A 72089-nucleotide genomic window follows, 5' to 3' on the forward strand; every position below is an offset into this window, starting at 1 on the left:
TCCTCTTAACATCTTGTACACCTCTATCATGTCTCCTCTCATCCCCCTTCTCTCCAAAGAGTAAAGCCCTAGCTCCCTTAATCTCTGATCATAATCCATACTCTCTAAACCAGGCAGCATCCTGGTAAATCTCCTCTGTACCCTTTCCAATGCTTCCACATCCTTCCTATAGTGAGGCGACCAGAACTGGACACAGTACTCCAAGTGTGGCCTAACTAGAGTTTTATACAGCTGCATCATTACATCGCGTCTCTTAAACTCTATTCCTCGACTTATGAAAGCTAACACCCCATAAGCTTTCTTAACTACCCTATCTACCTGTGAGGCAACTTTCAGGGATCTGTGGACATGTACCCCCAGATCCCTCTGCTCCTCCACACTACCAAGTATCCTGCCATTTACTTTGTACTCTGCCTTGGAGTTTGTCCTTCCAAAGTGTACCACCTCACACTTCTCCAGGTTGAACTCCATCTGCCACTTCTCAGCTCACTTATGCATCCTATCAATGTCTCTCTGCAATCTTCTACAATCCTCTACACTATCTACAACACCACCAACCTTTGTGCCATCTGGAAACTTGCCTACCCACCCTTCTACCCCCACATCCAGGTCGTTAATAAAAATCATGAAAAGTAGAGGTCCCAGAACAGATCCTTGTGGGACACCACTCGTAACAACCCTCCAATCTGAAAGCACTCCCTCCACCACAACTCTCTGCCTTCTGCAGGCAAGCCAATTCTGAATCCACCTGGCTAAAGTTCCCTGGATCCCATGCCTTCTGACTTTCTGAGTAAGCCTATTGTGTGGAACCTTGTCAAATGCCTTACTAAAATCACATCCACTGCACTACCCTCATCTATATGCCTAGTCACCTCCTCAAAGAACTCTATCAGGCTTGTTAGGCACGATCTGCCCTTCACAAAGCCATGCTGACTGTCCCTGATCAGACCATGGTTCTCTAAATGCCCACAGATCCTATCTCTAAGAATCTTTTCCAACAGCTTTCCCACCACAAACATAAGGCTCACTGATTTGTAATTACCTGGACTATCCCTACTGCCTTTTTTGAACAAGGGAACAACATTCGCCTCCCTTCGATCTTTGATGACTTGCAAAAGACTGAAAAGCTTGAGCATGTAATTATTAAGAAAGAGGATGTGCTGGAGCTTTTGGAAAGCATCAAGTTGGGTAATTCGCCGGTACCAGACGAAATGTACCCCAGGCTACTGTGGGAGGTGAGGGAGATTGCTGAGCCTCTTACTATGATCTTTGCATCATCAATGAGTAAGGGAGAGGTTCCCGAGAATTGGAGGGTTGTGGGTGTTGTTCCTTTATTCAAGAAAGGGAGTACAGATAGCCCAGGAAATTATAGACCAGTGAGTCTTACCTCAGTGGTTATAAGTTGATGGAGAAGGTCCTGAGAGGCAGGATTTATGAACATTTGGAGAAGTTTAATATGATTAGGAGTAGTCAGATGGCTTTGTAAACCACATGTTGTGCCTTACGAGCCTGAATGAATTTTTTGAGGATGTGACTGCACACGTTGATGAAGGAAGAGTAGTAGATGTAGTCTTCAGCAAGGCATTTGAGAAGGTACCCCATGCAAGGCTTATTGAGAAAGTAAGGAGGCATTGGACATTGATTTGTGGATCCCGAATTGGCTTGCCCACAGAAGGCAAAGAGTGGTTGTAGACGGGTCATATTCTGCATGGAGTTCGGTCACCAGTGGAGTGCCTCAAGGATCTGTTCTGGGACCCTTACTCTTCGTGATTTTTATAAATGACCTGGATGAGGAAGTGGAGAGCTGGGTTAGTAAGTTTGCTGATGACACAAAGGTTGGAGGTGTTGTGGATAGCGTGGAGGGCTGTCAGAGGTTACGGCGGGACATTGATGGGATGCAAAACTGGGCTGAGAAGTGGCAGATGGAGTTCAACCCAGATAAGTGTGAGGTGGTTCATTTTGGTACGTCAAATAAGATGGGAGAATATAGTATTAATGGTAAAACTCTTGGCAGTGTGGAGGATCAGAAGGATCTTGGGGTACGAGTCCATAGGACACTCAAAGCTGCTGCGCAGGTTGACTCTGTGGTTAAGAAGGTGTAAGGTGTATTGGCCTTCATCATTCGTGGAATTGAATTTAGGACCTGAGAGGTAATGTTGCAGCTATATAGGACCCTGGTCAGACCCCACTTGGGGTACTGTGTTCAGTTCTGGTTGCCTCAGTACAGGAAGAATGTAGAAGCCATAGAAAAGGTACAGAGGAAATTTCCAAGGATGTTGCCTGGATTGGGCAGCATGCCTTATATGCCTTATGATGATAGGTTGAGTGAACTTGGCCTTTTCTCCTTGGAGCGATGGAGGATGAGAAGTGTCCTGATAGAGGTGTATAAGATGCTGAGAGGCATTGATGGTGTGGATAGTCAGAGGCTTTTTCCCAGGGCTGAAATGGTTGCCACAAGAGGACACAGGTTTAAGGTGCTGGGGAGGAGGTGCAGAGGAGATGTCAGGGGCAAGTTTTTTACTCAGAGGGTGGTGAGTGCGTGGAATAGGCTGCTGGTGACGGTGGTGATGCACCATCAATAACTCACACTGAGACGTAGGCGAGATATCGGCTTTTATTGACTGGAAGAAGGAACCAGGAGTGAGTGTCTATCATACAAGGTCTTGGAGACTGAGGCCGAGCGTCAGGCCGCAGGTCTCCTTTATACAGGGGCCTGTGGGAGGAGCCACAGGAGCAGTCGGCAGGGGCGTGTCCCGACAGGCACATAGTTCACCACAGGTGGTGAAGGCGGATATGATAGGGTCTTTTAAGAGGCTTTTAGATAGGTACATGGAGCTTAGTAAAATACAGGGCTATAGGTAAGCCTAGTAAATTCTAAGGTAGGGACGTGTTCTGCACAACTTATGGGCCGAAGGGCCTGTACTGTGCTGTAGGTTTTCTATGTTTCTACGTCTTTCGAGTGTAGTTGGAGACCATAGCACCCTGAGAAAACTACACGCTGGTAGGACGAACACACAAACTTTCATACACAGGACGCTGGAAATGAACTTCTGAACTCCGACAATAGCGTTGTGTGAACCTTTGTGCGCTGAGGTTAAGAGGGATTAGAACAGTTTTTACCCCTCTGTTATCAAAGACATTTTGTACAATAATCATATATTTTTGGTTTTACAATCTACGTTTGCAACTGTTCTTGCTCCTTGGATGTCCACCTGCATTGTTCTCTCTCGTAAAAAAATAAAATGTTTACTATCACAAAGGGGCTGTTTTTGTAGCGTGGGGAGGGGTTGGGAACTGACTCGCAAGAGTCAGATTGAAGAAACGAAACTAACTTTGGTTTCTGTTCTAGTTTTGGACGGAGGTGACGGTCTCATTTTAGTTATTTCCGGTTGTCAGTTCGCTAATCTTTCACATCACTCGATTACTCAGGATCTCACTCAGTTTCTGTCCCACGCTGTCCGGAGCAGAGCTACCTGAGAACCAGCAAGATGATGGAACAACAGCCGATCTACAACCCGGTAGGGCCCAGAAGACCTGCCCGATTAGACCGGTAGCGGGCCATCGTCCGCTCTTTTGCTATTTTGTCGTTTTTTCTTGACAATATCCGCTTGCTTCTTTCAGTATTTGTCAAAACGGGGGTGGGGGTCCGGGGGCAGGAAGCTTGAGCCAATGATGGGGGTGGGGTTGGAGAGGGGGCGAGAGTGGGAAGAGCTTTTGGTGAGAAGTCACAGAGGGTCAGAGAGGCTGTATTCCAGAGCGGGGCTGGGAAAATGAGGGGAATGGGGGCATCGAGGTGGACTGGAGGGAGGGGGAGAATGAGAGGGAGGGGGAGAATAAGAGGGACGATAAAATCGAAGGGAATTGAGAAAGTGAGGGCGAGGAGTCTCAGAGGGACTGGGAGGGAGTGAGGTGAGCCATTTGGAGTGACAATAAAGTTGTCCTATTTGGCCTCCCTGACTCCATCAAAGTGATTACCAGCAGTCTTGGCAACCTGTCCACCCTTGTCAAACCCCATGTTAAATCCCTTGGTGTGATATTTGATTCCACCTTTAAGTTTGACAAGCAAGTTAATGCAGTAGTAAAAGCTATTTTTTTTTCTCCAGCTTCTTACTATTCCCCAAATCAAGCTGTTTCTCTCTTTGAAAGATCTCGAGGAAGTCATCCATGCCCTTATATCCTCCAGCTTGGACTGTTCCAACTCCCCGTCTACTGGGATTAGTCAGTCGTCCCTGTCCCACTTGCAACTGGTCCAGAATGCCGCAGCCAGGCTCTTGTCAGCTTAACGGAAGAGGGACTATATCACTCCTATCCCAGCCTCCCTCCACTGGCTGCCAGTACGGTTCACAACTGATTTTAAGATTCTCCTGTTTGTTTATAAAGCCCTAAGTGACCTGCCCCCCCCCCCCCCCCATATCACAGACCTTCTAACCCCTTATTCTACTTCCAGGTCCCTCAGGTCGGCTGACTGTCCCGCGATCTAAACTTAAACTCAGGGGTGACTGCACCTTTGCTATTGTAGCCCCTAGACTGTGGAACAGCATTCCCCTCCTTATCAGATCTGCCCCCTCCATTGACTCTTTTAGATCCAGGTTCAAAGCTTACTTTTATTCACTAGCGTTTGAATCCTGATGTGGCTGATTATTGGCTTGTGCCTAGGCCCTTGTGTTGTTTTTTTGTGCCTGTAAGCTGTTTGCCTTGTTGGTTATGTCTGTGTTTCTTGTATCTGTGATTTTAGCTATCTGCTCTGATATGTACAGCACTTTGGTCAACATGGGTTGTTTTAAAATGTGCTATATAAATAAACTTGACTTAACAGGGGGCAGCCACCACACAAAGGAGTAGCCATTTTGTCTTCTGTGTGCTTTTCATTGAAAACTGGGCTGATCTGCCCCTGAATTTCACCATGAAACTTAGCCCACTCCTTTTGGCTGCTGAAGAATGCAATTTTGGGTCCAGCAACAATGTATTGATTTCAGATGGGAAATGAATATTTTATCTTCAGTTCTCAGGAAATTCTAAAATACCGTTTGTTTCCTGAATGGGACCTCTATGATTTTAAACCTACCTTCACTTGATCTGGACTTGCCCAATTGTGAAAAAAGACTCTCATACTATGTGTCCTATTCAACGTTTTAAACAACTTGATCAAATTAACTCTTCATTTCTTTTATTCCTGGGAATGCAAACTCAGACATCCCACCTTGCAAAAACTCATTTCACGGAGGTAGCATCACCAGCCCCATCCCCCACAACCCCATATTCCCCCCACTCCCCCATCGACCTCCAAGGGTGTATGTATACAGGATATTGGATTATGAAAGAACACAACAATTTATTTGATCTCATATTGAAACTATTTACACACATATATTCCTTGTTGAGTATTTTGTTGGCAGTCTCAATGCTAATAGATAAATGTATCGTGGTTACTTGAAATGACCAGGAGACGCAAACAATTCTTCGAGAAGTTTAAACCTTTATTTGCAAGCAAAGGCTGAGGCAATCAATGAACTTGTCACCGAAAGCCCACCGAGCTCCGGTGTACAGCATTCTTTATAGTAATTTCTTAAATCAGTTACATTTCAGTTTTACCAGCATACCCAATCAATTTTTAGTTGCATATCATCTATACGTTAACTAATCAATCGCTCTTGCCTAGCTCTTGATGTGCCACCAGTATTTCTTTCCAGTTCACATCTTGGGCCTCATTCCTGGCCAAGGTTGTTTCTCAGTCAGCCTCCTTAATCACCCTCACATTACATCTTCTGCTCGTACCATCCTGTCCGCCACCGTTATCTCTTAATAAACAAAGGCTGGGTATAATACATGGAGTACATTTCATCTAATTAGTGCTGCTAGCTAAACAGGTGTTCTTTAACTGCCACAGTATGTAGCTAAGCGAATACAAGGTATCTAGTAAAACAATACACAGCAAAATGTGTCTAGTAAAATAATACATAGTAATATTCAGTACATAGGAGTGATTACATAGTGTAGTAAATAGCTAGTACATAGTGGTTATATTTCAGGGATATATAGTGATTATGTCAGGTATATTTCTCAATAAATGCTAATGCAAATAGCTTTTCTATTTCTTTTGCAAACTTTCCTTGTACTGTGATTTGGTTTGCTTGGCAGATTTGAGCATTTTGCCAGAAGTTTCAACCTCATAGCTGCCTGTCAATGAATTTGTTAATTTTGCAAGACATCAGATTCACAAGTGTTTTGTGAGACAGCTGACTTCTGAATTCTGTCTTAATGTGACGCACCATGCTGAATGCCCTTTCTACATCACAGTTAGAATTTGGCAGCACCAAAAGCAGCTTCATCAACCGGCAGAGCTCTTTGAATCTCAACTGCCCTGTGCTCACAGATTTTACTTTGGACAGCTTCCCCCAGAACTCAACAACTGCTAAACTTCTATAGTTTGGCACCGGTCCTTCAAGGTTAGTTGAGACATAATCCAAGACTTCCAAGTGCATCTGCCTTGATCACATTTTCATTTTTTGGAACACTCTGCCATGGCACTGCAGGACACTAAACTGAACTGATGGACAATGAAAGAGAGGGAGGGAGCGTGTCGACTGTAAAGCCCGCCCACAGAGAAAACTGATAGGTTTACTTGGCACAAAGAGAGACCAATCAGGATGCTCTCTCTGTCACGCTCACGCTACGTCTGTCTGTCTCTCCCCCTCTCTCGCTCTCTCTCTCCCCCAACCCCTCCCTCTCTCCTTCAAAAAACTTGTTTTCCGGGATATTGTATATAAATTGTGGGTGTCAGGGAGCCGCTATCAATTTGCGGGAGACTCCCGGAACTTCCGGGAGAGGTGGGATGTCTGCAAACTTCAAATTCTTATGTCTAATCCTTGGAGTCTTGGTGAGACTTCTCTAATTTGTATGGTTGACCTTGTCATTGCCAATATACTCTTTTGGAAGTGTTCAGAACCCCAGTCTGTTAGTTTTTGGAAAACTTAGTTCTGCACTTTATTACTGAAGTCAAGTTTCAGTCCTGAATTAGGCAAGGCTAATTTTGAAGGCATTAAACAGGAACAGTCAAAGTTGATTGAGGGAGACTGTTAGGAGATAGCAGACATTTTCCAAGTGGGAGTCTTATAAAAGTGTGATAGACAGAGTCCCTGTCCAAGTGAAGGGCAAAGCTGGCTTGTTGAGGGAACCCTGGATGACAAGAGATAGTGAGGAAAAGGAAAGGGGGACATGGCAGGAATATGTAACAAGGATCAAATAATGAGTTCTAAAAGGAAATCAGGAGTGCAAAGAATGAACATGAGAGTTTTTTTTGCAGATAATCTATTACCTAAATGGGGAGAAACGTCAAACATCAGATGTGCAGAAGGATTTGGGAGTCCTCATGCAAGACTTCCAAAAGGTTAATTTACAAGTTGAATCTGTGGTAAAGAAGGCAAATGCAATTTGTCATTTGTTTCAAGGGGAATAGAACATGAAGACAAGGAGATAATGCCAAAGCTTTATAAGGCACCAATCAGCCTTGTAAGGCACTCCTGGGCTCCATATCTCAGAAAGGATGTGTTGTCATTGGAGAGAGTAGAGGAGGTTCACAAGGATGATTCCAGAAATGCTGGGCTTAACATATGGGGAATGTTTGGAGCTTTGGGCCTGTACTGACTGGAATTTAGAAAAATGCAGGGGGATCTCATTAAGACCTACTGAGTATTGAAAGGACTAGATAAAGTGGATGCGGAGAGGATGTTTCCTATGATGAGGGTATCCAGAACTAGAGGGCACAGCCTCAAAATTGAGGGGTGACTTTTAGAACAGAAGTAAGGAAGAATTATTTTAGACTAGTGGATCTGTGGAATGCTTTGCGTACAACAAAGGAAAAATTAGTGGGAAGATAGAGGTTTGGGAAGTTTTTAAAAACCTACAGAGAGCAAAATCATTAGAAGGGAAAAGATGAAAAATAAAAGCAAGCTAGCAAATAACATCAAAGTGAATAGTAAAAGCTTTTTCAAGTATGTAAAGAAATAAAAGATGGGAGTGGATATAGGACTGCTAGGAAATGAGTCAGGAGAAATAATAACGGGACGAGATGGCAGGTGAACTAAATGAGTATTTGGCATCAGTCTTCATTGTGGAAGACACTAGCAGTGTGCCTGATGTTGTAGTGAGTGAAGGAAGAGAAGTGGGTGCAGTTACTACTACAAGAGAGAAGGTGCTCAGAAAGCTGAAAGATTTAAAGGTACATAATCACCCGGATCAGATGAACGCAAGGGTTCTGAAAGAGTTAGTGTTAGAGATTGTGGCGGTACTAGTAAAGATCTTTCAAAAGTCATTGGACTGTGGCATGGTGTCAGAGAACTGGAAAATTGCAAATGTCACTCCACTTTTTATGAAAGGAGGAAGGCAGCAGAAATGAACTTATAGACCAGTTAGCGTGACCTCAGTGTTTGTTTGAGTCAGTTGTTAAGGGTGAGGTGATGGAGTACTTGGTGACACAGGACAAGGTAGGAGAAAATCAACATGGTTTCCTTAAGGGAAAATCCTTCCTGATGAACCTGTTGGAATTCTTTGAGATTACAAGTAGAGTAGATAAAAGGGATGTAGTTGATGTTTTCTATTTAGACTTTCAGAAGGCCTTTGAAAAGGTGCCACACATTAGGCTGCTTAACCAGTTAAGCGCCCTTGGTATTACAGGAGAGTTACTAACATGGTTAGAGCATTGGTTGCTTGGAAGGAGGCAGCAAGTGGGAATAAAAGGATCCTTTTCTGGTTGGCTGCCAGTGACTAGTGGAGTTCCGCAGGGATTGGTGTTGGGACCACTTCTTTTTATGCTGTGTATCAATGATTCAGATGATGGAATAGATGGCTTTGTTGCCAAGTCTGCAGCTGATACAAAGATTGGTGGAGGGGCAGGTAGTGTTGAGGAAACAGGTAGGCTGCAGAAGGACTTAGATTAGGAGAATAGGCAAGAGAGTGGTAAATGAAATACAATGTTGGAAAATGCATGGTAATGCACTTTGGTAGTTGAAATAAACATGCGGACTATTTTCTAAGCTGGGAGGAAATCCAGGAATCTGAGATGCAGAGGGATTTGGGAGTCCTTATGCAGAACACCATGAAGGTTAACTTGCAGGTTGAGTCAGGGTGACATTGGAGAGGGTCCAGAGGAGGTTCACAAGGATGATTCCAGGAATGAAAGGGTTATCATACGAGGAGCATTTGATGGCTCTGGGTCTGTACTCGCTGGGATTCAGAAGGCTGAGGGGGGATCTCATTGAAACCATTGTAGATGTGGAAAGGATGTTTCCCATGGTGGGAGAATTCAAGACAAGAGGGCATACCCTCAGGATAGAGGGGCATTCATTCAAAACAGAGATACAGAGAAATTTCTTTAGCCAAAGGGGTGGTGAAGCTGTTGAATTTGTTGCCATATACAGCTGTGGAGGTCAGGTCATTGGGTTTATTTAAGGCAGAGATTGAGAGGTTCTTGATTGGACATGGCATCAAAGGTTATGGGGTGAAGGCTGGGAAAATGGGGTTGAGGAGGAGGAGGGAAAAAAAAGGACCAGCCATGATTGAATCACGGAGTAGACTCAGTGGGCTAAATGGCCTAATTCTGCTCCTATGTCTTATGGTCACTTCAAATACGATGTGGTAAGGTTAGGGTTAGTGTTAGGCTAGAGAGAAGAAGCTGTTTCCCATCCTGTCCATTCTCGTCTTTATGCGTCGGTCTCCTGCCTGATGGTAGAAAGTCAAAGGGGTTGCTGTATGATTGGGTGGGGTCCTATATAATACTAAGGGCCCCGTGCACTCAGCTTTCCTGATAAATGTCCCCGATTGTTGGTAGTGAGATCCCTCTGATCTTCTCAGCCATTCTCACTGTAGGGCCTTCTGGTCTGATGCTCGACTACTCCCTTACCAGATGAAGATGCAGCTTCTCGGGATGCTCTGAATGGTGCTCCTGTAAACTTCACTTATGATGGTGGGGGGCTGTGGGGAAGCCTCACTTGCCTTAATATCCTCAGGGAATGGAGGTGCTTGTTCTTGTTCTTGTTCAGGGAGGTTGGGAGGTGATATTGAGAAACCAGTTGAGATCATCCGTGATGTGAACTCCCAGGAATGTAGTGCACTTAACTCTCTACAGAGGAGCCATGTATTTGTAGTGGGGGATGGTTCATCTGTATCTTCCTATTCACTTTCAGTATAGCAACACTGTGACCACATCACTTTGCGCTCCAATAGATTATTTTGCTCTAATTGTGAACTTTGTGGTTAAGTTCTGTTTTTCTTGTGAAAGCTCTTGTTCTGATTTGGGTGTTGCTATTGCAAGTAAGGTATTTATTTTACCTGTGCACGTGTACTTGTGCCGATAAACTTTTGCCACACACCAGTCACACGAATGTGCGGCTAAACAAATGACATAGGTGGAGGGACTTTAGCTTTCTGAGTCATTCAGAACATTACCAGGGAAGGTGAACACGTTGCACTTGAGTTGGAATGGGTCCAACATCCTCGTGGGCAGGTCTGCCAGTGCTGCTAAGGTGGGTTTAAAACTAATCTGGCAGGGGAAAAAATAAGTAAATAATAAACACAGGAGTAAATAAGTATACAGAGGGAGGCACCTTCACATAGAGCAGAAAATGTGAAGTCTCATGCACAGAGCAAACATAGTTTACTAAGGCACATGGGAAGATGTGTGAAGCTAAATTGCATTTATTTTGTACAAGGAATCTGATTTTTCAAGAGTATGTATTATTTATCTACTGGTCACCTGGACCAGATGGACTATATCCTAGAGTCCTGAAAAAGATGGCTGAAGAGATAAGTAAATGTCAACCACTGCCTCTCCTTTGTTCTTCGATGATGCAAAGATAGGTGAAAGAGTAGATAGTGCTGAGGAAGTAATGCAGTTGCAACGTGACTTAGACAAACTTTAAGACTGGGCAAAACACAGGCAGATAGAATAGTGTTGGGAAATGTATAATGCATTTTGGTAAAAAGAACAATAGTTCAGCCTATTATCTAAATGGGGAGAAAATTCAAACATCAGAGGTGTAGAGAGATTTAGGAGTCCTTGTGCAAGAAACCCAGAAGGTTAATTTACAAGTTGAATCTGTGGTAAAGAAGGTAAATCCAGTGTTTGCATTCATTTCAAGGGAAATAGAATATAAAAACAAGGAGATAATGCTGAGCCTTTATAAGACACTAGTCAGGTTATACTTGGAGTACTGTCAACAGTTTTGGGCCCCATATCTGAGAAAGGATGTGTTGTCATTGGAGAAAGTCCAGAGGATGTTTATGAGGATGATTCTGGGAATGAAGGGGTTAACATCTGCGGCACATTTGGCAGCTTTGGGCCTGTACTCACTGGAATTTAGAAGATTACTTGTGGGGATTTCATTTAAACCTATTGAATATTGAAAGGACTAGATAAAGTGGATTGGAGAGAATGTTTCCTCTGGTGGGAAACATTTCGCTGAGGACGCTTTTCTCAGCGTCAAAATTGATAGGTGACCTTATAGAACAGAAGTAAGGAAGAATTCTTTTAGCCGGAGAGTGGTGAATCTGTGGAATGCTCTGCCACAGACTGTGATTGAAGCCGAGCTATCGGCATATTTAAAGCAGAAGTTGATAGATTACTGATTGGTTGGGGCATCAAGGGGTCTGCTGAGAGCCATCAAACACTCTCAATATGACGAGACTTTCAATCCTGGAATCATTTTCGTGAACCTCCTTTGAATCTTCTCTAGTTGCAGCACATCTTGTTTAAGCTAAGGGGCCCAAACCTACTCACAGTTTTCCAAGTGAGACCTCATCAGTACTTTATAAAGTTTCAACATTATATCCTTGCTTTTATATTGTAGTCCTCTTGAAATGAATGTTAATATTGCATTTGCCTTCCTCACCACAGACTCAACCTGCAAATTAACATTTAAACAGGGATTCCTGCTCAAAGATTCACAAATTCCTTTGCGTCTCAGTTTTTTGTATTTGCTCTCCATTTAGAAAATAGTCAAGGACACAGCACGCTGGCCTGGGCTGGGGCTCGAACTCACGGCCTTTAGATCGCTAGTCCAATACCTTAACCACATGGTTATACGCCACTCGGTAACCTTTTCCCTAAAACTATCTTCCCCTCCACCTATCTTCATATTATAAGCAAATTTTGCAATAAAGCCATCAATTCCATCTTCCAAATCATTGACATATAATGTAAAAAGAAGTCCCAATACAGAACCCTGTGGAACACTATTTGTCACCAGCAGCCGGTAAAAAAAGGCTTGTGTTATTCCCACTCTTTGCCTCCTGCCAATCAGCCAATGCTTTATCCATGCTAGAATCTTCCCTGTAATAACATGGGCTTGTAGCTTGTTTAACAGCTCGCGTGGCAGCTTGTCAAAGGCCTTTCTATAATCCAAGTCCACAATATCACAGATGTTTATTGCCTGTTCTTTTATTGTATTTGCACAGTTGTTTTGCACATTGGATGTTTGTCAGTCTTTGTGTTCAGTTTCTCATTGATTCCATTTTGTTTCCTTGTTTTATTGTGAGTGCCTGCAGGGTTGTATCTGGTGACATATACATTCAATATCCACTTTATTGGGTATACCTGTTCACCTTCTTAATGCAACTATCTAATCAGTCAATTCAATGCATAAAAGCATGCTGACATGGTCAAGAGGTTCAGTTGTTGTTCACACCAAGTATCAGAATGGGGAAGAAATGTGATCCAAGTGACTTTGACTGTGAATTAATTGTTAGTGCTGTATTGGGTGGTTTGAGTATTTCAGAAACGGTATGGGCAAAAATGCCTTGTTAATGAGAGAGGTCAGAGGAGAATGGCCAGACTGGTTCAAGCTGACAGAATAACCACACATTACAACAGTGGTGTGCAGAAGAGTATCTCTGAATGCACAATACATTGAACCTTGAAGTGGATGGGTTACAGCAGAAAAATGTCGCAAGCATACACTCAGTATCCACTTCAGCAGGCACAGGAGTTACCTAATGAAGTGGACATTATGTGTATATTCATGTCTTAATGTACTGTGGACTTTCCCTCCACTGTCAGTAAGGGGTTTGTATGTTCTCTCTGTGATTGTGTGGGTTTCCTCTGGGTTCTCTGATTTTTTCCCCCCACAGTCCAAAGACGTACAGTTTTGTAGGTTAATTGGCCACGGAAAGGTCTATTCTACGCTGTATGTTGATAAAATAAAATAAATAATTTCTTATGGAAGTTGTATGCTACCTCTTCGCTCTTATATTCATTCTATTCCTCAGCTAATGAAGGCCTTCTTCACTGCTATTCCTCATTCTGATGTTTGGTCTGAACAACGGAACCTCTTAACCATGTCTGTATGTGTTTATGCATTGAGCCGCCTAGGATGAAATATTCAGTTATCAAGAGAGGCTGGATTTGTTTCGTTGGAGTGGATGAGTGAGGAGGAAATGACAGATCTGTGCAGTGTTCTGAGGAACATTGATAGGCTATTGCTCTATAGCAGAGGTATATAAAAGTAGATGGCTTCAATTTAGGATAAGAGGTTCTGAATGAGAACTTTTTCGCTCAGAGGGTTGTTGGAAGCTGAAACACACCGCCTGAGAAAGTGGTGGAGGCAGATACGATCACTTTTAAGAGGGATCTGATGAAACAGTTGAATCAACAAGGCATAGACGCATATGGACCAAGAAATGAATTGAATTGACTTTATTTCTCACATCCTTCACATACATGAGGAGTAAAAATTTTTCTGGTAAATGGGATTATCCGTATAGGTATTTGACGTGCCAAAGAAAATGATGTGCCAAAACAGATCCTGTGGTGTAAAACTCTCTGGAGGAGCTGACAGAATAAGGGAAAGGGCTCTTGAGATGGGCTTTATTAATACTGAACCAAGTGCTTCTTGAAATGGAATGTTGGAATTTCTTGAAAATCCACATCGGACAGGTAATGGAGGGGACACAGGTAAAAGTGAGTTCAAGCCCAGGCAAAGTACAATACCAACCCTCAGATTTCCTACATAGATTGTGAAAGCACCCACGTCTTGAATTAACAGTAAAAAAAACAATGGGAGAATCTTTTATCCACTTTCAGAGGTGGTAATTAATTGGGAATTTCCACCTGTATGCAAAAGATTATATTTACACAGCAACTCAGCAGGCTAGGCAGCATCGACAGGAAGGAATAAAGAGCTGATATGGGATGAGACCCTTCATCATGAGTGAAAAGGACAGTGGGAAGAAGCCAGTTAAGGCGGGGAAGGAGTACAAGCTGGAAGGTGATAGGTGAAGCCAGGTGAGGGGGCAGTAGGTGGATAGGGGAGGGGGAGGATGAAGTAGGGAGCTGGGAGGTGATAGTTGGAAAAGGCAAAGGGCTAAAGGAGGAACCTGATAGGAGAGGAGAGTGCCCCTAGGGGAGAATGGTCACAAAAGGGTGGTGAATCTTTAAATTTCTCTACCTGAGAGGTGGCCTAATATATTCAAGGCAAAGAGGTAGACATTTAGATATTAAGGGAATGAAGAAATCTGGGGTTAGTGCAGGAAAATGACACTGAAGTAATAGACCTGTGGTGATCCTATTGACTAATCGAAGGAATATCAGTGGTGAATGCCTTAATCTTGCTTCAGTTTCTTCTGTAGCATATGAGCAACACTTCTTGACATAGAAGCAGAATTAGGCCACTTGTCCCATTGAATCTGCTCCACCATTCCATCATTTGTTATCGTTCTCAACCCCGTTTTCCTGCTTTCTATCGGCAACCTTTGATGCTATGACTAATCAACCAACTATAACCCTCTGCTTTAAATATACTCAATGACTTGGCCTCCACAGCTGTCTGTGCTAATGAAATCCATGGATTCAACACTTTTTGGCTCAAGAAATTCCCCCTAACTCTCTAATTCTTAAATTGAATGTTGTATTCATCTGCTTGCTCATGGTAATGAGTAACCAAAGTTTTAAAGTCACAACCAACCTCTTCTCCAGTTGTTTATTGATGATGTTTTGTTGGCAAAGAGATTGCCATCAGTTGGTATGCAAATAGTTTATGGGACAGGAGAGAGGTGTTGAGAGAAACATTGGAAATGGTAATTATGAGAAAGAGGATGATGTTCACACAACAACCATGAGGAAATATGGGGGTCTTTAAGTGTTCTAAGTATATTTATTCCTTCTTTCAGATTATTCCCTTCACAGGAAGTATATTTGGTGGACTTCAAGATGAGAAACTGATTATAATTCAAGGACAGGTGCCAGGACATGCAAAGAGGTAAGACAACTAGATCTTTGACAATCCAGGCTTAAAAGGTTGCAAGATTTTTCACTGCACAAGTTCAGTCCTCCTAATCATTGCCAGCTAAACATAGGAGCAGAATTAGGCCATTCAGCCCATCGAGTCTGATCCACCATTTGAACACATTTTCTCATACATTTGGTCTTTGTATGTTAGAATATATTCAATTTCTAACTCACACTGACTTGAAATGAATCAACCCATTTTTGACTGGAGCATTAACTTTTTTTTTACTCTCCACAGGTGCTGAATAATCTGTTGAGTGTTTCCAGCAAACACGAGGAAATCTGCAGATGCTGGAAATTCAAACAACAACACACACAAAATGCTGGTGGAACACAGCAGGCCAGGCAGCATTCTGACGAAGGGTCTCGGCCCGAAACGTCGACAGCACTTCTCACTATAGATGCTGCCTGGCCTGCTGTGGACTGACAAAGGGTCTCAGCCCGAAACGTCGACAGCGCTTCTCACTACAGATGCTGCATGGCCTGCTGTGTTCCACCAGCATTTTGTGTGTTGTTGTTGAGTGTTTCCAGCATTTTGTTTGCTTATGTTTCAGATTTAACAAATTTGCAGGCTTTGTTTTGCTTTCCTAAGGTTTCTCCTACAACGTCCATTCCAGTTCCTGTACTTACTGACCCACACAAATGTTTGTTATTAAACACAACCTCAAGTGATTTACTGACCTGAGTACTGAGCGGAGATCAAAACACTGCAGATGCTGGAAGCCTGAAATAAATATAGAGAATGCTGAAAGCACTCAACAGGTCAGGTAGCATCTGTGGTGAGAGAAACAAAGTTGATGTATCAGGTCGATGAACTTTCTTAGGAGAGCAGACAATTCAGTTTTTGTTACAAATGTAAGAAAGATACCTACCCTAATACAAAAGCCTGTAAGTATTCACAACCTCTTGTCTGATAAGGGGGACTCTTGACCTCACAATCTACCTTGTAATGATCATGCACTTAATTGTTTACCTGAATTGCACTTTTTCTGTGGCTTTTAATACAATCAGAATCAGGTTTAAAATTACTGGCATGTGTCATGAAATGTGTTAACTTAGTGGCAACAGTTCAATGCAATAAATGATAATACAGAGAAAAAATATAAATGAGTAAATCAATTACAGTAAATACATATATGTATATTAAATAGTTAAATTAAGAGTAGTGCAAAATCAGAAATAATATAGGTAGTTAGCTTCCATGGGTTCAGTGTCCATTTAGAAATCGGATGGCAGAAGGGAAGAAGCTGTCCTTGAATCACTGAGTCTGTGTCTTTGGATTATGGGGGTCCTTAGTAATGGATGTTGCCTTTCGGAGGCACTGCTCCTTGAAGATGTCTTGGATACTATGGAGGTTAGTAACCAAGATGGAGCTGACTGATTTTACAACTTCCAGTAGTTTCTTTCAGTCCTGTGCAGTAGCCCCTCTCCCCATTTATTGCAATTTAATGCAGAATTTATTCTGCTTTGTTATCGTTTTAACTTGTTTGTTCTACCTTAATGCAGTATGTAATGATCTGATCTGTATGAACAGTATGCAAGACAAGCTTTTCACTGTATCTCAGTACATGGGCAGTATATTGACTGGCTGTGTCACAGTCTGATAGGAAAACACCAATAATTTCGAATGAAAAATCCTACAAAAGTAGTGGATATGGCCCAGTCTATCACAGATAAAGCCCTCTCCACTATTGAGTACATCTACATGGAGCATTGTTGCAGGGACTCCCACCACTCAGGTCATGCTCTCTTCTCACTGTTGTCATTAGGAAGAGGATAGAGGACAGAAGCCTCAGGACCCACACCACCAGGTTCAGGAACAGTTATTATCCTTTAATCATCAGAACCAAAGGGGATAACTTCACTCAAATTCACTTACCCATCATTGAAATGTTCCCATAACCTATGGACTCACTTTCAACGATGGGTAAGTGAATTTAAGTGAAGTTATCCCCTTTGGTTCTGATGATTAAAGGATAATAACTGTTTCTTGAACATTCTTTCAAGAATTCTTCATTTCATGTTCTAGATACTTATTGCTTAGTTATTTATTAGTATCTTTGTGTGTTTGCACAGTATCTTTTGCACACTGGTTGAACACCCAGCTGGAGCAGTCTTCCATTGATTATATTATGGTTATTTGTTATTCTATTTAGGATTTTTTGAGTTTGCCTGCAAAAAAGTGAATCTCAGGCTTATATCTGGTGACATATATCTACTTTGATAATAAATTCACTCAGTATTTTGAACTTCAAACAAGTGACAATAATAAGCCAATAGCAATAGTGCACATCAAGATTTTTAAGTCCACAGATATTCCTTTCAAATTTTCACAATAGCTTTCAGTTAAGACCATGTTTCTGTCATGACTGGTTCACTGGCTACTCCGGTGACACAGACTGTTGGAGGTCTACAGACAAAGGAGGCTCACTGTCTGAACTTTGTTCTGCAGGTTTGCCGTGGATTTCATGTGTGGCTCCTGCCAGACGCCAAGATCTGATGTTGCCTTTCACTTCAACATACGCTATGATGAATCTGTTGTGGTCTGCAATACGCTGGAGTGTGAACGCTGGGGATCCGAAGAGAGGAAACAGCAGATTCCCATCAATGCAGGGACGTACTTTGAGCTGATCTTTAAAACACAGCATTATGGTTTCCAGGTATGAGGATTGGCTTCAGTTACAATTACAGCATAACCAGTGTTAACGATCGACATGGGCTCAATGGGCCAAAGGGTCTGTTTCCATGCTGTTCAACTCTATGACTTGAGATATTGTAAATAACCTTCCTATCTTCCACAGGTTTCTGTGAATGGGCAACACTTCCTGCAGTACAACCACAGGCTGCCTATGACTAGAGTGGATACTCTGAAGATTTCGGGAGATGTTCATGTGAATACCATCACTTTTAGAAACCCAAATGTAGGTAGCACACAGTTGCTTGTCAAGCCCAAACCAAGTGTGGAATGCAGAGACTGAGGCAGCTGGGACTACCTCAGAGCTCTCCCTACCCATGATGGAAGTTTGTTTGCCAATTTTCACAGCCAGCTACATCACAGAGAGGGAATACACATAACAGAAAGCCAGACCTTCAGGTCCCAGTTTAACACAGGACTGTGGCCCATGATGTTGTGCTGTTTCATAATCAATCTAATCCTTCCATTTTATATAGCCAGTAACCCTGAATTTGTCTTTTAATCCAAGTGCCTAAGAGTTTCTTAAATGTCTGTAATGTATCAGACTTGAGCACCAACCTCGGCAGTGTGTTCCATACACCCACCACTCTCTGTGTAGGAAAAATACTGTTATTACTCCAGTAACCCAGAGGTCTGTGCAAAATATCCTAAATTCAAAACCCACAACAATGGCTGTGGAAGTTAATTTGAGTTGACTATATCATGCAGGTTTAGAACAAGGTCCTGTCACTAATAGTTCCCATGAAATTGGGGTCTGGTAAACCAGATTTTTATCACAATGTCCTTCAGGGAAAGGGTTCTGAAGGAGACTGCAGTATCTTTAGGGGTGGGAATGAACACTTTTTTCTAGCAATCCCCACTCCTGTAAATTAATTTGAAACACCTTGCCCTTCTCCATCCCAATCTTCATCAAACCCTCTGAGATTTCTGCTCTCCTTGTGTGGATATCTTCAGCCAAACCCCCAGCTTTTGCTCCTTTCTTGAAAAAGCTGAGCTCTTTGGTTGGCCCCAACATGCCCCTCATTGTTGATAATTACCTGTGTGATGGACACCATGTAAATGTGATGGGTTTTGCTCCTGGTTTCCACCAGTCTGTCACTGACTGTCTTTCTGTTTTAGGTTGCTCCAGCGTATCCTCCTCCTGCTTATACCCCATGTCAGTCTTTTGCCGTAAGTTGCTTTGTTTTATCTTCTTCTGTAAAATACCTTCTGCCAAGCGTTAGCTGCATGCTTCTTAATTGTTGACAATAGATTATCTCATTTTCCCTGGTGAGATACCTGTCTCTCTTGATGTCCTATCATTATTATTATTCATTGAAATGACGTGGGCATCACAGCTCAGTGTTGTAGTCTCAATGGAAGAGCTTGGCCAGGGGCACTCCAACTTCCTGAGCACCAGCATTAAATATTATTGCCAGAAGCACAAGAGATTCTGCAGTTGCTGGAAATCCAGAGTAACACGCACAGAATGTTAGGGGCAACTCAGCAGGTCAGGCAGTATGTATGGAGAGGAATAACAGTCGACATTTTGGGTTATGTAGTGGAAATGAAAAAACTGGGAAAAGAAAATGACAAATGACAGGGTGGGAAGGTATCTGTAAGAGTCAGTAGATGTGTGTATTAATATTACCAGATGTTGTCAGGGACCAGAGACTCATATGGACCCCTTGTCTAAATTTAGTTACGACTGAACAATCCTGAATTGGGATGCGGATTTTGAAACGTCGTTATAAGCCTGATCTTACTCCTATGCTATGGGGACTCTCTGTTTCTCTCCTTTTTATCTCACTACCTCCCTGGGCTCCCATTCAGCTTCTCCCAATTCTTATCCTCTGCCTTCCCCAGTCCACCTTGCTACACCTTGCCCAAAGGTGACCTGCAGGCTAGCAGAGGGAAGGAACACCTTAGACCTCCTTTGGTAGAGAGGTATCTCCACCCAGTCACCAGGGCCCCCACTCAACCTCTCCCATTTATTTTGCCTGCCCCAGCCCTCTTGTTTCTGCAGGGTATTCTGTAGAGTTTCATTTAGAGTTGTAGAACACAGAACCAGACCTTTGACCTATCTAATTCCATCAACCTGCACCTGGACCGTAGCTCTCTATCCATGTACCTATCCAAACTTATATTAAGCAAGGACATTAAATCCACATCCACCAATTCCACTGGCAGCTCATTCTAAACTCTCACCATCTTCTGAGTGAAGAAGCTCCTTGTTAAGTTTCCCTTGTCACTATATGACACACGCACATCGTTTCAGCACTTAAGTTACAGAGAAAGGTTGAACAAGTTAGGTCTCTATTCATTGGAGCGTAGAAGGTTGAGGGGGGATTTGATCGAGGTATTTAAAATTTTGAGAGGAATAGATAGAGTTGACGTGAATAGGCTGTTTCCATTGAGAGTAGGGGAGATTCAAACGAGAGGACATGATTTGAGAGTTAGGGGGCAGAAGTTTAAGGGAAACACGATGGGGTATTTCTTTACTCAGAGAGTGATAGCTGTGTGGAATGAGCTTCCTGTAGAAGTAGTAGAGGCCAGTTCAGTTGTGTCATTTAAGGTAAAATTGGATAGGTATATGGACAGGAAAGGAGTGGAGGGTTATGGGCTGAGTGCGGGTAGGTGGGACTAGGTGAGATTAAGAGTTCGGCACGGACTAGGAGGGCTGAGATGGCCTGTTTCCGTGCTGTGATTGTTATATGGTTATTTCTTGGGCTACTTCCTTAAGCACTCTGGGATGCAGACCAGCTGGCCCTGGGGATTTATCTGCCTTTAATCCCTTCAATTTACCTAACACCACTTCCCTACTAATATGTATTTCCCTCAGTTCCTCCATCTCACTAGACCCTTGGTCCCCTACTATTCCTGGAAGATTATTTACGTCCTCCTTAATGAAGACATAACCAAAGTAGTTATTCAATTGGTCTGCCATGTCCTTGTTCCCCATGATCAATTCACCTGCTTCTGACTGTAAGGGAGCTACATTTGTCTTAACCAATCTTTTTCTTTTCACATATCTATAAAAGCTTTTACAGTCAGTTTTTATGTTCCCTGCCAGCATTCTCTCATAATCTTTTTTTCCCTTTCTAAGGAAGTGGTGGATGAACTGAATAAGTATTCTTTGTGAAATCACTAGCAGTATACTGGAAGTTTGAAGTGTCAGGGGGCAGAATAGAGTGAATGTGACATTCAGATGAGAAGCTGCTTTGGAAACAGAAAGGTCTGAAGGTAGATAGGTTACCTGGACTAGATGATCTGCAGCCCTGGGTTCTGAAAGAGGGAGCTGAAGAGATTGTGGAGGTGTTAATGATCTTTCAATTATCACTAGATCCTGGTATGTTTCTGGATGGTCAGAAAATTGCAAATGTCACTCCACTCTTTAAGAAGGGGGAGAGGCAGAAGAAAGGAAGTGATAGGCTAGTTAGCCTGTCTTAAGTGGTTGGGAAAATGTTGAAGGCAATTATTAAGGATGAGGCCTCAGGGTACTTGGAAGCACATGATAAAATAGACCAAAGTCAGCATGGTTTCCTTAAGGGAAAATCTTGCCTGATAAATCTGTTGGAATTCTTTGAGGAAATTTCAAGCAGATTAGATGAAGGAGAATTGGAGGATGTTGTGTGTTTGTATTTTCAGAAGGCCTTTGACAAGGTACCACACATGAGGCTGCTTAACAAGAGTCCATGGTATTACAGGAAAGTTATCAGACCATTGGCGGATTGGCAGGAGGCATAGAGTAGGAATAAAGGGAGCCTTTTCTTTTTGGCTGCCGGGGACTTGCGGTGTTCTAAAGGGGTCAGTGTTGGGACTGCTTTTTACATTATATGTCAATGATTTGGATGATGAAATTGATGGAATGACAGTGACTATAGGAGTACAATGAGGTGGAGGATAAATGCGTGGCTGTGGGATTGGAGCAGAGGGAAGGGATTCAGATTTCTGGATCGTTGGGACCTCATTTGGGGCAGGTATGACCTGTACAAAAAGGACTGATTGCACTTGAATCCCAAGGGGTCCAATATCCTGGTGAGGAGGTTTGCTAAAGCTATTGGGAAGAGGTTAAACTAGAATTGTTGGGGGGTGGGAACTGAACTAAAGAGACGGAGGAAAGGGAGGTTGGCTCACAAATAGAGAAAGCTTGGAGACAGTCTGAAAGAGAGGATAGGCAGCTGATAGAGAAGGGACACGCTCAGACCGATGGTTTGAGAGTCGAGGATCTGTTCTGGGACCCCTACCCTTCATTAATTTTTTTAATGACCTGGATGAGGAAGCAGAAGAATAAATTAGTAAATTTGCTAATGACACAAAGGTTGGAGGTGTTGTGGATAGTGTGGAGGGCTGTCAGTTGTTACGCGGGACATTGATAGGATGCAAAACTGGGCTGAGAAGTGGCAGATAGAGTTCAACCCAGATAAGTGTGAGGTGGTTCATTTTGGTAAGTCAAATATGATGACAGAATATAGCATTAATGGTAAGACTCCTGGCAATGTGGAGGATCAGAGGGGTCTTGGGGTCCGAGTCCATAGGACACTCAAAGCTGCTGCACAGGTTGACTCTGTGGTTAAGAAGGCATATGGTGTATTGGCCTTCATCAACTATGGGATTGAGTTTAAGAGCTGAGAGGTAATGTTGCAGCTATATAGGACCCTGGTCAGACCCCACTTGGAATACTGTGCTGATTTCTGGTCGCTTCACTACAGGAAGGACATGGAAACCATAGAAAGGGTGCAGAGGACATTTACAAGGATGTTGCCTGGACTGGGGAGCATCCCTTATGGGAATAGGTTGAGTGAACTTGGCTTTTTCTCCTTGGAGCAACGAAGGGTAAGCCTAGGTAGTTCTAAGGTAAGGTAAGGACGTGTTCAGCACAGCTTTGTGGGCGGAAAGGCCTTTATTGTGTTGTAGGTTTTCTATGTTTCTTTGTTTTTCTATGATGGCTTTGTGTCCAAGTTTGCAGAAAATACAAAGATAGCTAGTGTTGAGGAAGTAGAGAGGCTTCAGAAGGACCTAGACAGATTAGGAGAATGGGCAAAGAAATGGCAGATGGAATACAGTGTTGGGAAGGGTATGGTCATCCACTTTGGTTGACGGAACAAAAGGATAGACTATTTTCCAAATTGGGAGAAAATTCAAAACTCTGGGGTGCAAAGAAACTTGGGAGTCCTTGTGCTGGATCCCCAACAGTAAACTTGCAGGCTGAGTCAGTGGTGTGGAAGGTAAACTGAATATTAGCGTTGTTGTTGAGAGGACTAGACTGTAAAAGCAAGGATGTAATGCTGGGGCTTTATAAAGCACTGATAAGGGCTTTCTTGGAGGATAATGAGCAGTTTATCTAAGAAAGGATATGTTGACATTGGAGAGAGTTCAGAGGTTCAGGAGAATGATTCTGGGAATATGAGGAGTGTTTGATGGCTCTGGGCCAGTACTTGCTGAAATTTAAAAGAATGAGTGACCAGCTGCTCCACTGTTGGGCAATAGAAGAGGCTGAGGAGAGAGTTAATGATTAAATTGTGTGGCTTATTGTTAAGTAAATAATTACACTCAGTGAGCACTTTATCAGGTACACCTGTTTGCTAATGGAAATTGTCAGCAATGCAATGCAGATGTACATAGAACATAGAATAGTACAGCACATTACAGGCCTTTTGGTCCACAATGTGCCGACCCTCAAACCCTGCCTCCCATATAACCCCCCCCACCTTGACTTCCTCCATATACCTGTCTAGTAGTCTCTTAAACTTCACTAGTGTATCTGCCTCCACCACTGATTCAGGCAGTGCATTCCATACACCAACCACTCTCTGAGTGAAAAACCTTCCTCTAATATCCCCCTTGAACTTCCCTCCCCTTACCTTAAAGCCATGTCCTCTTGTACTGAGCAGTGGTGCCCTGGGGAAGAGGCGCTGGCTGTCCACTCTATCTATTCCTCTTAATATCTTGTACACCTCTATCATGTCTCCTCTCATCCTCCTTCTCTCCAAAAAGTAAAGCCCTAGCTCCCTTAATCTCTGATCATAATCCATATTCTCTAAACCAGGCAGCATCCTGGTAAAGCCTGTACCCTTTCCAATGCTTCCACATCCTTCCTATACTGAGGCGACCAGAACTGGACACAGTACTCCAAGTCTGGCCTAACTAGAGTTTTATAGAGCTGCATCATCATATTGCGTTTCTTAAACTCTATCCCTCGACTTATGAAAGCTAACACTCCATAAGCTTTCTTAACTACCCTATCTAACTGTGAGGCAACTTTCAGGGATCTGGGGATGTGTACCCCCAGATCCCTCTGCTCCTCCACACTACCAAGTATCCTGTCATTTACTTTGTACTCTGCCTTGGAGTTTGTCCTTCCAAAGTGTACCACCTCACACTTCTCTGGGTTGAACTTCATCTGCCACTTCTCAGCCCACTTCTGCATCCTATCAATGTCTCTCTGCAATCTTCGACAATTCTCTACACTATCTACAACACCACCAACCTTTGTGTCATCTGCAAACTTGTCAACCCACCCTTCTACCCCCGCATCCAGGTCGTTAATAAAAATCACGAAAAGTAGAGGCCCCATAACAGATCCTTGTGGGACACCACTAGTCACAACCCTCCAATCTGAATGTACTCCCTTCACCATGACCCTCTGCAAGCAAGCCAATTCTGAATCCACCTGGCCAAACTTCCCTGGATCCCATGCCTTCTGATTTTCTGAATAAGCCTACCATGTGGTCAAGATATTCAGTCGTTGATCAGACCGAACATCAGAATGGGGAAGAAATGTGATCTAAGTGACTTTGACTGTGGAATGAATTAAGGCATCAAGTCAACAGAAGCTGACTCTAAACTTATTGTTCGGATCTGTATTTGCTGTGCACACATGGAATTTCTCAGAATTTTGCTTTGGTTTAAACTCCTCTGCATTACATTTTCTTGTAGGTCCAATCTCCAGTCTGTGCCAGTCCTGCCTTCACTGTCCCTGGCCTATATGGCAAAAATCCTGTAAGTACCAACATGTTTAACTTGTTTTTGGAAAATGCCTCAATCTCTTGAGTAAGTTATTCAAAGGCAGGCTTGTGACACACTGAGGGAATTACTGTAATGTGTTGAGGGAGAGGTGAGCACTGGGAGTAACCGCTTGGATGTGAAACACGTAAAAAAAATTGAAGTACACAAGAGCATAGACATCAGAGCAGGCCATCAGTGCGTGAGTGAACCATGTTCTATCGGTGTTCAGACTGTGACTGTGACTGTGATATCATTTTACTGTGACATTGTGTTCTATTGTAATTATATGTGCTGTGTGTGTGTATGTACTGTGTTTTGCACCTTGGTCTCAGTGGAACATTGTTTTATTTAGCTGTATAAATGTTTATGGTTGAATGACAATTAAACTTGAACTTTATAAGTTCAGGAAGTGGCAAACGGTTCGAGGATCCAGCCTTCACCACCGTGACAGAACTGAAAACTCCTGACGAAAATGGAAGCTATGGGCTGAATCTGCAGTTTTTTAAATATCTAGCCACTGGAAGTCTTGCTTGAATGTAACTGTGTCTGACTCAGAGCTGCTTCCAGGCTGCCCTTCTGGATGGGAGCATTATAATGATATCAACTTTTCTCCCTCCTCACCATAGGCCTTGAATGTAGTGCCTAGAAAAAAAAATAAGAACAAGCAAATTCACTTGGTGAGTTGGTTAGAGGGATGGCTTGGCACCCACAAGCTTCACCAATCACAAAGTTTAGGATGTCTCAAATCACCTCACAACCAATGAAGTATCTTTGAAGTACGTCACGTTTGGAGTACTGGGGATGTGGCAGCTAAAGAACAGCCATTTTAAATACATTACACAGTATTGTCTTCACTCAAACCTCTTTTCAATGGGATCTTTTGTGTTCAGCTGAGAGGATTGACAGGGTCATGGTTCAAAATAAATTTATTATCAAAGTACATATATATCATCATGTACAACCCTGAGATTTGTTTCCTTGCATCCAAGAAACATAATAGAATCGCTGAAAGATTGTACCCAACAGGAACGGACGATGTGCAAAAGACAACAAACAGTGCAAGTACACAGATGTTTCTTTCAGACAAGGCAGCAACTCGCTCAGCCCCCGTTATTATGCTCCGAACCCCGAGGCTGTAATTGTACCCAGAGCATTTGGTTCACACTAGGGATAATTAACCCACCAACCTGTACACCTTTGTGGCATGGGAAAAAACAGGAGCACCCATGGGAAACCTGTGCAGTCACAGGAAGAACTTGCAGACTCCACGCAGACAGCTGCTGAGGTCAGAATCGAATCCAGGTTACTGGAGCTCTGAGGCAGTTGCTGAACAAGAGTGCACCAGCCACTTTTTTTTTGTGGTAGTTTATTTAAATTAAAAGCTGACATCATTAAGCGGCTATCTATTGGATGCTTTCTGTCTCAGATGGGTATAAAAGATCCTCTGATTTTCGAGAAATTTTCATCAGTCCTAATGAAGGGTCTCTGCCTGAAATGAGACTGTTTATTTCCCTCCATACGTGACCTGCAGATTTCCTGCAGTACTTATTGTGTGTGTAGCCAATATTTAGTAGTGAGCAACTCTAAAGCCATTTAATTGGACATCATCACACAGCCTGGCAGAAACACCGCTGCATTTTCTACTTTAATTGAATGCACCTTGTCTTCAGTAGGTTCATTGACTGTAGACTTCCTGAAGCTAGCGTAGACGTAAAAATGCAAATCTTTTCCTTGTTAATTCTGAGCTGAATTCAGGTATTCTCATAAACTGATTGTGGGGGAAATCACTTTCTTGAAATGAAATATTTTATGCCTGGGTGGGGTTTACTGTAGCTTCACACTGGCTAAATTGAATGAACAGCCAGTGAAGAAGGAGAGAGGCATACTCGTCAGACCTACAGTCAGAATCAGGTTTATTATCACAGCAGAGGGGAAGGTTGTAAAGCTAAGGATGTGATGCTGAGGCTTTATAAGACATTGGTCAGACTGTACTTGGAGTATTGTGAGTAGTTTTGGGCACTTTATCTAAGAAAGCATGCACTGGCATTGGAGAGAGTCCAGAGGAGGTTCATGAAAATGAACCCAAGAACGAAAAGATTAACTAATGAGGAGTGTTTGATAGCTTTGGATCTGTACTCAAAATAGTTTAGAAGAATTGAGGGTGGGATCTCATTGAAAGTTATTGAATATTGAAATACCTGGGTAGAGTGGACATGAGTTTAGGACTAGAGGGCACAGCTTCAGAATAAAAACTTCCGTTTAGAACAGAGATGAGGAATTTCTTTAGCCAGAGGGTAGTGAGTCTGTGGAATTCATTACCACAATGGAGGTGAAGTCATTGGGTATATTTAAAGTGGAGGTTGATAGCTTCTTGATTAATCAGGGTGTCAAAGGTTGCAGGGAGAAGGCAGGAGAATGGGGTTGAGAGGGATAATAAATCACAGACATTTGAATTGAAATTTGAGACACCAGAGTTTCAGCATATGCTGGAAATCTTGAGCAATGCACACAAAATGCTGGAGGGACTCAGCAAGTCCGACATCATTAAACAGTTCACTTCAGGCTGAAACCTTTCATCATTCCTGATGAAGGTCTCAGCACAAATCACCAGATGTTTCTTTCATCCATGACTGATACCTGACCTGCTGAATTCCTCCAGCATTTGAAATTTTTTGTTTTATGGCAGCAGTACAGTGCAAAAGTATACAAATTACTATAAATCACAAAAAAGTGCAAACAAAAGTTGTAAAAATGATTTAAAAAGTAACTAGATAGTGTTCATGAGCCATTCAGAAACCTGATAGCAAAGGCTGGGGTGATTAATCCAATCATTTTCGTTAATAGCTATGTGATTATTAAATAAACATCACCCTGGCAGTGGTACAGCCTCCTTGAACTTGTTACTGACTTGTTGAGGGGAAGGTGCATCAATATCGCCTCAATATTGATGGTATATCAATATTGCTGGTATTCCTGAATGCAAAGCTGCTTGTTGCATGTATGTGATTGCATCTGAATCAAGGCAAAATGAAATATCTCCATCAAACCTGAAATATCAAATCAAATTGTTTTTTCCAGTTCTAGTGATACCACCATCATTTGCTTCTCCTCATTATTAATATTTCTGGGAACAGTCACATTGTCAGTATCAAACTTCACCATTATTGTCTATAGATTCATTGTCTCCTTAACCCTTCAAAGAGGCACACAAAAAAGGAAACAGGATCCATCAGCCGATCAAAGTTCAAAGTAAATTTATTTTCAAACTTCATTAATGTCACCATTAATGAATATTAATGAATATTGTCTCGATACCAACATGGGCAGCAGAACTATGTGAAAAGTTTGACATCGGTGTTGAAAAAGCAAGAGAAATGGGAATATTTCCTTGGATGTCAAAGCAAGGGCAAAGGCATTTTACCAAGGTGGATAGAGATGAAAAAGAGAGTCTAAGATTATAAAATAACTTTTTATACTTGATGCACCATCAATAACTCTTGGAGACGGGAGGTGAACGATAGGCTTTTATTAGCAGCAAAATGGAGCACGGCATCTCGGAGACTGAGGGGGGAGCAGTGCCTCCAATCGCCTTTATACCGGGGTCTGTGGGAGGAGCCACAGGAGCAGTCAGCAGAGGGGCATGTCCAGACAGGTATACATAGTTTACCACAATACATCAGTTAGAACATAAAATATATTCTTTTTTGATTGAAAATGTAGGACAATATTCAAAGTTTACAAGTATCAAAGGAAATGGGTTAGAATGAGATTACTTCAGGCTCCTGAATTGAGAAGGAAAATTTCACTCACCAAAACACTGAAGTGATCCCACAACCATCAGACATATAAAACTGTACATTAATAAAGCCTAACAACAACCAATGTGTAAAAGAAGATAAAAATGCAAATAAAAGGAAAAAATAATAATTTACATAATTTGTCTTCTTTTGCGCATTGGTTGTTTGTCAGGCTTTATTTATAGCTTTTCACAATTTCTATTGAGTCTTCATTTTCCTGTAAGCGACCATAAGAAAATGAGTCTCGAGGTAATATTTGGTGACATATGTTAGAATAATTTTTGGGTTTAGGTAATTTACATTTAGCAAATGGCTTTGGCTAACAGTCTTCTGTTCCTTGAAAATGTATTGTGGATTTAATTTGGAACAATGAACCTGTGAACTCTAGACCACAGATGCTGCTGGTGTCTGTGGGATGGATGCAAATCAGAAGGTATGTAGCTTCAAAAGAAAGCATTGTCTATACTTTGTAAATATGTAATTGTCCTTTGTATTTAGCAAATAAATATCAAGCCCACGTTGGGCCAGCAGACCTTTCCATGAAAAGCATTTTCGTATGATGCCTGCTGTACCTTGTTTTGGTGAATAAAGAAGCTGCTTTGTATCTACCAGTAATTTTCTCCGGCAATTTCGTTCATGCAACAACATATATGTCCTTTCATTAAATTTACTTTGAACTTTGATTTATTGTAAAAATGCACGCTCAACTGCTGGCATGGACTTGATGGAATGAAATCCCTGTTTCCATACTGTACAACGCTGAGAAATAGAATAATGGAAAAAGCTAGGAATTAATGGATGATTCCTTCCCCTCTTTGTTGTTCTTGTCCAAGGTTAGATTTATGGATTAGTATGGTCACTAACTCCTCTGCTAAGGAGTGCTGGGGAAAACATGATTGACCAATTACTCTTGTGTGGAATTAGATAGCATACAGTGAAACAGCTTTGAAACTGGCCCTTTGGCCAATCAAGTTCATGTTGACTATCAACTACCCATAACACTAATTGTACACAAGTCCAATTTTAGTCTGTCCACAGTTTCATCCAGTTTTCCTGATTCTGCCACTCACTAGCAGACTCAAAACAATGTACAGGAAGCCATTAACCTACCAGCCCACAAGTTTTTCGGATGTGGACAGAACTGGAGTATCCAAGGCAAGCCGATGCGGTAACAGGGAGACTGTGCAAACTCCATGCAGGTAGCACCTGAGGTCGGGATTGAACTTGGGTCTCTGTAGCTGTGGTTCCACTGAGAGCTCCTTCATCCTTCAAACACAGTTGTTGCTCAACTCAGTGCAAACACTTTCTGTCCAGGATGCAGCACAGGATCTGTGATTCTGGTCAGCACCAACTCTCATCTTGTTAGAAAGGATCGGGGGAGCTGGTCAGGATCTAGGGCCTGGGCTGTCACAAGAGCTGGCTGTATGGGCCGTTAGCTGCATTGGTTCTCATGAACCTTCCGGTCTTACTGTGTTTTTCGGTGTCTTGATTTGGCAAGAGTTCTAGTTATTATCTTGGGTGATTTCTCATGGAAATTCCAATCTCTTGTTGCTTCCTTCTGCTTCCTGGTGATGGTATCTGGATATTGTGGGTTTGTTGGAGTGGTGTGTCAAATGTAATCCAGGAAGGAAGTACTAACATTTTTTAAAAATTGTTTTACAGGGCAGATCTCCCCCAGTGACTGTGTCTAATCCGGTTAGTGTTCGTTTTGATTTTGCAAAAGTACCTTTTGTTCTCTTCTGCCATAATTGGTGGTGTTTCTTTGTTTCCTCTTGGCCTGACCCTTCCCGCTGTCCCTCCCCATCCCCCCTTGCTGCACCATCTCCATCTTCTCATCCGTCTCCTTCTTATCCATTTCCTCCCTCCCATCCATCTGTATATAGATCGTACATCCCATCAATGAGTCAGCCTCCTGCCAGTCACACCCTGCACCTTGTATGTACTCATCCTGGAACAGAGTGAACCATTGGGACGCATTTTCCATTGAGTTAGACGCTCACAGCCTGTGGCCTTCTGCTGTGGGAATATTCAGACAATCAGCTGTCAAGTGGCACCGGGCTAAGACTGCTGTACTTTCGGAATCTCTACAGCTCACCACCTCCAGAGTCAGGCTCGGAGCCTTTTTCTCAGTGATGCCTTGAACGTGCACAGAGGTTGAAACACATGAAATGGCCCCGGGGAACACACACGGGTTCAACTTTCACCACAGAGTCATAGTCACACAGCACAGAGACAGGCCCTTTGGTCCACCAAAGCCATATTAACCACCCAGTTGCACTGACCCTACGTTCTACCAACTCCCACCCTCCCTCCTCAGACTGTACCTAGGTACTGGTGGAAAATTAGTGACCAATCATATAACCATATAGCAATTACAGCACGGAAACAGGCCATCTTGGCTGTTCTAGTCCGTGCCGAATGTTTTCTCTCACCTCGTCCCACCGACCTGCACTCAGCCCGTAACCCTCCATTCCTTTTCTGTCCACATACCTATCCAATTTTACTTTAAGTGACAATATCAAACTTGCCTGTACCACTTCTACTGGAAGCTCGTTCCATACAGCTACCACTCTCTGAGTAAAGAAATTCCACCTCGTGTTACCCCTAAACTTTTGCCCCCTAACTCTCAACTCATGTACTCTTATTTGAATCTCCCCTACTCTCAATGGAAAAAGCTTATCCACGTCAACTCGATCTATCCCCCTCATAATTTTAAATACCTCTATCAAGTCCCCCCTCAACCTTCTATGCTCCAAAGAATAAAGACCTAACTTGTTCAACCTTTCTCTGTAACTTCGGTGCTGTATTACGTACCCCGTAACTGGGTGTCTGACCAGCAGAGAAAGAAGAATCTGTTGGAGTCTGGTGGTACTATATTCAATAGTGTTTATTAGTAAAATAAGCAAATCAATACCAATAATGCAAATATATAGATAATACATGTTAGAAATAATAAACCTGAAAGTGTGGGAATAATAATAAGCAATAATAAACAAGCTCTATTGATGTCTAGGGGATAATGAGTTGTCATAGCAAAGTATAACGTTCAGTTCATGCGTGCTGAGGTAGATATTGGTTGTTGTGTTGTAATCGTTGGAGAGAGAGAGAGAGCAAGCGAGCAGTAACAGCTACAGTCAGGCAAACCTTCCTTTACGATCTTGATCCGTCGTTTCATTGTGGCCATTCAGTTATGACCCCTCTGTCCTTCAGCTCAACCGTTCTTCTGTGGTGGACTCGTCACTCTGGCATGAGTGGACACACACACAAGCCCCCACCGGCCCTGCTGTAACACTGTGAGTTAAACTGACCGATCTCTTTGATCGGTCTCCGATGCCCCACACCTTCCCGTGGGTTCCAACACTCAATCAGTGCTCAATGGTGTGTCTCCTGGTGTGTCTGAGGGGTGTCTCTCCAGACCTCACTTTTATCCCTACTCACGGGGTCTCAGGTGTCAATCAGTTTTGAATGGCTGTGACCATCAAACCAGCCCACTCCGCGAATTTTAATGAACAGAATGGTACAAGATAAATAACTCTCTCAGAAGTCATAATACAGTAACTCTCCCCTCTATTATCTCTCGCAGATGTTCTTGCATGTTTTCTTTTCCATCTCTCTCTCTCATGAGCAGCATAGCAACAGTAACGGTCTGTGATTCTCCGGGTGGGGGGGGGGAACATGGACAACTCTGCACCCTTCTGCCCATCAGAGCTGTTCATCCTTCATAACAGCTGAAACCCAGGTAACATTCTAGTAAACCTTCTCTGTACTCTCTCTATTTTGTTGACATCTTTTCTATAATTCGGTGATGAGAAATGTATACAATACTCGAAATTTGGCCTTACCAATGCCTTGTACAATTTTAACATTACATCCCAACACCTATACTCAATGCTCTGATTTATAAAGGCCAGCATACCAAAAGCTTTCTTCACTACCCTATCCACATGAGATTCCACCTTCAGGGAACTATGCACCATTATTCCTAGATCACTCTGTTCTACTACATTCTTCAATGCCCTATCATTTACCATGTAAGTACTATTTTGATTAGTCCTACCTAAATGTAGCACCTCACACTTATCAGCATTAAACTCCATCTGCCATCTTTCAGCCCACACTTCTAACTGGCCTAAATCTCTCTGCAAGCTTTGAAAACCTACTTCATTACCCACAACGCCACCTATTTTAGTATCATCTGCATAACTTACTAATCCAATTTACCACCCCATCATCCAGATCATTAATGTATATAACAAACAACATTGGACCCAATACAGATCCCTGAGGCACACCTCTAGTCACCAGCCTCCAATCTGACAAACAGTTATCCACCACTACTCTCTGGCATCTCCCATCCAGCCACTGTTGAATCCATTTTACTATTTCAATATTAACACCTAAAGATTGAACCTTCCTAACTTCTGTGTGGAACCTTGTCAAAGGCCATTCTGAGGTCCATATAGAGAACATCCACTGCTTTACCCTCATCAACTTTCCTTGTAACCTCTTCAAAAAATTCAATAAGATTTGTCAAACATGACCTTACATGCACAAATCCATGTTGACTGTTCCTAATCAGACCCTGTCTATCCAGATAATTATATATACACCATCTCTAAGAATACTTTCCATTAATTTACCCACCACTGACATCAAACTTACAGGCCGATAATTGCTCGGTTACAGGCCGATGATCTTTGTATGTGGGAGCAAATCAGAGCACCCCTGGAAAACCCAAACATCACAAGAAGGTACAAAATCCACAGAGACATTCAGAACGAGCAGCCGTCACAACTGAACCCAGGTCTCTGACAAAGGGAGTTGCAGTACTAACGGTTGTACTGCTGTATTTTATTTGAACAGGCACCTTCTATACAAGCAAAGTGACCTCTTAGGGTAGGAAACAGTGCACATTGTCCCCAGTGTGTAGCTGAGAGGTGAAATGTGGGGGAGTAGATGGAAAAGTGGGGAGAATCAAATAGGTTTAGTGTAAAATGGGTGGTTGATGATCAGTGCAGACTCAATAGACTGAAACGCCTATTTCTGTGATGTATGACTCTAACACAGGAGCTTGTGGACAACCCTAACCCCCATACATGTTACTCAATGCTCCCCCCACCAAAACCAATGGAAGGAAGGGATCACCAAGCCAGATTGTGGAGGTGTTCTCCCATGTGATGAGCTGGTGATCTGTTAGCCACTGATGGAGGTAGTGGGTTGGGTCAGTGGTCTATCACATCCACATTACTGAGCAGTGACAGGCCTGAGTGTAGGTTGACATCTTACTCAGGTATTCATTGGCCAACCGTGGCCTTCAACTATAAGTCTTGTGCCTGCATTTGTGTTTTAACTCTCTCCATGACCCCATCTCTCCATCTCTCCATGTTGTTGGAATCTCCTCCTGCCCTATAGACCTCAGCCATCTAGAACTACATTGATGAGACTAGAACTCATGGGTTAAGGCTGATAAGTGAAATGTTTTAAGGGGAACATGAGGGGAACTTCTTCACTCAGAGGGTGGTGAGGGTTTGGGGACAAGCTGCCAACACAAGATGGGTTTGGATTTGGCATTTTGGATTTTGGATAGGTACATGGATGGGAGGGGTATGGGAAACTATAGCCTAGATACAGGTTGATGGATCGTGCCAGAATAATAATTTGGCATAGAATAGATGAGCTGAAGGACCTGTTCCTGTGCTGTTTGCTCTTTGACCCCATCTGTACACTTCATCTGTCATTGATAGACTTCTCATTTCATTCCTCAGGTTGTTCCATACCAGGCCTATATCGGAAGCATCCGGCCTCAGCAGCTGATTAAGGTTATTGGGACTGTGAAGATTAAAGCTCACAGGTAGGCACTGGTCACTGGTCACTGGTCACTAGCTCACAGGTCTGCAGCCCTATGTTAACCCTGTCTCCCTCACCAGAACTGCACCTGAGTGCATCCAGTGACTTCTGTGTTTAGCTAGATTTTTATTTTCTCACTCACAGGTAATTGTACGTCGGTGAGGTGCTGGATCCTAAAGCAAGTTCTATGGTCATTAAAACTGGTCCTTTAGAAGGTAGAAGATGATTAGTTTTGTTTGTCACACGTTCATTGAAATGTACAGTGAAATGCCTTTTTTCCATCAATAACCAACACAGTCTGAGAACAGCCCACAAGTGTTGCCAAGCTTCTGGTGCCACCATAGCATGCTACAAGTTACTAACCTAACCCATATGTCTTTAGAATGAGGGAGGACACTAGGGCATTCAGAAAAAGCCCACGCATTTATGTGGAGAATGTACAAACTTCTTAGAGACAGCAGTGGGAATTGAACCCCGATTAGTGAAGAATGGATTGGTAAAGAGTTTCATGAACTGCCACATACTCTGCTTGGCATACAACTTTGTTTATCTACACTACTCCATTTGTCCATATGTAAGACTGTCTGTTTCTATGCTTTGCCTAATTAACTGTCTCTCAATTTTATCTAATGTCTTCGGCAAGACTTTCTACATGTCATCCTCTCTGTGTAAAGAAACTAACCCCACAAGATCTCCTTTAAAGCTTATTTCTCTCACAAACCTGTATCTCTTGTCTTTGAAGGAGATTATAAGAGCTCATTGTATTGTGTGTTTCTTAATCTCATAAACCTCGGTGAGGTCACACCTCGGCCACCTTAACTTCAGGGAAAACAGGCCCAGCATCTCCGATCTTTCCCCATCTCTCCCTAAAACTAGAATCTACCAGTCCAGGCAACTTCCTGAAGAATACCCTCTGCACCTTCTCTAGTGCAAACATTCTGGCAAACATTCTGTTCCTACATCTTTTTGTGACCTGTGTGGGTGCTCAACTTGGGGGATTGGGACCGTTGATCACACCAGGATATGGAACTTAACCTGAGTAATCTGTGATGTGGGAGTTCCTTCTGTTGTGTGGTGGGCAACAATGAATATAGAACTAAGTCAGGTTTTATAAACAAACATAAACATTTATTAAATTCTGCTCAACAAAAGTGAAAAGTAAACCAACGACTAACTTAACCGGAAGTTAGCTGCTATATGGCAATTTAACAAACAGCCAAACTCTGGAATAGTTCTTAAAGTGGTAAATTTGAACACAGTCTTAAAGTGGTAAATTCGAAAGTCCAAGTGATTTATACAGTCAGTAAGGAGAGCTTTCCCTGAAAACTGATTTCTTCGAAATAACGATGATATGCTGATCCTGCAGCCGAGTGATGCCTTGCCCAAAGGATTCACGATGAAGGAGATAAAACAGCTTAAAGGAACTGACCTTTTTGCTGGAGGGAACACTGCACAAACCTTCCTGACCTTGCAGGGGTTATCTTAGATGCAGACCATTATTCCTGAACGAAGATTCAATGAAGTTGATCCTTTACAAAACCGTCGAATGACACCAACTTTACTCAATCCTTCAGGTTCCCGTACTTTGGTAAAGTCTTCACTCTCGAATACTAGACTATAGAGGTAAAACAAGGTGTACAAACAAAAACTGGCAGCAATTGGTGAAACTGCGGGCAATAACTTTTCCACCTTAAAATAGAATGTAACTCCACTTTAAAATGAAACTGCATCATGAGAGGAATATGCAGCAAAAACTAACTATCAAACTATGCTGTGTCACAAAAGGGGTTTTCCCTTATATACCTGTTGGAACATGCCACCACCAGACCTCACACTAGCAGGAAAATTACATCATGTGACCTCATACTGGCAGGAAAATTACATCACCCCACCATCACAAGACCATTACATCATCCCACTGTCCCATGTTCAAACTGTGGGTATGGAACACTTAGAGCTGTTGCCCACAGTGGCAGTGACCCTGATGTTGGCTGCTTTCTGTGTGGAGCTTGCGTGCTCCCCTGGGACACTGGTTTTCTCCCACATTCCAAAGAAGTGCAGGTTGGTAGGTGAATCAGCCATTGCAGATTGGCCCTGGTGTGTGGGTGAGGGGTTGAACGTGGGACAGGTGGTGATTGAGAAAATAAAACAGGTACAGTGACCCACATGGATTGTCTTTTTTTCAGGTTTACTGTGAATCTGATAGCGAGTTATTCCGACAACATCGCCCTCCACATCAACCAACGATTCGATGAGAACGCGGTAGTGCGAAACACCAGGACCAACAAGAACTGGGGAACTGAGGAGAGAGGCCTACCATTTCTCCCATTTGTACCTGGCCAGACGTTTGAGGTATGACGTCCACCTGGATGCAGAATGAAGTGATCAGAGTCAGGCAGCTGGCATTTGCTGCAGGTTAGCTGTGGGCACCTCAGTGGAGTAGTGGGTAGCACGATGCTCCTACCGCTCGGGGCGTTGAAGTCGGAGTTCAGTTCCAACGTTATCTGTAAGGAGTTTGTATGTTCCGTCCCGCAAACAATGGCTTTCCTCACGCAGTCCAAAGATATTACGATTAATTGATCAAGTAAATTGTCCAGCTGTAAGGCTGAACAGGTGGGTGTCTGGACGGTGTGGTTCGTTGGGCCAGAAGGGCCTGTTCTGCACTGCATTTCTAAATAAATAATTCAGGTGACTGCCCTTGATGTAACTCTTGTTACCCTGCAATGCTTCTGTCAACTAGTGCCAATCAATTTGCCTGCATTTGGTCACTACCCCTTTCCTATTCAAGTATCTGCCCAACTGCATTTTAAATATCATAACTGTACCCAGCTCTACAACTTCTTCTGGCAGCTCATTCCCAGATCAAGGGGAAGTAATTATTCTTGAACCTGGAGGTGTAGAACTTCAGGCTTCTGTACCTCCTACCCAATGGTAGCTCCACCCTTTCCCTCCTCATCTGCATATTATATTTTATCTCTGATTTTCTACCATCTTCCATTTCCCTTGGCAAAAAACGCAACAGTATGTTCCTCTATATGAGAAAGTTGTCCCACAAGGCCCTTTTAAAATCTTTCCCTTCTTCTTTTAAAGTTGTGTCCTTTAGTTTTGGACCTCATTACCCTGAGGAAAAGACTTTAGTTATTCACCCTATCCGTTCTCCCCTCTGCCCCACCATTTATAGACCTCCGTAGGCCTCCAATGCTCCAGGAAATAAAAGTCCCAAACTATCTCGTCTCATATCCAAAACCCTCCTGTCCCAATAACATCCTCACCAATCTTTTCTCCCTCTCCAGATTTATGGCATCCTTCCTGTAGCAGGGTGACCACAGAGTAACTCAAATGTGGCCTTAGCAGTGACGTATGCAGTTGTACACATGACACCTCCACTCCTTATTCAATATTCTGACCAATGAAGACAAGCATTCCAAACGTACTACTAAGCTTCACAAACACAATGCTGGAGGAACTCAGCAGGCCAGGCAGTGTCGATGGTAAAAAATACAGTCAATGTTTTGAGCCGAGACCCTTCGGCAGGACTGGAGAAAAAATAATGAGGGGTAGATTTAAAAATTGGGGGAGGGAAGAGAGAAATACAAATATGAGGTGAAACCGGGAGGGGGAGGGATTAAGTAAAGAGCTGGGAGGTTGATTGGTGAAAGAGAAACAGGGCTGAAGAAAGGGGAGTCCATTACGGGAGAACAGAAGACCATGGAAGATAGAAAAGTGGGGAGGGCCAACGGGGAGACGATGGACTGGCAAGGAGATAAGGTGAGAGAGGGATAAGGGGATGGGGAATGGTGAAGGAGAGCTGGGGGGGGGGCATTACCGGACATTATAGAAATCAATGTTCATGCCATCAGGCTACCCAGACGGAATATAAGGTGTTCCAACAACCTCGGACATGTGCAAACAGCCGATTGCACAACCTCCAACCAACCTTGACCTCCAGGTCAGGCTTTCAAGTGCTGCTGCTGGAATCCCTGGTCTCCTCTTCCCCAATCACCACTCCGCAATCCCTTCTCTCTCAGGTCCCACCACACCTTCTCCCATCTTCAACTCTCCTCCACTTCCTAGACACCCTGACCTAGTCTTCTGCCTGCTCTGGACCTTTTCTTTACCAACTACTGACGGGTATAAATAGGATAAACGCAAGCAGGCTTGGGTGGGACTAGAACTCTAGGCTACGAGTGGAAGTTAAAATACATGCATTTAAGGAAAATCTCTGGGAGATTTACTTCACTCAGAAGGTGGTGTGAGTGTGGAGTGAACTGCCAGCTGAAGAGTTAGATAGTAAATAATTGTAACATTTACCAAGTTTGGTTAGGTACATGGATGAGTATAGCTCGGACAACTCTCAGAGAGGGTGACACTCTCCGGGATGAGGACAACTCTCAGAGAGGGTGACACTCTCCGGGGCGAGGACAACTCTCAGAGAGGGAGACACTCTCCGGGATGAGAACAACTCTGAGAGAGGGTGACACTCTCCGGGATGAGGACAACTGTGAGAGAGGGTGACACTCTCCAGGATGAGGACAACGCTGAGAGAGGGAGACACTCTCTGGGATGAGGACAACTGTGAGAGAGGGTGGCACTCTCCAGGATGAGGACAACTGTGAGAGAGGGTGACACTCTCCAGGATGAGGACAACTGTGAGAGAGGGAGACACTCTCTGGGATGAGGACAACTGTGAGAGAGGGAGACACTCTCTGGGATGAGGACAACTGTGAGAGAGGGTGATAGATTCTTAATTAGTTAAAGTATGAAGAGATAAGGGAAGAAGGCAGGAGATCAGGACTAACAGGAAAATGGACCAGCCATCCTGAAATAGCGGGGGTGGGGGATGCGATAGGCTAAATGGCCTAATTCTGCTCCTATATCTTATGGATATAAATATCCATATAGATATCCATGGATATGGATATCTTATATCCTATATCACCTTCACCTTCTCAAGGATAAGTAGCATTGGGCATTAAATAATTAAAACTAAAGGTTAAATTTATTTGTCATGTGAATCAAATGAAATCATACAGGGAAATGCACCATTTGCATCGAATCCCAGCAAAATGTTGCCACTCTTCTGGCACCAACATAGCTTGTCTACATACTGAATCTAGTTCGTACGTCTGTGGAATAGGGGAAAGAAATTGGAGTCCCGGAGAAAACCCACACAGTCACGGGGAGAGCTGTGAGAAGACAGCATGGTCTGGAGGGTGGGGACTTCCAGTGATGGTTATTGTCTTCTTGAGGCCAAGCCTCCTTCCAGACAGCAGCTTGAATTGAATCCTGATCTTACAACTAGCACTGTAAAGCGTTCCGTAGACTGTCATGTCAGGTGGTCATATTTATCATGTGTGATGTCCATTCAAGGGTCTGATAATAGTGGAAGGCTGGTTTCAGTGATGGACTGGGTAACTGGTTAACTGATTTGATATTCAAAATAAACCATTTGTGAACATCCTTTGTGTCTGATTAGGTTGAAACATTTGCTGATAATGTTGGTCAAGGGCTTTTGTGATTTATCTTCACGTTCTTGTCTTATCTGGTGTTTACAATATACTAGTACAGTTCTGTATTAGTAAATGGTGCTAGTAATACAAGGCATCATTGTGCTGACAACTTACAAAAATCTCTAGATATACTCCTTCTGTAGTACCATAGCTGCAATGTGCAGCCTCTAATTTCCGTCTAAGTACAACTTGTTACCTTTCGCACATTAGTTGTTTGTTCATTTTTGTGTGTGGTTTTTCACTGATTCTATTGTGTTTCTTTGTATTCACAGTGAATGCCCACAAGAAAATGAATCTCAGGGTAGTATGTGGTGATACGTATACACACTTTGAAAATAAGTTTATTTTGATGTTTCTATTAGAATTAAACAAGCTAAACATTATTCTGTGTTTAATGCAGAATAAAGTACGTTGCTCTGGATTTCCAGCATCTTGTGTTTATCATTTATCTGCATTTCTGTCTTGCCAGCTTCAGATCCACGTTGAACCAACCTGCTACAAAGTCCTGGTGAACGGAAGGCACCTGTTTAACTACAACCACAGGTTACAGCCCCTGAACCAGATCGATAAATTGGAAGTCACTGGTGATGTCACCCTTGCTCTTGTGCAGTACTAATGCTTTGAAATAATTCATATGCTTTATCTAGAAAATAAGCCGCTGCTGCTTACTGCTGCTTTATGTTCCCACATTTAGACCATAAAACATAGGATCAGAGTTAGGCCACGCGGCCCATACATGTACTTCACCTTTCCAGCATGGCTGATTTATTATTCCTGCCTACTCCCTGTAATCTTTGATGCCCTTACTAATCAAGAACTTATCAGATTCTGCTTTAAATGTATGAAAATCTGGGGTCCAAGCCTTGAAATAATGATTGTTAAGCAGCTAAAGAACTACAGACAGTTTTGGTCACCTTACAGGAAATACATGAATTCAAGCATGACATGGCCTCCGTAGCTGTCTGTGGCAATGAAGTTTTCACTCCCTGCTTCTCTCGGCATACACCCTATGCACAGTCATCTATCACACAAAAGAGACCATCTTATTAAGTGCAGTGAAGGTCAACCTCTCATTTCCATGAACCCATCAACCAATGACATTGATACCCATCATCATGGTTTTGGCTGGTGTTAACAGAAAGACAGTACAAGGCCTACACCTACCAGTATGGTACCTGTTTTACAGTGACAGGCCTAGCACAGGGTCCTTAGCTGAATATGGACCTCTTGGATCTCAATTCAGTCTCAAAGGTCAGAAATCTCTGGTGTTTGGAACCCATGGTCCTGAGCTCAATCAGGTTCCTCTTCCAGCTCCTGGTGGAGAATGTGAAGGATTCCATTCCTGATTCACAGCCCCTGAAGTTTTCCTCCTCATCCTTATCCTTCAGGTATCTCCTCAAGAGCATTCAAGTTAATTCAGCACTATACATGTATACAAATAAATGAAACAGCATTCCTTCAGGGCCAAGGTGCAAAACACAGTACATACAGTCCAGACACACACAGCACATAGAGTTTCAATCTAGCACATACAGTCACAGTAATAATACTGGCACAAGTCCCTGAGTGGCATGGCCTGAAGATTGATGGCGCAAGGGACGTAGTCCTGTAGGAGTGTCTCTGCAGGTTGTGACTTACTCCTTTTGAGGTAGAAACCATGGGTCTTTAGAACACCTGCCTGTAGGGCAAGTTACTCCTGATGCACAGTTGATAACTTCCTGGTCTGCGCCAAATCTGGGGTTATGATTTGTCTTTACACCTGGTCCAATTTCGCCCTCTAGTGGGGCTGAGCAGAAGTCCAGTTACTTGCTGGACAGGGATATACCCCCAGAGGCTGAGAACTTCGATTCAACTTTGATGTATGCACTGCCAGGCTAAATCAGAGCAATGAATGTGTCCGTAACGTTTCAATGTAAAGAAATTACTAAGAAATTCCTGAATAATAAAATGTTTTATGTCTTTATTGCTGAATGGCTTTTAAATAAATACATGATTCTAAAAAAAATCCTGCTGTGTTTTTTTGTTTTTTTTTGCCAAGTGAATGAAATCAGCTCAAGTCAGTCAAGAGCACCAGAGTGTGTTGGAAATCTCTGCTTAGGGTGCTGGCCACGTAAGTCTCTTGGTGTTCACAGGAGATTGGGAGATAGCAGAGTGGCACATAACCATATTTTACAGTGACAATAGTCACCTACTCTGGTGATTTCTGGTTCCTAAGGTTGTCATAGCTGGAGGTGGTAGTGGGGATAAACTCCCACCACCTATAAAGTACAACAAATGGTGTGCGTCTCTAACAGCCTCTGACAACCAAGTCAAGTCTCGGCTTTCATGTGTGGCTTAGCTACTCAGCCTGGTGGAACTGTTCCTACTGACAAGGGGCAGAAGTGGACCACTGGCACTTCAAAACCAGTTGCTTTGGGCAGATGTGGCTCGTCAGCTTTGGACAGTAGCCCACCTAGGAGAAGGTAAACTCTGATTTTAAACCTCCACTGCCTTGCGGCCATACCCACCCATGGAAAAGGCTTCCCAAGGAACAAATCTGGAGCCAGGGTCCCTGAGGCAGTTTGATGATGTTTACATCACAGCCTCTGTGATGACCCTGCTGCCAATCTGTATCAGCCCTTGCCCTTGGACTACATCAGTGATGTGGAGAGGGAGAGCCTGCTGCATGGGCCACGGCCAGTTCTTCAAATCTTCCTGCCCAGGCCTGCACCCTGGAGAGGACGCAGTCCACTAAACCAAGTCAAGTTGATTTTTATTGTCATTTCGACCATAAACTGTTGGTACAGTACACAGTAAAAATGAAACAACTTTCCTCCAGGACCCTGGTGCTACATGAAATAACACAAAACTACACTAGACTATATGAGACAACTCAAGGCTACACTAGACTATAGACCTACTGTTATTGGATGAACTTCCATCACCTACACAGGTCTACATAAAGTGCACAAAACAGTGCAGGGCAGTACAATAATTAATAAACAAGACAATGGGCACAGTGGAGGACAAATTTTAATATAATAATAAATAATGTAGATGTCAATCTAGACTCTGGGAGTCTGATGGCTTGGGGGAAGAAACTGTTGCACAGTCTGGTCAAGAGAGCCTGAATGCTTTGTTACCTTTTGCCAGATGACAGGAGGGAGAAGAGTTTGTATGAGGGGTGCATGGGAACCTTCACAATGCTGTTAGCTTTGCTGGTGCAGTACGTGGTGTAAATGACTGTAATGACACCAAAAGCACAAACTCTTGATCCCCAGGGATCAATGGCTGTCTATGACAGCCTGGGGAAGCTACTGTCCCATTACAAAGCTGAGCTCTCTACGATAAGAAGAAATGCCATTCACATCCGGCTGAAGATTTCAAAGTTCAAAGTAAACTTATTATCAAAGTATGTATATGTCACTATCCTGTATTTCATTTCCTAGCAGGCATTCACAGTAGGATTGAGAAACACAATAGAACCAATGACAAACTATACACAAGCATCCAATGTGCAAAGCAGACAAACTGCAAATAATAAATAACCAAATAAATGAGTAAATAAATCATACTGAGAACGAATTGTAGAGTCCTTGGAAGTGACTCAGACAAGAAAAAAGAAAGCCTCAACAGGCTCCACTGCGACATTTCCCCCACTGGTCCTCCAGCACATCCCGTGAAATGCCGGCTTAAGTTGATCATCTGCACAAACTTCTCCGTGAGAGACGGGTGGAATAACAACATATTGCTAAGACCATAAGAGCAGAACTAGGCCATTTCATCATGGCTGATCTAATTTTCCTCTCAGCCCCAAGCTCCTGTCTTCTCCCTGTATCACTTCACGCCCTGACAGATTAAGAATCTATCAACCTCTGCCTTAAATATGCCAAAAGACATGGCCTCCATTGCTGCCTGTGGCAAAAAATTCCACAGATTCACCACCCTCTGGCTAAAGAAATTCTGGCTCATCTCCATTCTAAAAGGACCCCCGCCCCCTCTTTTTGAGGCTGTGTCAAATGTTCAAATGGCAGATTGCAGGGAATGTAAAAGAATTTGTCCAAAGATGTACGAGAACTTGTTCCAAGAGATGCAATTCCATGTTCTGTGAGAAGGCAATCATATTGCTATGTTGCACAATGTTGTCAGGAATTTTTCTGTCGGCACTGGGACAGGTCTAATCATAGCCCACAACAGATTGGACTAACATGGCTACAATAAACAGTGGGATGTGTTGTTGATTTCTACATTATAGGGAGACATTGATTGGATTACTAAGAGACATCATATATATGTGATGGGCTCAACAGCCTCCTTCAATGTCAAAAGTGTGGTGTGGGAGTGTGAGTTCATCTGAAATGATTATCTTTAATAGGGGAACAATGGAGAAGGAAGATTCTTTCTTGAACTACAGCGAGTCTGTGCTTTAATGTGAGATCTTAGGTAGAGAAATATTTGATAAGCTGTTTCAGATTTCCCCAACTGAACCAGGTCTGCGACATTTCCAATAAGGAAACAAAAGATGCTTTTGTAGTCTTGAAGCTTGTATATTTATTATTGTAATTCTCTTCAATATTCTTTTACTCTTTTAAATACTCTTTTAAATTGCCCTAGGATTCTCTCAATCAAGTCTCGTCACAATGAAGTGTCTGAGTGTGATGTCTGATGGAGATAGGGACAGAGATCACAGACACAAACCTTCAACATATGGTGTCCATGCCACCAATCAATACTTACCTTCTTTACTAACACTAGGTCTGAATCCTTGTCAGATGCTTGTCTCAATAGTAATCCTCTTAACTTACACTGGATCTGTGTTGTCATGCACTTGCCTCGAAACTAACCTTTACTAACACTAGGTCTGAATCTCCTTGTCAAGTGTTTGTCTTGATAGTAATCTTCTTTACTAACACTAGGTCTGGATCCTCTTGTCAGGTGCTTTTCTTGTAACTAATCTTGTTCCTAAATTTGGATTTTAATTCCACGTCCCATTCCCATTCTGTTATGTCTATCCATGGCCTCCTCTACTGTCAAAATGAATCCAAACTCAGGTTGGAGGTACAACACATTATATACCAGCTGGGTAGCCTCCAACCTGATGGCATGAGCATTGACTTCTCTAACTTCCATTAATGCCCCTCCTCCCTTTCTTACCCCATCCCTGAATATTTAGTTGTTTGCCTGTTCTCCATCTCCCTTTGGTGCTTCCCCCCACTCCTTTCTTTCTCCCGAGGCCTCCCGTCCCATGATCCTTTCCCTTCTCCAGCTCTGTATCACTTCTGCTAATCACCTTTCCAGCTCTTAGCTTCATCCCACCCCCTCTGGTCTTCTCCTATCATTTCGCATTATTCCCTCCCCCCACTACTTTCAAATCTCTTACTACCTTTCCTTTCGGTTAGTCCTGACGAAGGGTCTTAGGCCTAAACGTCGACAGCGCTTCTCCCTATAGATGCTGCCTGGCCTGCTGTGTTCCACCAGCATTTTGTGAGTGTTGTTGTTTGAATTTCCAGCATCTGCAGATTTCCTCGTGATAACATCCAGGTGTCTCTTATCATGTCCATGGGATTTGTGTCTACGCCTCTAACTGTGGCATCACCTATCACTACTGCAGTCCTCTTCTCCCCCCCCCCTTCCCTTATGAGCCACAGGGACAGTCTCAGTGCCAGAGATCCAGTTGCATTTTATTGAGGTTGTGACTACCTCCCTGTAGCTCTTATCTATCACCTCTGAAGGTCATCGAGCTGCAGCTCCAGTTCCCTAACAAATTCTCTGAGGAGCTGCAGCTTGATGCACCTGATACAGTTGTAGTTATTTGGAAGACTGGAGGTTTCCCAAAATTGCCACATTGCACACTCTGAGCTTGTACTTGCTGAAGTTTAGAAGCTAAAGAGCTGCAACTTGATGCAGAATTGATGATCCTTTTCTTTAACTCTTCCTTTCCCCATGCCTCTGTCCTTCAATATTTTAGATGCTTTTGCATCTGATCCTCCAACCAATATCTATCATGTTCAGAAAGGTGGTCTCACAGCAACTGGGACGCCTGCTACGATTGAACAGCAGCTCACGGCTCTTAGGTGATGTGCTTACAGTCAAGATTCACCTTTATTTGTCACATAGAAAGATGCAGTAAAATGTGTAATTTGATTTTACAACCAACACACCCTGAAGTGTGCTGAGGCAGCCCTCAAGTGTCACCCTCCACACAGCATGTCCACAATGCGCAGTAGACAGGACAACCCAGTTCTTCCAGGCAGAGGTAAGCTTCACCAGTAACTGATAATATTTTATTTTGTCTCTGTGGTGAAAGGGTCGAGACAAAATAATCAGCCTGCACTCTGTGGTCACTTTATCTCCTCTACCTAATAAAGAAACCAGTGGTCACCCATCCAATCCAAGGTTCAATGTGTGGAGCATTCAGAGATGCTCTTCTGCACACCACTGTTGTAACATGTGGTTATTTGAGTTACTGTCACCTTCCTGGCAGCTTGAACCATAATGGCCTTTCTCCCCTGACCTTTCTCATTAACAAGGTATTTTCATCCACAGAATTACCACTGTCTTGATGATTTTTTGTTGTTGTTTTTCACACCATTCCCCGTAAACTCTAGAAACCACCATGTGTGAAAATCCCGGGAGATCAGCAGTTTCTGACCACCCTTTCTGGCACCAACAATCATTCCATGGTCAAAGCCACCTAGGTCACATTTCTTCCCCATTCTGATGTTTGGTTCGAACAACAACTGAACCTCTTGACCATGTCTGCATGCTTTTATACCTTGAGTTGCTGCACGTGATTGGCTGATTAGGTATTTGGATCAGTGAGCAGGTGTACCTAATAAAGTGGCCATTGAGTGTAGATCGCTCAGTTTCCTGGTTTTCATGTGCCTGTCCAAATGTCTGTTAACGCTGCTGTTGTAACCAGTTTGATCCTCATTAAACCATAAAAATCCTTTGCCTGTGACTCCTCAAAGTGGCGAAGGAGCATCTAGGAAGGTCTTGAGCGTCTATGAAAGGAAGATGGGAAGGGCATCTGTATATGGCAAAAGGAGAGCCGACAACACAAACATCCCATCCAACCATCAACCATGGGTATCATCTTCATCAAAGAATCCTCAGTGCCAAGAGTCTGTGTGAAAAACAGCCACATCGTGTTCACAATCTGTCCGACTTGTCAGTGTTGCTTACTTTCTATCTTACATCACAATAGCTTGTAGAACACGTTCTTCCACAAATTTAAAGGCAGTATAACAAGAATAGTATGTAATAAAGGAACTATATTCATTGGTGAATTTCAGAATACGTTACTTGCATCGCAAGCATTAATTATTTAAATTCAGTATGCTTTGCTGACCGTGGAAAATGATATAGGTAAGAATTCCATTCAAATTACACACTGGAAACACCTTAAAGCTGCAAGTCTTGACTTAGCATTAACTATTTCATTAATAAAAAAATGTGGTTAACCATGACTCTAGCCGTTATCACAGAGACTTACTGCATACCCTTCCACTTTAAAAACAAATAAATCTGCTTCTGTCAACATGACCAGATACCCATTTAGAAAGCTTATTTAACAAAAGGCCTTCGTCGAGTAAAGGAGTTTACTGTGTTAGAACCGCACATCGCACTCAGCAACTATGTATGCTACTAAATTAAACTAATCCCATCTGTCTGCCCACGGTCTTGTCTGCAAGCACATACCACCAGGCTCAAGGACAGCTTCTACCCCGTTGTAATACGACTACAATATGTTGGACCCTTGACCTCACAATCCATCCCATTATGCTATTTCACTTATTGTTAACCTGTACAGCACTTTTTCTGTACTTTTTATTATTTTACCTCAAGGCACCATGTAATGATCAGATCTTTATGAACAGTATGCAAGACAAGTTTTTCACTGCATCTTAGTACATCTGACAATAATAACCCAATTCCAAAATTTGACCCCACCATTCATCTTCAGGACCCCATCACCCAGAATGTGCTTTCTTCTCACTGCTGCTATCAGGAGGAAGATACAGGAGCCTCAGGACTCACACCACCAAGTTCAGGAACAGTTATTACCCTTCAGCCATCAGGCTCTTGAACTAAAGGGGATAACTTCACTCAACTTCACTTGCCCCATCACTGAAATGTTCCCACAACCTATGGACTCACTTTCAAGGACTCATCATTTTATGTTTTTGATATTTATTGCTCATTTATTTATTCATTATTTTTGTATTTGCGCGATTTTTGTCTTTTACACTCTAGTTGAACACCCAGTTGGTGTGGCCTTTCACTGATTATGACTATTATTATAGTGGTTATGGTTATTATTCTATTTTGAATTTATTGAGTAAGCCCACTCAGAATGAAACTCAGTGTTATATATGATGACATATGTGTATTTACTTTGAACTGTGAACTTTAATTGTCTAATCCTTGCCTATTCATGTGTCTGTCTGAATGTCCGTTAGATATTACTATCGTATTTTCTGCTAGCACTTCCCCTGGCCATGTGTTCCAGCACCTTGTAATGTTAAAATTGTACAAGGCATTGGTAAGGCCAAATTTGGAATATTGTGTACAGTTCTGGTCACCGAATTATAGGAAAGATATCAATAAATTAGAGAGAGTGCAGAGACAATTTACTAGGATGTTACCTGGGTTTCAGCACTTAAGTTACAGAGAAAGGTTGAACAAGTTAGGTCTCTATTCATTGGAGCGTAGAAGGTTGAGGGGGGATTTGATTGAGGTATTTAAAATTTTGAGGGGGATAGATAGTTGACGTGAATAGGCTGTTTCCATTGAGAGTAGGGGAGATTCAAACGAGAGGACATGATTTGAGAGTTAGGGGGCAGAAGTTTAAGGGAAACACGAGGGGGTATTTCTTTACTCAGAGAGTGATAGCTGTGTGGAATGAGCTTCCTGTAGAAGTAGTAGAGGCCAGTTCAGTTGTGTCATTTAAGGTAAGATTGGATAGGTATATGGACAGGAAAGGAGTGGAGGGTTATGGGCTGAGTGCGGGTCGGTGGGACTAGGTGAGATTAAGAGTTCGGCACGGACTAGGAGGGCCGAGATGGCCTGTTTCCATGCTGTGATTGTTATATGTTATATATGTTACCACTGCCTTGCATGAGGCAATGATTTAGATGAGGGCATTGAAAACTATATCAGCAAGTTTGCTGACGATACTAAACTGGGTGGCAGTGTGACATGCGAAGAGGACGTTAGGAGAATACAGGGAGACTTGGATAGGCTGGGTGAGTGGGCAGATACTTGGCAGATGTCATTCAATGTGAATAAATGTGAAGTTATCCACTTTGGAAGCAGGAACAAGAGGGCAGAGTATTGTCTGAACGGTGTAGAGTTGGGTAAGGGAGAAATGCAAAGAGACCTAGGAGTCCTAGTTCACCAGTCAATGAAGGTGAATGAGCAAGTGCAACAGGCAGTGAAGAGGGCAAATGGAATGTTGGCCTTTATTACAAGGGGAATTGAGTACAAGAGCAAGGATGTCCTTTTGCATTTGTACAGGGCCCTGGTGAGACCACACCTGGAATATTGTGTACAGTTTTGGTCTCCAGGTTTAAGGAAGGACATTCTGGCAATTGAGGAAGTGCAGCGTAGATTCACTAGGTTGATTCCTGGGATGGCAGGGCTGTCTTATGCAGAGAGATTGGAGAGATTGGGCTTGTACACGCTGGAAGTGAGGAGATTGAGAGGGGATCTGATTGAAACGTTTAAGATAATTAAAGGATTTGATAGGATTGAGGCAGGAAATATGTTCCAGATGTTGGGAGAATCCAGTACCAGAGGGCATGGATTGAGAATAAGAGGTCAGTTATTTAAAACAGAGTTGAGGAAGAGCTTCTTCTCCCAGAGAGTTGTGGAGGTGTGGAATGCACTGCCTCGGAAGACGGTGGAGGCCAATTCTCTGGATGCTTTCAAGAAGGAGCTAGATAGATATCTGATGGATAGGGGAATCAAGGGATATGGGGACAAGGCAGGGACTGGGTATTGATAGTGAACGATCAGCCATGATCTCAGAATGGCGGTGCAGACTCGAGGGGCTGAATGGTCTACTTCTGCACCTATTGTCTATTGTCTATTGTCTATTGTCATGACTTTCATAAACTTTCCTCCATTCACATTAAACCTATACACCTCACGATTTGGTATTTCCATCAATCTGATCAGTGCCTCTCATCATTCTATATACTTCCATCATGCAGCCTTTCAGCCTTCAACACTTCAGGCAAAAACAAACATCCAACTACTTTCATGGCCAGTATACTCAATCCAGTACAGTGAACCTCATCCGTAACCTCTCCAAAGCCTCCACATTATCTCTGTAGTGTGGCAACCAGAACTGTGCATAAACTGGATAAAGCCCTCCCCACCACTGAACACATCTAAATATCCCAGTATATTCTCCCTGAAGTAGGTTTCATATATATGAATTCATTATCTGTTCAGAAATTTGATGGGCAGAGCAGAAAGGAAGAAGATGAGTGTGTGTTTTCGGGCTCCTGTACCTCCTCCATGCTGGGAACAATGAGAAGAGGGCATGTGTTGGGTGATCCTTAATAATGAACGCCACCTTTTTGAGGCTCCACCTTTTGAGGGTGCCCTGGATGCTGGGGAGGCTAGTGTCCATGATGGAGCTGGCTGAGTTTTCAACTTCCTGGATCTTATACCGATCCTGTGTAGTGGCTCCTCAATACCAGATGATAATGAAACCAGTTAGAATGCTCTCCATGATATATGTGTAGAAATTTGATAGTCTTTGGTAACATACCAATTATCCTCAAATGAAATATAGCTGCTGTCAATCCTTCTTTGTAATTGTATCATTATATTAGATCCAAGATAGATCTTCAGAGATCTTGAGACCCAGGAGCTTGAAGCTGTTCACCATTTCCACCTGTAATCCCTTGATGAGAACAGATGTATGTTCCTTTGTTTCCTGAAGTGCAGAATCAATTCCTTGGTCTTACTGATGTTGAGGGCAAGGTGGTTGCTGAAACACCACTCAGCCGCACAAGTCAACTTCAGAGGTCCAGCAACGATAGTTCAATCACGAACTCAAGTGCTGTCTGTGTGGAATTTGCACATTCTCCCTATGACTGTGTGGGTTTCCCCCTGGGTACACGGGCTTCCTCCCTCATTGAAAATGAATGTGGCTAGTAGGCTAATTGCCACTTTAAATTTCCCTTGATGTGTAGGGGAGAGTAGATTTAGGGGACAACGTTGGGAATGTGAGGAGGATACAAATGTGTTGGTGTAAGAATGGTGTAACTGGGTATTTATTGGTTAACATGGATTTAGGAGCCCAAAGCACCTGTTTCCATGATGTAGGACTCTTATCATTAACACAGGAATGCCCCCTTCTTCATTCTTCCCCCATTAGTACATCACACCTGACATAAAGCCGAGAATGTTGAGTTGCCAGTCTAGATCTCTTATCAACCTTATCTCCAAAACAGCAACTATGATGTGTACCCATGTCTTAAACTTGTGAGTCAAATTTCTTGCATTAAAATGTCTGCAGTCTAACTTGCATTCCTCCCTTGTGCTCCTTCAAATTTACAAATGCACTGTACGCTCTGGCTAATAGACTTACCCTTATACATATGCCTTTCCTCTCCTCTATTGTCATCCAACCTGTGTCAATTTTGTGCTGAAATTTGTTTAAGCATTCCCCAGCAACAGCAGCAAACACACACTAGCCCATTCAGCCAACGATGTTGACCAGTTCAGATGCAACCCCTCCTGTACTACATTGTTGTTGGTTATAGACTCCAAGAGCTGATGAAATAATGGCAGACACTCTATCCTCAACGATACTGAGCCATTGGCACTGTACTTTCCCCCAGCTGGTTCTGGCACCGACTTAAAAGCCACTTCTACTTCAAGAGAAAGGAAGGTGTTGGATACGGCCATTGACTGATAGTGGAAGAATGTATGGAATCTGTGAGTCATAGATATGAAACTGTGATGCAATATATGAGGGGTGATTGATAAGTTCATGACCTATGGTAGAAGGAGTCAATTTTAGAAAACCTAGCACATTTATTTTTCAACATACTTCCCTCCTACATGTACACACTTAGTCCAGTGGTCGTGGAGCATAAGGATCTCTCCTTGTAGAAGTCATCCACAGCAGGGGTGATTGATAAGTTTGCGGCCTAAGGTAGAAGGAGATGAGTTATTAACTTTAAACTTTCTGCATTAACACTCAAAGAGTTGAACTGCACGTGCATGTAATGAGAGGGTCTTGGACCTCCAACTGGTCCACAGCAGGGGTGATTGATAAGTTTGTGACCTAAGGTAGAACGCAGTGGAGGCCAATTCTCTGGATGCTTTCAAGAAAGAGTTAGAGCTTTTAAAGATAGCGGAGTCAAGGGATATGGGGAGAAGGCAAGAATGGATGATCAACCATGATCACAGTGAATGGCGGTGCTGGCTCGAAGGGCCAAATGGCCTACTGCTGCACCTATTGTCACACCGGGAGCACCGAACACAACACATGACGACAACAGACTCACAGGTGAAGTGTCTCTTCACCTGGAAGGACTGTTTGGGGCTCTGAATGGTAGTGAGGGAGGAGGTGTAGGGGCAGGTAGAGCACTTATTCCGCCTGCAAGGATAAGTGCCAGGAGGGAGATCAGTGGGGAGGGAAGAGTGGACAAAGGAGTCACGCAGGGAACAATCCCTGTGGAAAGCAGAAAGTGGGGGTGGGAGGAAAAGATGTGTTGGTTGGTGGGATCCAGTTGGAGGTGGTGGAAGTTTCAGAGAATTATGTGCTGGATGCAGAGACTGGTGGGGTGGTAGGTGAGGACAAGAGGAACCCTATCCCTGGTAGCATAGCAGGAGAATGGGGTAAGAGCAGCATTGTGTGAAAGAGATGTGGTTGAGGGCAGCATTGATGGTGGAGGAAGGGAAGCCCCTTTCTTGAAAAAGGAGGACATCTCCTTCATTCTAGAATGAAAAGCCTCATCCTGAGAACAGATGTGGTGGAGACAGAGAAGGCCATGGTGTTTTTACAAGTAGCAGAATGGGACGAGGTATAGTCCAGGATCTTCAGTGTCTTTTTACCCTTGCAGTTCCTTCTCACTATCTACAATGACTCAACACCTTTTGACCCTCTTTTTAATGATTTGATTTCATTTTTTACCAACCAAGCAATGCTACTCCATCGGTATTCCTGCTTGGCCTTTTGATACAATGTGTATCCTTGGACATTAAGCTCCCAGCTATAACTTTCTTTCAGTCATGATTCAGTGGTGCCTGCAATATCATGCATGACAACCTGTAAGTGTGCTACCAGTTCATCTGCTGCGCACATTCAAATATAACACCTTCAGTCCTGTATTCAACCTTTTTGATTTTATAACCATATAACAATTACAGCATGGAAACAGGCCATCTTGGCCTTTCTAGTCCATGCCGAATGCTCACTCTCACTGTTGTCCATCTTTTACGTTGCAACTTATTCTGTTGAGTACAATTTTGACCTATCATCAGCCTCTCCTTGCTACACATTAGTTTCACTACATATTGCCTCAGTTTGTAAACTAACTACCTCAACTTCAGCACTATCACTCCTACTCGCATCCCCCTACCAAATTAGTGTTATTATTTGTGAATGACTTGGACAACAGAATCGTTGGCTTTGGGGCCACGTTTGAGAATGATATGAAAATAGGTGGAGGGTAGGTAGCTTTGAGGAAGTACAGAGGCTACAGAAGGATTTAGAAAGATTAGGAGATTGGGCAAAAAAGTGTCAGGAACTGTGTGATCTTGCACTTAGGTAGAAGAAATAAACGGATAGACTATTTTCTAAGTGGAGAGAAGATTTGAATATCTGCGGTGCAAAGGGACTTTGGAATCCTTCTGCAGGATTCCCTAAAGGTTAATTTGCAGGTTGAGTTGGTGGTGAGGAAAGCAAATTCAATGTTGTCATTTATTTCAAGTGGATTAGAATATAACAGCAAGGATGTAATGTTAAGGCATTATAGAGAGGCCTCATTTGGAGCATTGTGAGCAGTGGTGCAACCCTTATCGAAGAAAAGATGTTATGACGTTGGAGAGGGTTCAAATGAGGTTCACAAAAAATGATTCTGGGGTTGGAAGGCTTGTCATATGAGGAACGTTTGATGGCTCTGGGTCTCTACTCACAGGAATTCAGAAGAGTGAGGGATGACCTCATTAAAACCTATCAAATGCTTAAAGGCCTCGATAGAGTGGATGTTTCCTATGGTGGGGGAGTCTAAGAGCAGAGGATACAGCTGCAGAATAGAGGGATGTCCTTTTAGAACAGAGTTGAGGAGGAATTTCTTTATCCAGAGAATGGTGAATCTGTGGAATTTGCTGCCACAGTTGTTTGTAGAGGTCAAGTCATTAGGTATATTTAAGGCAGAGGTTGAAAGATTCTTGATAAGGGAAGAAGGCTGGAGAATGGATCAGCCAAGGTGAAATAGCGGAGCAGACTTGATGGGCCAAAATGACTATGTGGGTTTTCTCTGGGAGCTCCAGTTTCTTCAAACATTACAAAGATTTATGGGTTTAAGTTCAGCTTAGGCATGTTCTATTGTTGCTGGAAGCATGGCAATACTTGGTGAAACATGGAAGAAGTTGCAGAATCCTTAGGTCCCACACTACCAGGGTCAGGGACAGTAATTTCCCTTCAAACAGAAGGCTCCTGAACTAGTGTGGATAACTTAATTCACCTCAACTCTGAATTGATTTCACAACTTATGACTTCAGGAAGAGTAAGATGATGGAACACATACCAATCCTCACAAAGGGATCAGAGGTGGAGAGAATGAGCAGTTTCAAGCTCCTGGGTGTCAAGATCTCTGAGGACCTAACCTGGTCCCAACATATTGATGCAGTTATAAAGAAGGCAAGACAACGATTATACTTCATTAGGAGTTTGAAGAGATTTGGCATGTCAACAAAACACTCAAAAACTTCTACAGATGTACCTTAGAGAGCATTCTGACAGCCTGCATCACGTCTGGTATGGGGGTTGGGGCTGCTGCAAAGCAACGAAAGAAGCTTCAGAGGATTGTAAATTTAGTTGGCTCCATCTTGGGCACTAACCTACAAAGTACCCAGTACATCTTCAATGACTGGTGTCTCAGAAAGGCAGTGTCCATTATTAAGGACCTCCAGTACCCTTTTCTCACTGTTGCCATCAGCTAGGACAGGGGTCAGCAACCCGCGGCTCCGGAGCCGCTTGCAACTCTTTCAACTCTGTGCTGCGGCTCCCTGTGGCTTTGGAAAATAAATGAGTATTTAATTAAAATGTATTTTATGTTAGTTCGTTAGCTTTTGAAATGTAATTCTAAATTTGAAGATTATGGTGATCTTGCACAATCTAAATAAAACGTTGTGGCGACCCATTTCCTGGCATATCTGAACCGGCTCACAATTTGCCAGCGTTCCGGCTAAGGGTGATAGCCTACGGAGGTTTGTGAGTACGTGTCTTTTGGAGCATCTGCGCCCAGAGGGGGCAGGTTGAGAGAGGCTTAAAAGCAAGGCTGTGTAGTTCGAATAAAGTTATCTTTGACTGCAGTTTAACCACTCCGTGTCATTATTTTAGCGCTGCGTGTAGCACACCGCTACAACGTGTTTTTATCGCTATTAATATACGTCACCACTGCCAATGCCTGGCACCTGCCAGTGCGCGATTTCTTTTAATTTTTCAATCCAAGGTAGGCTAACGATGTAGTAACTTTCAACCCAACGTCTTTTCTTCGGAGTTCAAAATGTTTTTGTTGCATGCAGAAATGTAATTTCATTTGCTCTGCAGGAGTTCATTGATTTCATAAATGCAACACATTATAGTTTGTTTATACATAGCATAAAGGCAAAAAAAACGTTGTATGCAGTGTTATTTCATTTTAAATGTCAAATGGGTTTTGTGGCTCCCAGTGTTTTCTTTTCTGTGGGAAACGGGTCCATATGGCTCTCTCAGTGGTAAGGGTTGCCGACCCCTGAGCTAGGAGGTACAGAAGCCTGAAGGCACACTCTCAGCGATTCAGGAATAGATTCTTCCCTTCTGCCATCAAATTCCTAAATGGACATTGAACCCATGAACACTACCTTACTTTTTAAATATACATTATTTCTGCTTTTTGCATGATTTTAAATTTATTCTGTATACGTATACAGTATTTTATCTATCTATGTATTAATTATTATTATCTTATTATTTTTATTCTTTTTCTATTTTATGTATTGCATAGAACTGCTACTGCTAACTAATTTCACAACACATATCGGTGATAATAAACCTGATTCTGATTCTGATTCATTTTCAATGACTCTACAACTCGCGTTCTCAGATTCAGTTAATTATCTACAGTATCTATTTATTTATTATATGCATATTTTATCTTCTTTTGCACATTGGTTGTCTTTCCATCTTTGTGTGTAGTGTTTCACTGATTTTATTGAATCTCTTTGTTCCACTGTGAAAACCTGCAAGAGAAGGTATCTCAAGGTAGTATGTGGTGACATACATGTACTTTGATAATAAATTTTACTTTGAACTAAAACACCTGTGGCCTACCCTTAGCACATCCCCAGAGTGTTGGTCATTGATGTAAATGATGCATTTCACTGTTATTTTGATGTTTCGATGCATGGGTAGCAAATAAAACTAATCTTTATCACCCAAGTGAAAACAGTGCAGTGGCTAGAGTCATATGTCAAAGGAAGATGTTTATGCTTGTTGGAGGCCAATCATTCTGGACAAATAAGTCTTCAAAGTAGTGTCCTGGACTCACCTAAGTGCAATGGTTAAGTCCATTTTTACCTTCTAAGCAAATGCAACTTGTCACAATGTGTGCTGGTTATGTCAGAACCTGACTGTGGAGGAAGGGCAGACATCAATGTAGAGACAGTGTTTGAAGTTTATTCATAAGAGTTCCAAAAGAACATAGGTAGCTCAGTTCAGTGACACCACGAGATGTAACATTCTCAAAACTAGGACTATAGAAATATAGAAAACCTATAGCATAATACAGGCTGTGCTGAACATGTCCTTACCTTAGAAGTTACCTAGGTTTACCCATAGACCTCTATTTTTATAAGCTCCATGTGCCTATCCAGGAGTTTCCTATAAGACCCTATCATATGCGCCTCCACCACTGTCACCAGCAGCTCATTCCACACACTCACCACTCTCTGCGTAAGAAAAAAACTTACCCTTGACATCTCCTCTATACCTATTTCCAAGCATCTTAAAACTGTGCCCTGGCATGATAGCCATTTCAGCTTTGGGGAAAAGCCTCTGACTATCCACACGATCAATGCTTCTCATCATCTTGTACACCTCTATCAGGTCACCTCTCATCGTTCATCACTCCAAGGAGAAAAGGCCGAGTTCACTCAACCCATTCTCATAAGACATGCCCCCCCCCCCAATCCAGGCAAAATCTTTGTAAATCTCCTCTGCACCCTTTCTATGGTTTCCATATCCTTCCTGTAGTGAGGTGACCAGAATTGAGCACAGTACTCCAAGTGGGGTCTGACCAGGGTTCTATATAGCTGCAACATTACCTCTCGGCTCCTAAACTCAATCCCACATTTGATGAAGACCAATGCACCATATGCCTTCTTAACCACAGAGTCAACCTGCGCAGCAGCTTTGAGTGTCCTATGGACTTGGACCCCAAGATCCCTCTGATCCTCCACAATGCCAAGAGTCTTACCATTAATACTATACTCTGCCATCATATTTGATCTACCAAAATGAACTATCTCACACTTATTTGGGTTGAACTCCATCTGCCACTTCTCAGCTCAGTTTTGCACCCTATCAATGTCCCACTGTAACCTCTGACAACCCTCCACACTATCCACAACACCCCCATCCCTTGTGTCATCAGTAAATTTACTAACCCATCCTTCCACTTCCTCATCCAAGTCATTTATAAAAATCACAAAGAGTAGGGGTCCCGGAACAGATCCCTGAGGCACACCACTGGTCACCAACCTCCATGCAGAATATGACCCGTCTACAACCAGTTTTTGCCTTCTGTAGGTAAACCAATTCTGGATCCACAAAGCAATGTCCCCTTGGATCCCATGCCTCCTTAGTTTCTCAATAGGCCTTGCATGGGATACCTTATCAAATGCCTTGCTGAAATTGATGTACACTCCATCTACCGTTCTACCTTCATCAATGTGTTTAGTCACATCCTCAGAAAATTCAATCAGGCTCGTAAGGCACAACCTACCTTTAACAAAGCCATGCTGACTATTCCTAATCATATTATGCCTCTCCAAATGTTCATAAATCCTGGGATTAGTACTAATAAGGTGTCTGCTTAACACGGAATCCCCAAGACTATCATAATAAACATAAGAAGTTTAAACAGAAAGCACCAGGAGACCATATTACAAAGAGCGAGTCACTCAAGGAAACCACAAGGAAATCTAAATGATTAACAACTCTCGATAAATAGCAGTTAGCTGATTCAGGTACTCTAAAAACATTGAAACCCTATGCTCTCCAGCTCCTTGCACAGGCCTGAAAAACTCATTATAGTATTCCCTCACCCCTCCCGCACGACCTCCCTATGACTGGCACATGAAGACCCACGAAGATCTGGGGAATGTGAGAAAATCTCGGAAGACAGGAAGAACTTTAAAATAACCTTGGAAACCTTGAAGAGACTTCAGAAACCTGGAGGGCCATGGGAAACCTTGATGACTTTTAGAACCCGAAAAGCCTTGTATGTAGACCAAAGAAGCTCAGAATGTGCACTTGAGAAGCTCAGGACGTAGACTTGAAATGTCGACTCGAGAATAGATGACATTCTCACCCAAAGCTGACTGGGTCCATTACTTGCAGGGTCCTTCTGTCATGTTGTGTGCTAGCAATGTAGTAACCCAAGTGCAGAGGAAAGACAAACCCCAAAGCAGAGATGATGATCAAAGTTTATTTATAAGAATTCCAGCAGAACATCAGTGGCTTGGCAGAGCGACACAGTGAGACGTAACATTCTCATTATTAGGACCCTGTGATTAGCATTAATTGGGTGCCCACTTAAATTTTACATGTAAAAGGGAATCCGCAAGCCTATCAAAATAAACTTAATAAGTTTACACAGAAAGCACCAGGAAACCGCATTGTAATGAATGAGTTGCTCAAGAAAAACACAAGGAAATATAAATGATTAATGACTTTCATTATACAACAATTAATCAATTCAAGTGGTCTAAAAACCTCAGAGCCCCACACAAACCCAAAAAGTTCATTACAAAAATCAGTCCATATCTGAATGTATAAAGTCCCAGATAATGTTTAGATTTGGACTGATACACAGATTAGACTTCACCTGGAGTATAGTGTACTTCTCTAGGGTTCGTAACCTTGTTGTGATGGAGAAGATTGTGAGATTCTGAGATGCCAAGAGTGATGCCAGCAGTTGTTCAGCTATCTGGTGCTTAGTTCCTTGTGAGGTCACCCATGGTCTTAAGGTCAATGGGGAGTATTCTAAGCAAAGAGTGATCCAACCAAGACCTCAACGGAGGAGCTGGCGAAGATGATGACACATCACAATGGCAGTGAAGACGGAGGAAGGCTGCAGCAGTGAAGGTCCCAAGTCATCTTGCATTCCATGTCACTGGACCCTGATCCAGATCTGCCAAGGAGCACGTGGTGGCTGCCCATACATCAGCTTCCCTGTATTAAACAAAGCCATATACAGGCACAGGCATTCTCCATTAAGGGAATCCACCTGCACTATATATGTGAATCCTGGATTGTCCTCTTCAGCCTCCTGAGAATTTATTAATACAAAAGCCCTTAGGGTAACATCATATTAACTCGAGTGATTGCATCACAACTAGTACTACAACTATCAGTGTTTTTATCCCATTACCCAACCACAAGAAAGATATAAAGAGAGCAATAAACTGAGGAAGTAACCACACCTCTTCTGAGTGTTTGTGACGGGTAAAATCACTTACTTCTATAGCTCCAGAGCTTGCGTTGGTTAATCACAAACCGAAGCTTGAGATTGCCAATTTATAGAAGTTGTCGTCAACATCTTTGTTCATCTCAGCTACAGGCAGAACAGGACAGGATGCTCAAAGATGAAACAGGTGGTAAGAAAATACAGTACTTCCAATCAGCTGGGGTATTTTGTCATTGAGTTGTGAGGTCTGATCGGTTAGCCAGTTTACTGTGCTTAAGACTTAATATCTGCAGGCCCTTATATTTTAGCTTCTAATGTCTATCTAAACTATTTACTGTGAATTAGGGTAGTTATATTATTCATACCAACCATAAATAATGAATAAAATTTAAGTTGCAGCAAGTAATATGGGGAGTTTCAATGCCTCAAAATGGGTGTAATGATCACCTTCAAATGAAATTGTGGTTTAGCAATGTGTAAAACAGCTGGAAACACTCAGCACATCAGGTGGGTCAGGGATTCAGTGTGTTAGAGATTCAGTGAGTCAGAGGATCAGTGGGTTAGACACTGAGTGGGTCAGGGACAGTGGGTTAGTGGGTCAGAGACTCAGTGTGTTAGAGATTCAGTGAGTCAGAGGATCAGTGGGTTAGACACTGAGTGGGTCAGTGGGTCAGGGACTCAGTGGGTCAGGAACTCAGTGGGTCAGTGGGTTAGTGGGTCAGGGACTCTGTGTTAGAGATTCAGTGAGTCAGAGAATCAGTGGGTTAGACACTGAGTGGGTCAGTGGGTCAGGGACTCAGTGGGTCAGGGACTCAGTGGGTCAGGAACTCAGTGGGTCAGTGGGTTAGTGGGTCAGGAACTCAGTGGGTCAGTGGGTTAGTGGGTTAGTGGGTTAGACACTGAGTGGGTCAGGGACAGTGGGTTAGTGGGTCAGGGACTCAGTGTGTTAGAGATTCAGTGAGTCAGAGAATCAGTGGGTTAGACACTGAGTGGGTCAGTGGGTCAGGAACTCAGTGGGTCAGTGGGTTAGACACTCAGTGGGTCAGTGGGTTAGTGGGTCAGGGACTGTGTTAGAGATTCAGTGTGTCAGAGAATCAGTGGGTTAGACACTGAGTGGGTCAGTGGGTCAGGAACTCAGTGGGTTAGTGGGTTAGACACTGAGTGGGTCAGGGACAGTGGGTTAGTGGGTCGGAGACTCAGTGTGTTAGAGATTCAGTGAGTCAGAGAATCAGTGGGTTAGACACTGAGTGGGTCAGTGGGTCAGGGACTCAGTGGGTCAGGAACTCAGTGGGTCAGTGGGTTAGTGGGTTAGACACTCAGTGGGTCAGTGAGTCAGGTACTCAGTGGGTTAGACACTGAGTGGGTCTGGGACAGTGGGTCAGGGACTCAGTAGGTCAGTGGGTCAGGGACTCAGTGGTTCAGGAACTCAGTGGATCAGTGGGTTCGACACTCAGTGGGTCAGGGACTCAGTGGGTCAGTGGGTCAGGAACTCAGTGGGTCAGTGGGTCAGGGACTCAGTAGGTCAGTGGGTCAGGGACTCAGTGGGTCAGTGGGTCAGGGACAGTGGGTTAGTGGGTCAGGATCTCAGTGGGTTAGTGAGTAGGTACTCAATGGGTTAGATACTGAGTGGGTCAGGGACTCAGTGGGTCAGTGGGTCAGGGACTCAGTGGGTTAGTGAGTAGGTACTCAATGGGTTAGATACTGAGTGGGTCAGGATCTCAGTGGGTTAGTGGGTCAGGGACTCAGTGGGTTAGTGAGTCAGGTACTCAATGGGTTAGACACTGAGTGGGTCAGGATCTCAGTGGGTCAGTGGGTCAGGGACTCAGTGGGTTAGTGAGTCAGGTACTCAATGGGTTAGACACTCAGTGGGTCAGGTGGGTCAGGCAGCATTTCTGGAGGGAAATGGACAGTCAACATTTCAGGTTGAGAATTTATTTATCCATTTTCCTCTGCAGATGTTGACTGAACTGGCTCCTCTACCTTTGTGTTGTCCCAGATTTCAGAATCTACCGTCTCTTGTGTCTCACAACATCGAGCAGTTTAAATTTGTCTGTTTAAACTGTGTTACAGTGTGTAATTGTAACCAGTTCACTTCTGTAATCTTTAATATCCTAACCTGACTCTCCCACTCATTCTTGCAATACTGTCTTTGAAAGTATGCACCGATCCTTCAACTGGTTTTTACTGAGAAATGTCTGTAGGAGCAAGAATGAGATTTCTACTTATGATAATGACAGAAAAAAATACAAAAAGAAATTAGTTATGGATGAATGAAACTCCAAGAAACCAATGTGACCTGCCGAACTGGGCTTGGCCACAGCCTGAGAAAGAGTTAAAAACACACCTGTCCTGGATGTAACATTACTGAGTCAATACAGAGCAAGTGAGACAAAGAATAGAACACCTCCAGTTAAAGAAGGAGGTCACTTCACCCAGCTGTTTGAAAATTTTCAAAAAGCTGCAGCTGCTTGAAATCTAAAGTGAAACTGGAAAGTGCTGGAAATTCTTACAGATAAAGATTAGCTTTATTTGTCACATGTACATTGAAACACATAGTGAAATGATAGTATAGTAGTTAGCACAACACTTTACAGAACAGCAACATGGGTTCAATTCCTGCTGCTACCTGTAAGGAGTTTGTAAATTCTCCTTGTGACGGTGTGGGTTTCTCCAGGTGTTTAGTTTCCTCCCACAGACCAAAGATGGGTAGGTTAATTGGGCATTGTAAATTATCCGATGATTACACTAGGATTAAATCAGGAGGGTTCTGGGTGGAGTGCAAGGGTGTATTCCACACTGTATCTCAATAAATAAATAAATGCATTGTTTGTATTAAATCAAATCAGTGAGGATCCTGCTGGGAAGTCCACAAATGTCACTTCGCTTCTGGCACCAACGTAGCATGCCCACACCTCACTAGCCCTATGTGCATGTCTTTAGAATGTGGGAATAAAATGGGGCACTTAGAGGAAATCCATGTGGTCATGGGGAGAGTGTTACAGGCCTGGTTGGCACAGTATAGGAAGGGTACAATTACGCTGGAGAGGGTAATTGTGATTTATCAAGACTTCATCTGGGTTGCAGCATTCAGTAGTGAGAAGAAACTGGATTGGGTTTGCTTTCCTTGCATACGCTCGTATATTTGGAATAGTCCAAGTCAATTTCTAGCTTGAAAAGTAGACATTATTTCTAGCACGGCTTGAACTGCTCTGCCTAAGTGATACTTTTTTACTTCTATTTTCCAATATACCATTTGCCTTCCTGATTGTTTGCTTTTACTGCATGCTTACTTTCACTAGATCAGGGTTCCCAGCCTTTTTTATGCCATGGACTCCTATGATTAACCGAGGGGTCCATAGAACCCAGGTTAGAAACCCCTGCACAAATCAAGGAGGTTACAATCAATTAAAAAAATCTGCTTTTCACCAAAATAAATAAATTAATATCTATCAGCATCATCTCTACTTATTCAGCCTGCGAATATTCTTAGAGAAAATATTTGGAAAATCCTCACATCTAGCTTTCTCTCCTATCTTTGTATTAGCAATGAATTTGGATACTTTGCTCACTCCTTTACATCTACTATTAATGTAAAGTGTGAATTACTGAGGATCTGTTTGACTTTAAAGTGAACTGAACTGCCCAAACGACAGTCAAGATATAAACTTTCCCTTCTGCTCACTTGCCTTCTAGAAGCTCCAGCAGTTCTCCACCAGCTCCGGGCTTCACAGGAACCAGGCCAGTATGTCTGTAGACTTCCCAGTTGTTCCTGATCTGTCCTGGATTCTGTCCTAAATCACAGCTCTGGTCACCATATTACAGGAAGGAAGTGTGCAAAAGAGATTCAGCAGGATGCTGCCTGGAAGGAGGACTGTAGTTATAAGTTAAAATTGGATTGGCTGGGCTTTTTCTCTGGAACATGAGAGGATGAGGGGTGAACATGCAAAAGTTTATAAAATTATGAGGGGCATAGATATAATAGATAGTCCTTTCCTAAGAGAGGGGAGTCTACAACTCAAAGGCACAGTTTTCTTTCAATTCTGCCTCAGTTCATACAGTATCCATGTTCCCTACTCCCTTTTGTCTTATTTCCTAGGATGGGGTAAGTTTTGATATGGTATTTTGTCCAATGCCATCTGAAATTTCAAATATATCGCATCTGCTGGTTCCCCCTTATCCACCCTCCTAGTTGTATCCTCAAGAAAAACCTCTCACTTTTGTCAAACGCAGGTTTCTTTTTAGCAAAATGTGTCAGTTGTCAGTCATTTCCGATGTTTGTATGTGCAGCTCAGCAATTGTGTGCTCTTAGGTGGCTCTGCGGTCCAATTCTGGCTTGCCCACAGAAGCAAAGAGTGGTTGTAGACTGGTCACATTCTGCATGGAGGTTGGTTACCAGTGGAGTGCCTCTGGGATTTGTTCTGGGACCCCTCCTCTTCATGATTTTTATAAATGACATGGATGAGGAAGTGGAGGGATGGGTTAGTAAGTTTGCTGATGACACAAAGGTTGGAGGTGTTGTGGATAGTGTGGAGGTCTGTCAGAGGTTACAGCTGAGATGGAGTTCAACCCAGATAAGTGTGAAGTGGTTCATTTTGGTAGGTCAAATATGATGACAGAATATAGTATTAATGGTAAGACTCTTGGCAGTGTGGAGAAACAGAGGGATCTTGGGGTCCAAGTCCATAGGACACTCAAAGCAGCTGTGCAGGTTGACTCTGTGGTTAAGAAGGCATATGGTGTATTGGCCTTCATCAATCATGGAATTGAATTTAGGACCTGAGAGGTAATGTTTCAGCTATATAGGACCCTGGTCGACCCCACTTGAGTACTGTGCTCAGTTCCGGTCACCTCACTACAGGAATGATGTGAAAACCATAGAAAGGGTGCAGAGGAGATTTACAAGGATGTTGCCTGGATTGGGGAGCATGCCTTCTGAGAATAAGTTGAGTGAACTTGGCCTTTTCTCCTTGGAGTGACGGAGGATGACAGCTGACCTGATGTATAAGATGTATCACCTGATAATAGGTGTTTAAGATGATGAGAGGCATTGATCGTGTGGATAGTCAGTGGCTTTGTCCCAGAGCTGAAAGGGCTGCCACAAGAGGGCACAGGTTTAAGGTGCTGGGGAGTAGGTACAGAGGAGATGTCAGGGGTAAGTTTTTTACTCAGAGGGTGGTAAGTGCATGGAATGGGCTGCCAGCAATAGAGGTGGAGGTAGATATGATAGAGTCTTTTAAGAGACTTTTGGATAGGTACATGGAGCTTGGTAAAATAGAGGGCTATGGGTAAGTGTAGTAATTTCCAAAGTAGGGACATGCTTGTCACAGCTTTGTATTGTGCCTGTATTGTGCAGTAGGTTTTCTATGTCTCTTTGTTTCTAGAAAGGCGTGAGCGCTGATAGTGAGGACAGGTAAACTGTCCAGCTGCTGTTGGAGCAAATGATGTGGCCATTTTTCTCCCCCTTTGAGCATCGACCAGAGCTGCACAGTGACAATTCTCGAAGTTGTTGGAGGCTCGTCTTACCAGGGCACACCATCCAGTCCGATCCTAAGCACTCCACACCAGCTGCTTAGGTGCAATGTCAAGGTTGACTCTCACACAGTCCTCGAACCTCTTACAAGGTCACCACCTGTCTCTTCTTCCTTGTGATAGTTCTCTGTTTAGCAAAATGCAAAACGCTGAAAGGAACTCAGTGAATCAAGCAGCATCTACGGAGGGAATATTTCGGGCTGAGACATCATCTGGACTTTTTCCTTTTATATTGACTGACTGCAACGTTCTACTACCCAGTATCATATCTTTTGTAGTGGATTCCAGCATGTTTCAGACCAAAGATGTTAGAGCAACATCAAGCAGCTTTTATAGTTCAGCTCGCTTTGTCTCAGATGGTGTGAAGCACTTTGATAGATGTTGTAACGGCTCACATTCAAACAAGTAATGAGAATGGTTCGGACTTGTGCATTATAGATGGGGAAAGATTTTGGTGAGTCAGAGGTAGTGTTGTATACGAAGCCCCAGAAGCATTATTGAGGATGTCTACCACCTATTACACAATCTCTTTGACCCACTACCATCAGGTAGGAGGTACAGGAACATCAGGACTTAGGCTGCCAGATTGGGTAACAGCTTCTTCCCTCAGGCGGTGAGACTAATGTATACCCTGCCACATCGAGGTCTCATCACCGGGAGAGTGAGCTTTTAACTGTTCATTTATGCTGTGCACTACAAGCATTTTGATTTATATTTTATTAACTTATTTGCAGTAACATTTTGTTTTACATATGTGCTATGTATATGACCTACGGGCGCACCATGGTCTGGAGGAACGTTGTTTCATTTGATTATAGATATGTACAGTCCGATGACAATAAACTTGAATTTGTTGAATCATTTCCCATGGATTATTCAAACTTCTTCTGTAACTTCAATAATTCTGTGGTTCCAGAGGCATCTGGTTGATAGGAACTCCTCCCACTATCCCAGAATATTTATAGTAAGGCATTTGGTAATGGTAATACTGCTGAAAAGAAAACAGAAGTAACTGTGATCTTTTATTGAAGATCGTCATTGCCTTGTACACTTGTAGCACAAACTACTTACCCCATCTTCCTGCCAACTAACAATGATAGAGTTCTTCTTGCCCTCACCTACTATCCCAAGAGACTCCATATCCAACATATCATTCTCTACAAGTTCCGCCATCTTCAATGGGATCCTATCACCAAACACATCTTTAACTCCCACCACCCTCCCCTGACACTCTGCTTTCTGCCATGATTTCCTTGTCCATATATCCCTCCCTACTAATCTCCCTCGTGGCTGCAATCAAAAGTTCAAAGGTTTATTTTACTGTCAAATTATGCATGCACAATACAACTCTGATATCTGTCTTCTCCAGATAGCCATGAAATACAGATAAACCATGGATATTGTTGAAAGAAAAGACATCCACTCCCCCTCCTCGGCACAAACAAGAAAAAGAACTAAAATGTGCAAACCCTAAATCCCCCCACCCCCTCCCTTGCACAAAAAACTAACAGATTGCCCACATAGAAAATGGCAGCTGGAACATCAAACAGCGATAATAACATCAAACCCCCAACCCCCTCCCTCACAGAAAAGTGCAGCAACAATAACATCAGCCCCCTACCCTCTTTCTCACACACAAAAAACTAACAGATTTCCCACACTGAAATAAAAGAAGAATATCAGGCCCCAAATCTCCAACCCCTCTCTTCCACAAGAAGTAACATCTCACCTGCCTGCCAACTGGCAACTAGAAAGCACAGAAAACTGAAGGAGATCAACAGTCAAATAATCACATAAATCTCAGAATTTCAAAAACGTCCTCCCATCAGCATTGAGAGGAACAGTTCCATGAGCTTAGTCATCTCATAAAGAGCGACCACCACACTGTGTCCAGATGTCACTGACCCATCAATCCCATGGCCCTATGGAGAGCGTCCTTTTCTGCATTCACCTCAATACTTCAATCTTATCTCGACGCTTCAAAATGGAGTTGTTCACGGCACCACGTCCCATCTCTGGTCTTCTTCTTGAGGCCGCTTGTGCTCGATCCTCTCCAGGAACTGCAGTGTTAGATTATTTGATCACAGGCTCCAACAGTTTTTGAAACACGGTCAAGACAAAATGAACAAGCAGAAAACGTAGAGGCAATGAAATAATTGAAGAGATTGGATATCTGGAAGATGTTGCTCAAGGAACCATGATGACTGGAAAAATTGACAGAAATGCTACACTTGCTCATTTGCCTCCTCCCTTATGTACATTCAAGGCCACAAACAGTCCTTCTACATGAAGCAACACTTCACCTGTGGATCTGTTTGGGTAGTCTTTTGTATCTGTTTCTCCTGATGTGGTCTCTCTACATTGGGACTTTGCTCTGTCAAGTACCTCACTCCATCTGCCAAAAGCAGAATTCCCCGGTGGTTAGTCATTTTAATTCCGATTGCATTCCTATTCCAACATGTCAGTCAATGGCCTCTTCTTTTGCCAAGATGAGACCACTTTCACATTGGAGGAGCAACACTTCATATTCCGTCTAAGTAGCCTCCAACCTGATGGCATAAACATTGATTTCCTCTTTCTTCTTCTATTCCCCACTCTGGCCTCTTACCTCTTCACATCTGCCTATCACCTCACCCTGGGGTGGGAAGAAAGGGAAATTCTTCCCTTTCGCCCATGGTCCACTCTCCTCTCCTATCAGATTACTTCCTCTCCAGCCCTCTACTTTTCCCATTCACCTGGTTTCACCTACGACCTTCTAACTATTCTCCTTCCTGTCCCCCACCTCTTTATTCTGGCATCTTTCCTGTTCTTTTCCAGTCCTAATGAAGGGACTCAGTCTGAAATGTTGATGGTTTATTCACTTCCCTAGATGTTGCCTGACCTGCTGAGTTCTTCCAGAATTGTGTGTGTTGCTTTCGATTTCCAGCATCTGCAGAATCTTTTGTGTTTTTATTATATACCACTTACAGTATATTTAACCTAGTCTTCTGTAAACATGTATTGATTACAGTATTTCATTCTCCAAGCAATAACAATTCTTTTCAAGCTTATCTTCAGGGGAAGGATACAACCTGTTAGGATTTGGAGCTGGATGTTATGTTGAAGTTGTATAACCCTAATTCTAATTTGCAGTATTGTGTGCAGTTCTACTCACCTACCTACAGGACAGATATCAATAAGATTGAAAAGAGTGCAGAGAAAATTACAAGGATGGTGCCAGCACTTGAGGACCTATAGGAAAAGGTTGAATAAGTTAGGACTTTATTTCCTGCAGCATAATAGCATGAAGGGAGATTTGATTGAGGTATATAAAACTATGAAAGGTAAACATAGGGTAAATGCAAGCAGGCTTTTTCTACTGAGCTTAGTGAAACCAAAACTAGAGGTCATGGGTTATGGGTGAAAGGCAAAATATTTACGACAAATGTGAGGGGGAAATTCTTCAATCAGAGGGTGGTGAGAGTGTGGAACAAGCTGCCAGTGGAAGCAGTGGATACAGGTTCAATTTCAACAATTAAGGGAAGTTGAATTAAGTATATGGATGGAATGGGTATGGAGAGCTTTGGTCCAGGTGCAGATTGATGGGACTAAATAATCTAGATGGGCCGAAGGACCTGTTTCTGTGTTGTAGTGCTCAATAACTCTAAAATTATGTCTACTGCAGATTTGTGTCCAGAAAAGGGAACTCAGTGTTACCTCTTCCTCTTCTGCTGCCCCAAGAAGTCCTGTTCCTCAAGTCAGCCTGTATAATTCTCAGACTCCAGAGGACACTGTCAAACTAAGACTCCACCTCTGTGGTGAAATGCAAGGTATCCTCTAGATGGCCTAACAGCAAAAATGTCAATTAATACCTTAAATCAGTAATGGTGCCAATATGGCTTTTACTATATCCACATTTCCTTCTTCACCATTTTCAGATAGGAATGAGGAGTCTTAGGTGATATTCCCAACGTTAAGTATCTGCCCTTTGATCTTTGATAATGGCTAAAGGAATCAAGACTGCTCGGAACCAACATTGTCTCTCTTTCTCCTGTAGCAGACAAGCTGGATGCCTAGGGACATATCCTTGATACCTGATTAATGCTCATTCACATTAATTCACATTAAATGGCAAGCAATTAATACAACTGGGTGGTCAGATGGACATCTCCTTTCAAGGGGTTTCTGGTACTTAACCCTCAATGTAAAGTGAATGCTCCCAATGGCTCCTTCACTCACTGGGAAATAATTAGTCTGTAAAACCTTCTCTTCCATTGTTCACTTCCCTAGGAGAAGATGTGGGCTGTGGCAGGTCTCTGTGAAGTCCCTTTAGGTGATTGCTTCTCTTTTATTAATGAGTACCCCAAACCTTGAATGACACAGGCTGTGATTTTTCTCTCTGCTATCTTCTGATCTGTTGTTTACTCTTTGAGTCCTCCCATCCTCCTGTTCTTCATGCTGAAGATTTACAGGGATGGCCACCAAAGCTCCTCAATTGGGGTGAAAATTATGCAGGATCAAGAAAGACTCTACATCACACTTTTGAATTGCATTCAAAAAAGGAAATCCAATAAATGGACACATCCAAATTTGAATTCCCACCATCCCATTCAGTCTTTGTTGTCGTCTGAACTCTTAGTGCCTAGGTGGCTCATGGGGCCTCATTCAGTCTTCACCGAACCTAAATAAGAATCTCTTTAAATAGTTATGGTAGGGTAGGGAAGTGGGAAGAAATGTATTTAGGTGAGGAAGGTGTGGTTCCAATACAGTCAAATTCTAGATTCCTGTTGGATAATCAACTGTCATCATTGCATTACCCATTAATGACTCTTTTTACTGGATTAACTTTTTTTTAGGTCAAACTCTGTATGATAGTTATGCAACTTGCCTTGCTAGAACTCTGTGCTATGTCTCCGCACCAATGACCGTTGGGTTATATGCACCATGGGGATCAGGAATAAATTGTCTTCTGCAAAATGTAGAAAGTAAGTTTACTGTGTTTCAATTAACTATTCATCTCCCAAGTTTTAATCAGAAAACTGTGTTTGTTTCCATGGCACAATATTTATTCTTACCCTAGTAAAAGTTCAAGAATTAACAGATGCTATGATGTCTGATCAATATTCATATTATTGGAAAAAAGGATCAAATGCAAACCCAACAATGGGCACATTAAAGTACCTAAACTCCCATGGTTGAATTTCAGAAGCAAAATATGGTTTAATATCACTGACACATTTTGTGAAATTTGTTGTTTTGCAGTAGCAGTGAAATATGTAATTACATATTAAATTAAGTAAGTAGTGCAAAGAGAGCAAAACAAAAGTAGTGAGGTAGTGTACATGGATTCATCGTCCATTCAGAAATCTACTGGCAGAGGGGAAAAAGCTGTTTCTAAGACATTGAGCCTTTAGGCTCCTTTACCTCATCCTCAGTGGTAGCAATGAAAAGAGAGCATATCTTGGATGATAAATGCCTTATTGAGGCATCACCTTTTGATGGTGTCTTCAATGGCGGGAAGGCTAGTGCCCATGATGGATCTGGCTGAGTCTACAACTTTCTGCAGCCTTTTTTGATCCGGTGCAGTGGCCCCTCTACACTATATCTCCTCGAACTCTTAATGAAATATAGCTGTTGTAATGCCTTTATAATTGCATCAGAATGTTGGGCCTAGGATAGATCTTCAGAAATGTTGGCACCCAGGAAATTGAAACTGTTCACCCTTTCCACTGATGATCCCTCAATTAGGATTGCTGTGTGCCCCCTCGACTTTTCCTCCTCTACAATGAGTGTGTCAGGATATTTGAACTCCCATGTTTAAAATCTGCTATAATGATAACTTCCATTAAGATTAATTTTCTGTGATTTTAAATTAGTTTTAATGGATATTATATTTATTGATTTGATAGATATGATTTACAGTAAGTGGCATACAGTTAATACATTTGGGTGGTCATGTCATTGTCCCTTCTGGCACCTGGTGATTTTCCTCAGGAATTGGGCCTCAATTACCTCGTTTAGTTCCCAATCATTCCCAGGTTCCACTAACTACAAACACCTGCTTTCCATCAGCAAATGCAGTATAAAAATCCCATGACCACAACAAGGAGCTGCCAGTTTGTTGGTTGACTTGTGTACAAACAACCTCGTTCCATGGTTCTTAGGACTATCAGTTCTAAGCCTAGCATTTTTCCTGAATTCTCTACTAAAAATCAAGACTCTGGGTAAAGACTCCCTTGGCATCACACCCATGCCTGTGTTCAGCACTTGGGTTCTTTCGTGCACAGTTCGTTCTGTTACAAGGGCGTGGCAGTGGAACAAACATGGGAACTCGCCCCTCGCTTCCTGGGACCATTCAAGGTTGAAAGGGTTATCAATCCCACAGTGGTCCGCCTAAAACTGCCAAGGTCCATGCACATCCACCCAACTTTTCATGTGTCTCAGTTAAAGCCAGTTTCTGTCATCCCCTTGTGTCCCCCAGCTGAGATTTCCCCACCTGCCCGTATCATATGCGCTGTCGGGGCAGGGTCTCCAATACCTGGTGGACTGGGAAGGGTACAGTCC

At 42.9% G+C, this 72089-nt stretch overlaps 1 protein-coding gene across 2 annotated transcripts; it reads left to right on the forward strand.

Annotated features, from left to right (window-relative positions):
- The first annotated feature begins 3338 nt into the window (after positions 1 to 3338).
- On the forward strand, positions 3339 to 42118 carry LOC132381540 (galectin-4-like). Of its 2 annotated transcripts, XM_059951034.1 has the most exons (11): positions 3339 to 3518; positions 15160 to 15248; positions 17730 to 17937; positions 18079 to 18198; positions 19092 to 19142; positions 24891 to 24953; positions 25586 to 25636; positions 30419 to 30451; positions 34522 to 34607; positions 36790 to 36955; positions 40583 to 42118. In XM_059951034.1, exons 1-11 carry the CDS (start codon positions 3489 to 3491, stop codon positions 40727 to 40729), a joined length of 1044 nt encoding a protein of 347 aa, XP_059807017.1. In that variant the 5' UTR covers positions 3339 to 3488; the 3' UTR covers positions 40730 to 42118. The 2 variants fall into 2 exon arrangements, with proteins under 2 accessions (XP_059807017.1, XP_059807018.1); XM_059951035.1 differs by lacking the exon at positions 25586 to 25636 and having other exon boundaries at positions 3340 to 3518.
- Positions 42119 to 72089: the final 29971 nt, after the last annotated feature.

This window comes from Hypanus sabinus, chromosome 26 (genome assembly GCF_030144855.1).
Source record: "Hypanus sabinus isolate sHypSab1 chromosome 26, sHypSab1.hap1, whole genome shotgun sequence".
NCBI lineage: Eukaryota > Metazoa > Chordata > Chondrichthyes > Myliobatiformes > Dasyatidae > Hypanus > Hypanus sabinus.

Bases quoted from the DNA above. Each gene is read 5' to 3' on its own strand.
- LOC132381540 (XM_059951034.1), top strand. From the start codon at position 3,489: ATGATGGAACAACAGCCGATCTACAACCCG. The intron at 25,637-30,418 runs GTGAGTTGGTTA...ATTGTTTTACAG, and splicing joins AGAACAAGCAAATTCACTTG to GGCAGATCTCCCCCAGTGAC. The intron at 34,608-36,789 runs GTAGGCACTGGT...TCTTTTTTTCAG, and splicing joins GTGAAGATTAAAGCTCACAG to GTTTACTGTGAATCTGATAG.